We start from the raw sequence: 60,948 nt of genomic DNA, 5'->3' as shown, positions 1-60,948 counted from the left end.
CGCGAGCCGGCGCGGCAACACCTGTTCGCGGCAGCCAGGGCGGCACGCGAGCTCCCGGTCGCGGCTCCGCTCGCTCGCCGCTCGCCACCCGTTCTAAGCCAATGGACATCTGCCGAGCCTCTGGAGAATTCTGGATACTAGCTTTGGACGCCTAAAGTTTTTTTCTGCTTTTTGTTTTTTTAAATAACAATAATTTTTTTTTTTTTTTTTAGAGGGGGGACCGGGAGGGGAGATTTTGTCGCCGCCGCCAACGTGAGATTTTTTTTTTTTTTCCCCTTGAAGGATTCATGCTGATGTCTGCAGAGTCGGTTAGAGTAAAAACAGCGCATGCCTTCCTGGAGTCGGGATCCGTAAATTCTGACGTAGCCCGTGCATCTTAAAAATCCTTATAATAACGCCTAGGCATTTAAGTTGCTATGGTCATTCCGATCTCAAACCAAATGGAGAAACTACGGATTTTTTTTCCTTATTACGGTCGGATGGGATGAAGACCTTCCTGCCTGCTAAGAGCTGGGGATCTATCCATAGAGATACATAGATATGTTTATCAATATGTCAGTGTGTGAGTATAAAGTGGTGGTTTCTTAGACTATCAGTGGTTTGACCTTGAACCTGTGCCAGTGAAACAGCAGATTACTTTTATTTATGCATTTAATGGATTGAAGAAAAGAACCTTTTTTTTTTTTTTTCTCTCTCCGCAACTGCAGTAAGGGAGGGGAGTTGGATATACCTCGCCTAATATCTTCTGGGTTCATACCGTCATTATTGTTTATTGCTGTGCTCCAAAAGCCGAGTCCTCTGATGGCTCCCTTAGGTGAAGTTGGGAACTATTTCGGTGTGCAGGATGCGGTACCATTTGGGAATGTGCCCGTGTTGCCGGTGGACAGTCCGGTTTTGTTAAGTGACCACCTGGGTCAGTCCGAAGCAGGGGGGCTTCCCAGGGGACCCGCGGTCACGGACCTGGATCATTTAAAGGGGATTCTCAGGCGGAGGCAGCTATACTGCAGGACTGGATTTCACTTAGAAATCTTCCCCAATGGTACTATCCAGGGAACCAGGAAAGACCACAGCCGATTTGGTAGGTATACCATTAACCCTTTAATGTCCGCGCGATGCCATGTTCGGGTTATAACTACCAAGAAGGTGGTGGCCGGGCGGGGGTATGCAGGAAGGGGGTCTCTCCCTCTGCTTCTGTTTCTGTCTTGCCAGCTTAAAAAAAAAAAAGAAAGAAAAGAAAAGAAAAGAAAAAAGAGAAAGAAAGAAAGAAAGAAAAGAAAAAAAAAAAGCCTCCGGAATTGCAGATCCGCTGCTGGCACTGATGCAACTCTACATTGAAAGGCCCCCCCACTTTTTTTTTTTGAAAGGAGGGCATGATTTATAAATATAACACAAGTCTCTAGTTCTTTTGCATCAGATACACGGGAAGATCGGGTTTAGGAAGTTTCTTTTGAATGGACTGATTCCGCGAGTTTAAAGCTTTAATCATTAACTACTGAGAACTTGAAAATGCATTTTGCCGAAGGCAGTGGTTATTATCTTGTGCCCCAATGAAGTTTTTGCTCCCCCTCTTTTTCTTCTAATAAGTACACTGCTTGAATTGTAAATTAAGCGTATTGTTTATTCCCACCGCGAGGGTCTGAAAACCCCGTAGGCGAAGGTTGCTGACTGATTGTTCTGCTGGGAGGACTAAAGTCATATTTTAGACTCCGAGAGCAGCAGAGGCAGAGCGCTGGGGGAAAATGACTCGGGAAGGGGTCGAACGCTCACCGGGGGCGTTTGTCTTTACAGCTATCAAGTTATTACCTATGCTCTGTATTTGTACAGTGTGCAGCCCTGTGTGGCTTTCCTGGGTGGTTCCCTGGTGTGTGTGTGTGTGTGTGTGTGTGCGCGCGCGCGCGCGCGCGTGTGCAAAAGCTGCGAGCTAATTTTAAAGGACATTCCGAGGATTTCATTTCCCAAGGAGGGTACTTGTGACTCAGCACTGAGGGCTGCAGACCCGGGTGCTGGTGACTCTGCTCCCTTTAATGCCTGCACGCACGTGCCTGCGGGGCCACCCTGAGCCCAGCCGCACAGTGTCAGCGAGCACAATACCGATGGGGAGACTCTCGGGTGTTTTCCTTACTCACTAAAAAGCAAGCAAGCTCCAGTTGGGCAACCAGACTGTTGGAAGGAGTTAACTTCTCAGTGAACCCACCTGACAACACTTAAACTAGGTCGTAAAAAACAAAGTCCTGTGGTGATTTTTCTTTCTCATGCTTTAATGCCAGATGTTGAACGCAGCCTAAACTATCTGTTTAGATTCGTGGGGCTGTAGAGGATGCCAGAAGGTGAGGACGACTCAGCCCTGGGATGGGGATGGTCCCAGATCCACGAGGCCCAGGATTTTCTCCTTTTGCTCACCGCCAAGCCTAAGCCCCAAGCTGAACCTACTAGTGTAAATATTTCTGGCAGTCTTCCCTCTCTGCTTAAAAAAAGGAAAGGAAAAGGCAAAGCTGTAGGTCTTTGCTTTGCAATTTATTCAGTTGAAATGTAACTGCCCCTCCCCCCCCCCCCCCCGCCCCCCGAAGTGAACGCAGCCCTGGTTGTTGCAAAGCGTGGACTAAACTTTATTAAAAGTGCTGTTCTGTCTGGCCACTTTAAGGGCTGCTACCGTGCCTAGCGCTCGGTACCCGAACAACAGGCCACGGTGGGCGACCGTGGGTGGGGGAGCGAATGTGCGCCCGGCCGCAGCGGCCCCCCGCTGGACGTCTGCACCGCGCCGGGGGTTGGCCGGCGGCGTGGGCGGGCGGCCTAGGTGCGCCGGGCGGCTGGAGCCCCGGTCCTCCCGCGCTCCCGGCCGGCAGGTGCCGAGTCGGCAGCCCGGGCCCCCCGGCGCTCTCGGCGGCCGCCCGGCCAGCTCCGCGCGGTCCTAAACACGCTCCGTTTCCGTCCCCCTTTCTACCGGGCTGGAGTGCGCCCTTCGGTGCTGCAGGGACTCCTTGCGTCCGGGGGCGACGGGCAGGGGCCGACACGCTTCTGGTAGTGTTTAGGGAATGAGATTTTTTTTGTCCCAAGTTTAGTGCCTTCGCTTTCTCTTTGTGTGTGAGTGTGGGTCCAGCGAGGCTGACAGCCGCCGCCCCGGGCAGCGCGGGTGTTCGCGGTGTGGGAACCGCCGGAGGCGCGCACCGCGGCGGGAGAGCTGGTGGCGGGGACTGAGATCAGGCTGGAGGTCGTACCCCTGGCCTCCCCCGTGCCGTCTCGGACCCATCTCCCTCATCTGAAGCACGCAGCCGGGTCTCGGAGAATCGATGGCTCAGCGGTGCCTGGGAGGTGGGTCGAGGACCCCGGCCCTGCCGGCCGGAGCCGCAGGGGAAGGGGTGGGGGGGGGGGGGGACAAAGGGCCGCGGAGGCGGGTGGAGGGGGCGGTGAGCTATTGTTAACGGCGTTCCGGGAGCGGAGCTCGCGGCCCGCGGGCCTGCGTCTCGGCGCCCCGGCTTGGGCCCTGGCCTCCGGGCCCGGGGGAGCGCGGCGGGGCACCAATGCGGAGCGAGGGTAGCTTCATTGTGTGAATTAGCCGAGTCCTGCCTTGGCGAGAGCGCCTTGGAACCCCGGCGCAGCCCGACTGGGCCCCGGCGTGGACAGATTATGGGCTGTTCCATTTGGGGTTCCTCCACGTCCCACCCACCCCAGCCTTTTTATTTTATTTTATTTTTTTATTATTATTATTTTTTTTAATGCAGTCACCTTTAGGGTAGGACGTTTGCTAAACGCAGTCGAGTGAGTCATTAGAAATCTAGTAACTGCCACCGGGGAGAGTGAGGATGCAAGGGTTGAATCGTGGGGACCGCGGGGGTGGAGAGAACCCCAAAAGCGAGTTCTGGGGTCATCGGACGAGGACCGCTGCTACAGCAGCTGAATAGAGACCATAGAACAAAAAATAAGTGGAAGTCGTCACCCCCCACCCCCACCCCCACCCCACCCCCCAATCCTGGAGGTTGGAGAAAGGTGTCGCCAAGGAAGTGACATCTCTACTCCTTAGACTCGCTTGGCACTGTTGGCCGGGTTGGTAGGGGCAGTGCGGGGAGGAGGAGAGGAGGGGAGGTCAGCCCCGGCCCGCGTTGGGGGGCGGGGGGAGAAGGGGCTCGGATCTGCGAGCTCGAGGGTCGGCCGGGAGCCGGCCGCGGGGGGAAGGGCGCGCCCGGCGCTCCGCTGTGCCACTCACCCCCGTTTGGATGGAGCCGAGTGGGTGGCTGTGCGCAGTGGGGGTGGGGAAGGAGGGTGAGGCAGGAGGGTTATTTAAGTCTTTCATCCGCTTGCCGGGAGAAGCGGCCCCCGGGGTGACAGCAGTGCCGCGGTCTCCCGCCGCTACCGCTGCGGCAGGTCCCAATATTAGCAACCTCTGCAGCGCCGAGCCAGTGCCGGGAGCCTCCTACCCTTGCCTTCCCAGCCCCGCCCGGAAGCAGGGCCGGGCTCCGCGGCGCTAGGACCCTGCGGGCAGGGCGGGGGAGCGCGCGGCCCGGGGAGGGGGCGGAGGGGCTGCAGCGGCCCGCCACACCTGGCGCTCCCGCTCGCTCCCCGCCGCAGCCGCCCTGGCCGGCCTCCTCCCTTCCCGGTCCGCTGCCTCCCTCTCCTCGCCCCAGCTCCCTGCAGGGGACTCAGTCCTCAAGACCCTCGGTTTCTGTCCCGATTCTTTAGAAAGGAGTAGCTGTAGGTAGGGGGTGGGGGTGGTTTACACTTCCAGGAAAAATATAAGGTGCATTTCTGCGTGCAATGAGCTGGCGGCAGGAGACGTGCCGGAGGAATGATTTTTGCCACCCCCCATGCAGCCGCAGGTGACTGCAGCTGCTGGCAGGCTTCGTGGTGACACAGCAGCAGTGCAGGGGACGTGGGGGCGGGGGCATCTTACCGTCGTCCCAGCGGGAGCTGCGGCAGTGACAACTTAGGTGGGACCTTGAGAAAGCCCTTTGTGTTTTCCTCGGGGGGGGGGGGGGGGAGGTGGTGGTGGTATGCAGATAAGGCTGAGCCAGGAGAACTGGCACAAGGTATTGCATCTCTCTGGGTAATAGGCTCCGGGGGGCGGGGGGGCGGGATGTTTCACTTCATGCATAGTTTTTGTCTTTAAAGCACTTGCTAGACGGGGAAAAAAAGTGAGCAGAAAATCGATTGAGGAAAAGGTAATGCAGAATAATAAAAAAGTGAGCGCTGGTCCTTTTCCGCTATTTGATTTGGCACAAGGAAGCCTGAGTGGACCGACCCCCTGACTTCGTGGAAAGATGGCGTGCTTCTCTGCTGCTGTGCCCTTTGGGCTGGAGTGTTGGCTCGAAAAAGCCAGACTTCATCAGCCCTCCAGATGAGCATCCGACCTGGGGCTGCTCTAAGAAAGACTGCCTGTTTAAGGTGTTATTTTCCGGATTGGTTCAGATTCTTGAAAAACTGGGAGTTGTAACTCCCACTTCGTCATTTCCTAAGGAAACTCTGAGATCTGCTCAGATTGCTACAGACTCAGCTTTACTCCGTCCCAGGCTTGGAGATGATTGATTTGGCAGCCCGGGTGTGGGATTCTCTGGGTGAGGAGGGAGCTCCGTAGGGAGGGGTGCTAATCTATTTTCGAAAGCCTCCTGTCTTGCCTCTCTCCACAGTCCACATACATTCTTGTCCTCTAAAGAATGCAGCTCTGTTAAGTGTTGGGGGCTTTTAGCCCAGAGGGTTGTTTAACACGGGCCACAGTGGAACATGTGCCCGCCCTTCCACTTGCCATGGCTGGCCTTATTATGGCCTTGGACACGAGGCCCGATACAGACGGGCTTTTGGGAGCCGGGCCAGCTTTGGGTTCGTGGCCCATTTGAACAGAGCTCTGGGCTGACCACTAATATCTAGTAAGTCTGGAGCAAAGGTCTGGTGTGGCCATTTTCCTAAAGTGGTCTCGGGAGCTGTCCCAGCCTCCTGTGGACCAGAGATTACCTCAGAGCCCATGAGACCCCCTTGGGCCCAGTGAGCACATCCTCAAAGGAACTGTTGGCTGCTGTGAAGGAGAATAACGGTCAGATGCTACCAGCCACTGACCCTGTGCTTCCCGTGTCACTCCACCGCCGCCCATTACTGGGGCCCTTCTGAGTTGAGGATGCCTTGGTTGTGCCTGCCTAAGAGAAGGGACAGCCCCCTGCGGCCCACGTGTGAGGGCGTACATTTAGGTGTTCGGCAACAATCCCACCGTTCCCTCCCCCTCTCTCGCTTCCTGTTTTCTTTCTCCTCTTCCTGGCTTTTCCCTTCTTGCCCTCCCTCTCCTTTTGCTCATTAAACGTTTAAGGGTTTCTACACGGAAGCCTTCTCCTGGGTCGTATTGATCCAGCACCCCTCTATGCCGGACGCTCATGCGAAAACAGGGGTGGGGGCCGCCCTCAAGTGAGAATGGTTGGAAGCCCTGGCTTGGCTCAGGCCCAGAGAGACATTAGTTGACTCGGTGGAGGTTATGGAGTTCACTGTGGACAAGATGGTTCCAGGAATGATAAGGATTCCAATGTGGGTGGAGGGGATCTTGTTGCCCCGTTGCCAGGTCTTTCTGACCTTATGCTATTGGTGCTCTTGGTGGGGGGGGAGGGGGATGCTGTGACTCAGGCATTCAGGTGTTCTGCTCTTCTGCTTGCCCTTGGATCATTGAGATGACCTCATAAAAAGCCGTGCCTTTCTTTTGAGGTGTCTATTTTTCAAGGATGGTGGTTTGAGATGATCAAATCCTTTCCACCTGGGGTAACTACATAGGTAGTTTCTTCTCACCTCGAGAGCCGCCTCGGAAACTTGTCTCAGGAATCATTTCTTTCTGGAGGCCCTCTCTGACTTCCCTTCCCAAACCTGAGTGAGCTACTCTTCGTTGGACACCGACCACACCCTAAACGTCTTCTTCTCACTGCCTTTCCCACATTGTTGTATTTATCTACTCATTTGTCTCTCCTTCCACTAGATGGTAAGCTCTTTGAGGATATAGGCCTAGCCATGGCTTATTTATCTTTATATATTCAATACACGGCACAGTTCTTGGCTTACGATAGTCACTCAATAATAGTTGGTTGATTGGATAAGTCAGTATAAATGAATTACAGCTATCTTGTTGATGCCAGAAAAAGAAACAAGGTAGATATCTCAATACTTTCATTTCCAGAATATATAATAATTTCAGTCCGTAAGGCCTCTAACAGACTTGAACTTTGCGCACGTGAACACTTTGGGTAAATAGTCTACATACATAGGAGATGCCCACTGTGGTGGAGTCTCATCTAGGTAACGACTTCTAGTCACCGGTAAGGGAATGACTCTATCAATATGGTACAGAAATCACGGATACATGAAAAAAAAAAAAAAAAGGTAAAAACAGTGGTAAGATGTGCATAACCAACAAGCATATGGGCTTCGGTGTCCGATGGCGCGGGGGCAAATTATTTAACATCCTAACGCCTCCGTGTCCCCATTTGTGAGCTGAAGATTAAAACGTTGTAATGCCTTGGGTTGTTGTGAGCACTGAGTGGAAGGCACCGCTGGCACTGACTAAATGCTCCAGTATCCAAGCTATCTTGATTGTCGTCGTTTTCGGTATCGAGAGTGTTCTCGATGTTCTGCAGGCAAGCTAGTGGAACGGTTTTGTAAGATCACACCCACCCACCCTGTTGCTTTTGGGCCTGACGGGCAACGATGATGAATATTCATGACTCGTTCCCAGAGCTGCCTCATGTTTAGGGAAAACACAGAGATCCTCACATACCCTGTGAGAAGATGCGAGTGTCTTTTAGTCTTGGGATTAAAGCCTTCCCCATTGATAGGGCGTAGTAAATTGATCAGACCCCAACGGGGGCAAAATGCTTCCTGTCTTTCGTTTTATGATTAAAATTGGACACTGGCAAATTCCTTATACTCATTTCGGGATCACTGTGACCTATATTGTGGTTGTTTTCAGGTAGCTAAGAAGAGGTTATGCACGTGACTCCCAATAGTAGTAAAATGCCATAGCTGAGATGAGTTTTTAATCATAAGAATTGGAAATAGTACAATGAAAGGAAAGAATTGCGTCAATCAGGGAGTGCATCTCGTGCGAAGGGAATCTCCTGGAAGTATTTCCTTACTGACCTTTCCGTTTGCTCTGTGAGGTGGGGAAGGCTCGTCGTACACTAGCTTCTTTGGACGCACCTTCCGACGTAGAGTCTGAGATGATCAGATCCGAAGTGTAATTTGTAATTTCTCTTTATATCTTTTTCCATGCACTGCTTCACATTTTATGAAAATAAATAGTTTTGCATCTTCAGATAGATATTCTATAAAATGCAGACACACGATATTGGTTACATTTTGTGCTTATAAAAGAATTAAGACTCCCCCTTTATAAGAAATCTCCCTTCTTTGTTGTATCACCTTGGAACCCTTTGCTTTATGAGATTTATGTAGCACACGTCTTCTTTGGATTTTGCAGCACGGTCTATTTTGTGAGAGTTGCAGAATTAATTGTTTCAAAATCCACATAAGTGCTTTTTTATTAGTCACAGGAGACTGACTATAGCACACTGTTATCCTTAGTGTTTTGCTAAACTCTCAACTGTAAGTGAATTTTTCAATATTTGAAGATATTTTTAAAACAAGAATTCAATATTTGGTACGTGTTAACTCAAGGTCTACACAGAGGATATCCTTTTATAACAAAATTGAGTGAATGGCTAAGCACAAGAAATACTAGCATTGTGCCAGATATACAGTTGGGTAATCATCTTAAAACAACAATATAGTTAGAGAAATTAAAGTTGCTGTTGTATGGCCATAAAATTCTGGATGGATGCCCAGCTTAGGTGTTGTTATTCTTAGTGAGGTAAGCACGGGGAAAGATGGGGGGAAAAAGATCATGATGTTGGTTTGATTTGGGGATATAGTCCTTCATACCCATTTTCATTCAAGAGCATTTTTGATGTTAGCATTTTCCCCTCAGAATATTATGTTATCTTAATTGTTTAACTAGTTCTTTGAGGCTTGAATAAGTACAGCAAAAATCAGTACTTCGTTTAAGCAGAAATATTTGTATATGTGCTGCCGAAGCGAGCACTAAGCAGAAATATTTGGGATGTATGTAGGCTATTTTAATTTTCCAGGTGGAGCTCAATAAAGTTATACAATAAAAAGGTGAATAATATTCTATATAAACCAATCAGGTCTTTGGTTAGCACCTCATACTCTTATTTTAAGGGACATAAGATCAGTCTCTGAATAGAATATTTTCCAATACCTGCCCATACACAAATACTTAATTTCGTATTTATGAAGTAGAAGTAAGTTGTTTTTCTCTTAAAGTAGACTCTTCTAAGGTTAATTTGAAGATGTATTTTGATTTATCTGTCATATCACTTCTTAGGGTATCTGTAAACACTAGCTTTAAAAAGATTTTTTGTTGTTATGTGTCATGTTAGTGAGTACTTGTATATCATTTTTGTAAGATGGAATTTAGTTGAAAAATCAGTTTTCTTAGGCAGTGGTTTTAAGAGAAGACACTTAAATTTTTTTTTTTAAATGTTTATTTTGAGAGAGAGAGAGAGAGAAATTACAAGCGGGGGAGGGACAGAGAGAGAGAGGGAGACACAGAATCCGAAGCAGACTCCAGGCTCTGAGCCATCAGCACAGAGCCCGACGCAGGGCTCGAACCCACTAACCGCGAGATCATGACCTGAGCTGAAGTCGGACGCCTAACTGACCGAGCCACCCAGGAGCCCCAAGAGAAGACACTTCTTCAATAAGTGTGAGATTATCCAAGTTGGGAGTTGGGCTCAGTGTCCTCTCAAAAAGTCTTAGGGATGCTGAGACTAAGGAATTGCTCTGTGCTCTGACCTGTCTTCTGCCTTCTGCCATTTGTCTCTTAGGCATTCTGGAATTTATCAGTATAGCAGTGGGCCTGGTCAGCATTCGAGGCGTGGACAGTGGACTCTACCTCGGGATGAACGAGAAGGGGGAGCTGTATGGATCAGTAAGTACTGGGAGAGACTTTGGCGATCTTCATGCTTTATTTGATTGGAACTGCATTTTCTGTAGATGATACATATCTAGAAATGAGGCTGAGTCTCTTTGGAAGGAGAGCGTAAGTTCTTGCTTTTTGAGAAAAACCATTCTGTTTGTATTTATAGATATCAGCCCTGGACCTTCACCAGACCCAAGTTTCTAAGAAAATGCTTTATTTATATGCCAAACCATTTTCATTGTCAAGTAAATAAAAAATTCACAAGTGTGAAAAATCCCATCTTCTTGTATTGAATGGGAGTTATTTTTGAAATGAATTGAAATTATCTTCTCCTAAGCTTTGCAAAGCGGTGTCATTAAAACTAGAAACAGACAGCCATGCAGTGAGTATAAACCCTTTCTCTGAGCTCCATAAGACTCTCATTATGTAGAGGGAAGAGAGGGATGGAAATTATTGCCAGATATTCTTGTACGTGAATAAGAATATAAAAATATTATAATTATTTGCAAGTATCATAAGTTTCTTTCTTTTTTTTTTTTCTGGTCTCACTTCCCATCTCACTTCCCATCGGGTTGTAAGCTCCCGGAAGGAGGCACTGAAGAAGTATTTATTGTATCCTAGCAGGTGCCAGGTGGTATTCTAGGCACTCTGGGATGGCAGTGACTGAGACAAAGTCCTTGCTTCTGCTTTGAGCGAAGGGGACTGACTTTACATCTTTGTTATCTCTTTACTTGCACTAGCAGTTTCTAAAACACAGTGCATGCTTTACAGTAGGAACTTAATGCATCTTTTTTTTTTGCTAAATGTATGAGTATGAATAATAGATTATTCGTTACTACACACCAACTTGAATTTTCGACAAAAAAACGCTTGTAGTGAAACCAGCCTTTAGTTTTTCCTTGCCATTATCGGTGGCCAAATGAGAATTTAATCCACGTTATCGGCAATAGGAGAAGTTCGATTAGATCCACAAAAAGTTGAAAATTAAACTGAGAATGGGAGGCAGAAATGAAGGGCATTTTTATACATAATGGAGAGAAACCTTGTCTAGATATACCCCTTTCTTGTCCACATATTAGAAAATATATGTGTGTACTCACACATACACATGCAGGGGTTGGAATGCTTTCAGACGCAAAATCCCCAGATGACAATAAGTGTCCTGCGTCATTTGAATACAGCACACACCATTTTCAATGATGTGACATTGGTTTTTCTGCCTTGGTGAAATTTGAATCTAGATCGGTTGATTTTGCTAGATGTTTAAGTCTTTTAAAAAGAAGTGTGTCCTTGAGAAAATAGATGATTTTAAAGTCTCTTTTTAAGCATAGGATTGGGTTGAGCTTTTGAAACACCGTTCGTGTTTTAGATCAAGTTATTTACTGCCTAAGTTATCTTTGCCAGCACTTTTAAGTGCAAAGATACAAGGTATAAGGAAGCTTTTAAACTTTTAAAACATAAAATGATGTTCTCCTTTGTCACCCCCTCAATTTTTTTTTTTTTTTTCCACTTTTAGGTATATCGTGTGGATTTAATTAGGTCGGTCACAGTTGAACTCAATAAAACGCTTCTTGTGTGGAGGGCACAGTCTGACATCTAGTGGGTGGAGGGACTGTGGTTTATCACCATGGTCTCTAGGCATTTTTGATCACATATCACCACCCAAACAATTTTTTTCGAGTCTGGGTCTCAACAGTGTATGTTAAATTATTTAAGGACTCTCTATATAAAATATAGTTCATATAGATTGCTATATTTTACAAAACCCGTATTAAGGTAAACATTTGTAAAGGTTGTGACAAATGACTAAACTCAAATAGAGGCCACGTTTGTTCCCCTCTCCATGGACCACCGTGCACGCCCCTGCAGTTTCGTGGTTGACAAGGAGAGCAGTGGAACTTTGTGTCCAGCACAGTGGCCTCTGTGTGTGTGGACCAGCCGAGCCTCATCTCCCCGTCTGGATTCTTTCGGTGGCTTCTTGCTTGTCTCTCCCCTCCTCCAGCTGCCTGCCTCTGTAGGCCCCGTCAGCAGCACAGGCTGCGGACAGAATGCGGGCTCTAGAATGTACCCCGAAGGTAGGCCCGGTCATTATCGGTGACAGGACTCTCCGAAACGGTGGCCAGGCGGCAGAAAGTTGGAGAACCCCCTCTTGGCATGTTTTCTGGGAAGCCCACCGAGTGTGTGGCTGGGAGTAGACGTCCCACCTCCGCTGCCATGTGGCCACAAAGCCACACAGCTGGCCGACAACCCCGGTCGTGGAACCCCAGCTAGAAGGGGAGGGTCCGAGAAAAGGCCTCCTCTCCCCCCACCGCCCCGTGCTTGGGGAATGCCCAGTTTCTCGTGTACGGAGTGCCTGCAGGCTTGGGAACTGCTCAGGGGAAAGTATGGAAGGGAACGCTTTTGCATACTGTGGTTTCCCTTCTGGAGAGCGGTCTCCAGAGGCTTCTGCACACCAAGCTTCTCCCCTCTCCAATCCATTCTCCACACTCCTGGGAGCATTGCCCTTCGGAACTCGCAAATGAATGTCAGCTGTCCACGTAGATCAGATGCTTACCTTTGAAGGTGAATGCCTGCGTTCTTTGGCACAGCATTCAGGGTTCCACTTGGCCTGCGCCTGCACGCGGTAGGAAGGTGCTCGACAAACACTTGTTGGGCTGAAAAGAACGAAGTGTTGTGATTTATTTTGCTGCTTCGTTAAACAGAGGGGTGTGGCCCTCGCTGTGCCTCTGCCCCCGTGGTCAGGTGTACTTAGGACTCTGCTGGAAGGGAGACCCCCATCTTCCCATTCCCACACTAAGTTGGACTGTGATATGTCGTCCCTGGCGGGTCCCGCCCAAGGCGGATATGGCTGAGGCTGGGAAAAGACAGTATGGTGGTAAGAGCGGGGCAGTCGGAGTCAGAAGACTTGGGCTTTCATTCTGTCCCTGCCACTTGCAGGGGCCCTTGTTCTCCTCACCTATGAAGCGAACAGCTTGGCTTGGCTATCTGGAGTGTCTTTTCCTACTCTGGATCTCAAGAATGTGTGGTTTGGATTTGTTGGGATTCACTCTTGGGTCTTATCTGCCTAACGCGTGATGTTCTCTGCATACACAAAGTGTGTGTGCCGCGAGGTCTTTTTGTCTCTAGAGCTGGGAAGAAAGCTTTCTGGGAAGCCAGATGGTTTTCCCTTTGGTCGGTACCTGAGGCAGGAGAGGGGAATGGAAATTAGATCAGGGCTCCTCCGTGGCCGGGAATTACGTTTTCCATCGGGGTTGTGGTTACCATATCTGGTGTGGCAGTGGAAACCGGGAGTGACCAAAACATCACATTTCACTGTGATGAGACTGGGAGAAGGAAAGAAGGGAAACTGGCAATGATTCTGTTATTAAATACAGTTGACCCTTGAACAACACATGTCTGAACTGTGCGGGTCCTCTGATAGGCAGGTTTTATTTGTTTAATTACTTATTTATTTGTTTAATAAATACAATAGAGTACTGTAAATGTATTTTCTCCTCCTTACCATTTTCTTCGCATTGTCTTTTCACTAGCTGACTTTATTGTAAGGATCTAGTATCCAAAATGTGTGTTAATTGCTTATGTTGCAGGTAAGGCTTCTAGTCAACAGTTGGCGATCAGTAGTGCAGTTGCACGCAGATTTTCCACCGGGCCGGGGGGCGGTTGATGGGGTCAAGGGTACAGTACAAATTGTAGTTTAAAGACTTTTTGCCTGAATGAGGTTGTATGTTACTATGAAAGAAGGCTAAGAGGAGATGTGGGGAGATAGCAGACTTCCCCTCACGAAAAGTACATGAATGTGTAGATGCAGCAAAAATTAATTTAAAATGTGTTTTCGGGTAACTTGTCTCTTTTCATCTATGTAATTCTTTTGTTTTCAAGTTTATGTTGGGAATGTATCTCAAAGGCCAGAGGTGAACCGAGTCATAGTTCTTTAGAAAAATGCATAGGATTCTGCTATCCTCGTAGAACGTGGCAGTAGGAGAAAGGATATTGGTAGTGTGCATCACGATATGATTTAAGGACAACCTGACCTGAATAATTCCGACTCTGGGTTGGGGTCTGACTCTGGCATTCATGGGTTAATTCACCCATGTGTCAATCCTTTGTTTGCTCATTCATTTACAAACACTTTTATGCGCAGTACAGCTAATTCTATGCTAAATGCATAACAGCGCAGCAAAGAGCTCAGACTCTGGTAGGAGAAAGGTACTTATAATCATTCAGTGCTGTGTGAAATGTACCATATTAGAAAAACACACAAATATCTTGCGGGGGGGGGGGGGGGGTCCGAAAGAGTGCATAATAACTGCTCAGGGAAATTGGGTGATAACATTGAAACTGGATCTTGAGGCATGAATAGGAGTCTCAGAAAAGGAAGAGCAGACAAGTTAAGGCACATGAGCTTTCAAATGTAAAGATTAAGGTATCTGCCTGAGTCATAGAGAAGGTGTCGGATCGCACACACACACACACACACACGCACACATGCACACACGTGCACGCATACTTGCTTGGCCAGAGGATTATGGTATTAGAGTATTACATTTGTCACTTTTGTTCTTATCAAAGAGACTAGAAGTAAGGCTCAGATAGTTACTTTTAGAGTCTTAATCTAACTTATCTGAGTATTATCAAGATTCTTTAATCATTAAGAAAAATTGACTATAATAAATATCTCTTTAAAAAAGAATGCCATGGAAAAAATTAATCTCTTTCAAGAAGTTTGCATTTAGGGGTGCCTGGCTGGCTCAGTCAGAGGAGCATGTGAAGACTCTTGATCTTGGGGTTGTGAGTTTGAGCCCCATGTTGGGTGCAGTTACTTAAAAATAAAAATCTTAAAAAAAAAAAAAAAAAAGCTTGCATTTAATGAAAGATACTTTACCATTTCATTAAAAAAGGTAGCACGATAGAGATGCCCGGGTGGCTCAGTCAGTTAAGCGTCTGACTTTGGCTCAGGTCATAATCTCACAGTTTGTGGGTTCAAGCCCCGCATCGGGCTCTGTGTTGACACCTCGGAGCCTGGAGCCTGTTTTGGATTCTGTGTCTTTCCCCGCCCCCTCTCTTTCTCTCCCCTGCTTATGCTCTGTCTCTCTCTCTCTCTCAAAAATAAATATTAAAAAAAAAAGGTAGCACAGTCACTAAAATCGCAATGATAGAGGAAAGTAGCGCATAGAATCTGTGAAAGTGATACAGAAGGATGATGTGCAGATTTCAGGTTTGTATCCCTTCTGTAACACTTACTTTATTCCGTCCAGAACTTTAATTCCTGTTGGTCTTTTCCACTAGATTCAGTTCCTAGGAGTCAGATTCTCTTTCTCATCTTTCTGTTTCTTGAGGGCCCAGCAGTACATGTTATGTGCAGTTGGCATATGGTCAGTGTTTGTCGATTCAATCAACTACTCAGCCTGTCACGACCTGCACACGTGCAGAGCCTTGCTGTACTTGAGCACTGTGTGTCGATGGCATTACCTTGTGTGTAGTTGCCTACAGAGAGAACCTACAGAGCTCTGTGTTTCCTTATTGAGAGACCCAGGCCTTGTAGATGGCAGAGGGACTCTTGCAGCCTTCAGACCCGTGCGTTGGAACCCGACCATCATCTTGATGGAGATGCTTATGAAACATGTGTTTCCCAGAAGATTTGGTTGTTAGGTTTCCGGAGACAACGTTGGGACCTGGTTTATATGAATCCACGTAGTAAGAAGGTGTGATGGATTTTTGACTATGTTTCCTACGCACATAAACTTAAGAAAAAAACACATTAGTCGAAGCAGTTGTCTCTACTGGCCAGAGGTACGTGAGTCAAAAATTGTCCCTTGCCAGGTGTTTCCATGGTGTGGGGTGGAGGAGGAGAGACCCCATAGATCCACCTGTCCCCAAAGGAAGGAATATATCAGCTTCTTTAAGAGGAAAAAAATAAAGTATCTCAGATCCTTAGAACCCCGTACTGATTTCAATTACTGTTACTATGTCATTTGAATACATACCACCGTGAACTTCTTATACTTCTCTGGCAGTTCCAATTCAAAGCATATTAATGTGAAAGTTCACACGAAACTCTAAGACCGGTAAAATCCATGTGGGCACAGTTGCGTTGATGTGATGGAAGATGTCACCTGCCGTAGGCTAAGAGGTGCTTCACTGTCAGTGTGGCCCTAGTGCTCTTTGGAGCTCTGCACACCTTGGAGCACCTTGGGAAGACGGCCGCCCCCCGCCACCCCCCGAGTCTTCCTGTTCCAATTACTGGGACGCCACATGATGTCATCTGGTCTTTGCTGATGTGCCCAGTCTGTCCTTTCTTTTCCTGTTGGCCCCCATGGTGGGGGTAGCACTCGGTAGTGCTGTTTAGCACAGATACGTCCTTGGGTGGCAGTGTGTGCTTACAGGTGGTCCTCCGGAGGGTCTCGAATAGCCTCCCCACGATCCCTTTGCTTCGTCACGACACGAAAAGACAAAGTGAAGACGTCCTGGCAGAAAACTCACAGTCCCGCAGATGAGGCCCTCGTGCTCCAGGGGTCTGCACACGCCAGCTTTGAAAACATCACAGGAGGTGTGAGGTCCTACAAGGAGGGTCGGCGGCAGGCCCGAGAGGCGACTTCATGGAGGCCTTCTTGTCTCCAGTAGGCATTCCGCATTGGCACTTGTGAGCAACTTGTGAACAGGCCGAATACACTCGGGTGCGTATGGAACGGGAAACCATACCAAACGGCAAGGCCCCACTAGGCTTCGCGATTTGTCCCTGTGGTTTGTCAGTTCTGCTTACTTTGATGGCAGATGTTCAGGCATGTCCTGTAGAAGGTCTCCAAGGAATGTAGTTCACATAAAGGAAATGAAAAGGGTCATTTGTTTCATAATCTCCCTGATAGCAGGTATGCTCTGGAAGTAGGTGGTTTTAAACAGATGTTTTGGGTAATAGAGCCTTGCCTTCACTGTGGGTGCACACTGCCAGTTTTCAAAGGAGCAAGGAGTAATTCTCTGAGGATAAAGAGGGCGGCTCCTCAGAAGAGCACCGTATCCTGCATTATTCGATTTAGTTCATACACTGTCCTTGTATTAGGGATGGAGAGAGTGAGAGTTTAGTGGCTTAGTGGTTTACTCAAGGTCACATGGAGAGTGACAGACAATTATGATTGGAACGTAGGTGAATTAATAAACTTTGTTCGATACCTATGCATAAGAGCAGCCATCCATTTTTGTGAATAAAAAATAATTTTACCAGAATTAACCATGTATTAAGAGAAGGATTTTAGTATTTCCTTTGCAGATATGATTTGGGAACAATTATGTTTTCTCTCTAGCAGCCTAGTTTTTATTTTGTGGTTGGTTTGTTTCTTTAGCATCTATACTGATGGCCAGTAGTTAGTGGAAGATCATTTTAAAAATGTGTCTCTATTTATTTAATTTTACTTCAGCGTTTGTTGTTCAGTGGAGTAGCTGTGCTGATTTGCTGATCTACTGAGACATGTTTAAAACATCCCATGTCAGTAATGACCAAAGTCACAGAGCATAGGTCTGGAGATGTTGCAGGTTTTGGAAAGGATTTGGTTTTAGTCATTAATAGCTCAGTAGATTAAAAAAATTTTTATAATGTTCATTTATTTTTTGAGAGAGAGAGAGAGAGAGAGAGAGAGAGAGAGAGTACAAGCAGGGGAGGGGCAGAGAGAGAAGCAGACACAGAATCTGAAGCAGGTTCTGGGCTCTGAGCTGTCAGCACAGAGCCCGACGCGGGGCTTGAACTCACGAACCACGAGATCATGGCCCAAGCCAAAGTCAACTGAGCAACCCAGGTGTCCCAATAGCTTAGTAGATTGCTCTCATCTTCTCTGGAGGAGGATGGCTCTGGGTACCAGGCAACACGTTCAGGAACGGTCTTTGTTCAGGCTCAGGAGTCTCACAGTAGAATCCTCCTCATGACAGGTGCAGACTTCACATAAGGTCCCCTCTGTGTTCCTGCCCTTGGTTTTACTGCTCTATACTGCTTGTCCCTGCTCTATACTGCTCCCTTTTCTGAAGCCCCACTGCCTAGTGCCTGCCAGCAAAGTCTGATGAGGAAAGCTTGAGAGAGTGAGTGGCTGTTTCTTGGGGTAGAGCCCCCACTGGCTCCTCGTCCTTCGAAGTCCTTTCATAAAGGGTGAGGCAGGGACTTGGTTACTTTCGTTTCCCATGGAACTGCCAGTACTTAAAACTGTCTTGCTTGTGGGTTGACACTTAATACACGTTGAAAGTATGACTGTGTTGTCAGTGGGATCCCAAATCACCCCTTCCTTTTTCTTTCTTTCTTTCTTTCTTTCTTTCTTTCTTTCTTTCTTTCTTTCTTTCTTTCTTTCTTTCTTTCTTTCTTTCTTTCTTCTTCTTTCTTTCTTTCTTTCTTTCTTTCTTTCTTTCTTTCTCTTTCTTTCTTTCTTCCTTCCTTCCTTCCTTCCTTCCTTCCTTCCTTCCTTCCTTCCTTCCTTCTTTCCTTCCTTCCTTCCTCCCTTCCTTCCTTCCTTTCTCTTCCTTCCTTCCTTCCTTCCTTCCTTCCTTCCTTCCTTCCTTCCTTCCTTTTTCTTTCTTTCTTTCTTTCTTTCTTTCTTTCTTTCTTTCTTTCTTTCTTTCTCTTTCTTTCTTTCTTTCTTTCTTTCTTCCTTCCTTCCTTCCTTCCTTCCTTCCTTCCTTCCTTCCTTCTTTCCTTCCTTCCTTCCTCCCTTCCTTCCTTCCTTTCTCTTCCTTCCTTCCTTCCTTCCTTCCTTCCTTCCTTCCTTTTTCTTTCTTTCTTTCTTTCTTTCTTTCTTTCTTTCTTTCTTTCTTTCTTTCTTTCTCTTCCTTCCTTTCTTTTTTTCTTTTTTCCTTCCTTCCTTCCTTCCTTCCTTCCTTCCTTTCTCTTTCTTTCCTTCTTCCTTCCTTCCTTCCTTCCTTCCTTCCTTCCTTCCTTCCTTCCTTCCTTTCTCTCTCTCTCTCTCCCTTTCTTTCTCTTTCTTTCTTTCTTTCTTTCTTTCTTTCTTCCTTCCTTCCTTCCTTCCTTCCTTCCTTCCTTCTTTCCTTCCTTCCTTCCTCCCTTCCTTCCTTCCTTTCTCTTCCTTCCTTCCTTCCTTCCTTCCTTCCTTCCTTCCTTCCTTTTTCTTTCTTTCTTTCTTTCTTTCTTTCTTTCTTTCTTTCTTTCTTTCTTTCTTTCTTTCTTTCTTTCTCTTCCTTCCTTTCTTTTTTCCTTCCTTCCTTCCTTCCTTCCTTCCTTCCTTCCTTCCTTCCTTTCTCTTTCTTTCCTTCTTCCTTCCTTCCTTCCTTCCTTCCTTCCTTCCTTCCTTCCTTTCTCTCTCTCTCTCTCCCTTTCTTTTTCTTTCTTTCTTTCTTTCTTTCTTTCTTTCTTTCTTTCTTTCTTTCTTTCTTTCTTTCTTTCTTTCTTTCTTTCTTTCTAAGACCCGTGGACCCAGGCTCCTAAGCATCCAAATTATAAAGAGGTATTTAAGATTAGAAGGACTGATATACAGATCAGAGTGGCTCCTGACCATCTTGTGTAGAAGGCTCCCATTTGGATAAAAAGTGTTAGGGAGCCCCACAGGATAGGAATTGTACTGGTATCTTTGGATTGAAAAAATACATTATGACAAAAACCTCTGCGAATTCCTGAACAGTTTAAAATGAATTTGTTACAGAGCAGTTCATATATTCGTTGGAAAAGAGCAGCATATCTGTGCAATGGATGTTTCGCTCACCTATTTTGCGCACTGACAATGCTGACCTCTGGTTTTGAGGTCCTGAGCCTCCCTGTGCCTGGGAAATCTGGTTAATTTGTAAACTGGGGAGTGTGGGGACCACCAAGAGAAAGCAACACCGGGGACAGCAAAGGTACCAACTGACTGCCTCCGACACACCCGCCCGCTGCTGCTTCTGCTCCTAACCTGCCTGGAACTCTCCCTCACCCTGTGCTCTGTGTCACCCCTCCACCATCAGCTCTCCGTTCAGAATAGACTGTTGGCCACAGAGAACCTGAACTGCTCCTGCCTGGAGCCTGTGTCGTGGACAGGATCTGAATTGCACAGCCCCCTGCTTCTCTTTAGAGTGCATCAGTCTTGGGGCACCTGGGTGGCTCAGTCGGTTAAGCATCCGACTTCGGCTCAGGTCATGATGCACAGTCTGTGAGTTTGAGCCCTGCGTCGGGCTCTGTGCTGACAGCTCAGAGCCTGGAGCCTGTTCAGATTCTATGTCTCTCTTTCTCTCTCTGCCCTTCCCCCACTGGTGCTCTGTCTCTGTCTCTCAAAAATAAACGTTAAAAATAAATAAATAAATAAATAAATAAATAAATAAATAAATAAGTAAGTAAGTAAATAAGTAAGTAAATAAGTAAGTAAATAAATTAGTAAGTAAGTAAGTAAAGTGCATCAGTCTCCCCCAGTTCCTTGAATTAGTGATGCTGGACAAGCTGATCAGAGTTAGGAAGGGCTATTGGGTCAGTCCTGCTCATTCCTGCTTCCACTCCCTCGTTCGCTCACTCACTCACACCCTCGCCTGCTCACACCTTCACCGGCTCACACCCTCAGTCTTTCCCGCTTGCTTTCACAAAGCCAACAACGTCACTGACACCACCTCCCACTGACACCTGCTGGGAACACGGTTGATCCTCATGACCTGCAGACTGTATATTTGCCGCTTTGTCTACTTCCTGCATTTGCTTGGAACCCTAACATCATTCCCGCTGGCTCTTCCGTGGTCATTTGCACACATTCACGGAGAAGCGAAAGGGAGTTGCCCAATGGGCACGTTTCCAGCTGGGGCCCACCAGGTGATGCTCTGCCTTCTTGTGTCAGCTCATCCTGAAAACAGGTGTCCTTTTGGGCATCTGTTTAGCACCATGTTTTTCCTTTGTGTGTTTTTGTTGGTGATTTTACGGGTTAAAATGCCCCCCAAGCTAGTGCTGAAATGCTGTGTGGTATTTCTAGTATTTAAAATGTTTTAACGTTTATTTTTGAGAGAGAGAGAGAGAGAGACAGAGCATGAGCGGGGAGGGGCAGAGAGAGAGACAGAGAACGTGAAGCAGCCTCCAGGCTCCGAGCCGTCAGCACAGAGCCTTCATGTGGGGCTTGAACCCACGGACCGTGAGATCATGACCTGAGCCGAAGTCGGACGCTGAACCGACTGAGCCACCCAGGCGACCCCATCTGGTATTTCTAAATGTGAGACGGCTGACACGTGTTAGGGAGCAAGCCACATAAGTTGGATAGTTTTGTTCGGGCATGAACTCTCGTGCTGTGAGTTTATCGTTAACGAATCTACAACATTAACTTAAACAGAAACCCACAAAAAACCAAGATCACATGTTGATACTTATGACCAGGGGCTTACAGGAACCTGACCCTGTATTTCTCTTGGGAGCAGTGCTTCAGTATTCGCCCTTTCAGCGTCCACGGTGGCTTTAGAGAACAGCGCTGCCACGAATGATGAGAGCCAACTGTACGTACAAATGCAAATGGTACTTTCTCTTGTGGGTGAACTTGGACCTGGCTCGAGAACTTGCAGCTTCGTGGCGGGGGGGGTGGGGGCAGATACACCAACCAAGAATTATAATTTGGTCTGATACACATTATCACAGAATTACGTGCAAAAAGGGCTCGGAGAGCTTAGAGGAGAGAGCTCAGTTCTAGGGTAGGAGAGGAGGTCAGGATTATTCACGGAGGACAGAGGACAATAGGCAGGTGTCGTGAGGGGAGGGAGGCTTGTGCGAAGGCAGCTTTGCTGCAGGGTTTGGAAACGTGGTGGCTGGTGGATGTGTGCTAATTCTGTTATCTTTGCGCCTGACCTCCCCCCCCCCCCCCCATGGTGTGGTCCGGTCCATTTCTGCCGTTTCTCCCAGCTGCTGCCAATGCTATACTGCTGGCTTTGGAAGGTCTTCCCCTGTCATCATCATCAGCCATGGCCTGGCAGGTGCCCCGTGGCCTCACAAAGAAAGCTGGCCACCCTGGAGCCAAGTGGCAGCCGCTGGCCCGCCAGCAGGTCCAGCAGGGGCCCGGCCACCTCGTCCCTCCTGCCTCCCTCATGCCCGGGACTGCCTTGTCCTTGTGCACAGACATCACTTCTCAGTCTGTTGACCTGGTGCACCCCAGCAGCCTCCCAACAGGCGGCCGAGAAAAATGTCTGCATTCCTGACACCCCTAAGGGGAGCAGAGGGCTCCCCTAAGGATTGACAGGTTATGGCGTTAAGTGGGAGAGACCTACACAGAGCTGTGTTTCCACATCCTCTGTATAAATGCTTAAAATCCTGACCTAAGTTGATCTCCTCTTTCCCTATTCTTGTGTGTGTGTGTGTGTGTGTGTGTGTGTGTGTGTGTGTGTTATAATTCATTGAAATCTCCATCGTTTGCTTTTGCTTTGTAATGAAATGCTCAAAGCTCAATGCAGTATTCTAAGAACAGACTTGCCAAGGTCATGCCAAAGACATCCCTCTCCCCGTGGTGCACAGTGTGATCGCTTTGCTCTAGCATGGCGTGATCTTTGCCCATTTCGCGGCCACGATGCACTCTGTGTCCTCACATAAATGCTGTCCACTCTCAGCTCTAGGTCTCATCCCTCCCTCCTTCTTGCATACGAATTGCTGTGTTCCGGGTAGTTTTCTCTTGGCTGTGTTCACTTGGCTTGCGTTCCTTTTCTTTCTGCATCTTTCAAGTTGGTCTTCAGTTTGCGATGTTTTGATGGAATAGTTAAGCCTGTACTTGCATTTGGAACAGTTCGAACTTGGAGGTAAGACAGAGAGTAGTGGAAACACGAGGCTTCGCATCCCAGCTCTGTGGCTCCCCGGCTGTGTGACCTCGGGCAGTCTACTCAAACTTGCTGAGCTGTAACTGTGAAACAGGGCTAATGACAGCCACATCACAGCATTGCTGTGAGGATTAGAGGAGATGAAGCCTATGAAACAGCCCGCACACTGCTTGGCTCGCTGTGGCTCGTTAGCACAGGCTTGCTCCCTTAGCATTCTTCACGGATGACTGTGGCAGTGCTTCTGGAAGGCCGCCTTGGTGCAGCCTCTCATATTCCTTCCGGGGTGGGAGATGCACAGAAAGTGTGTTTCTTGCACGTCTGGATTCTGGAATGACGATTTATGACATAATCTATGAAAATACAGATTTCCTCCACATCAAAATGTGGCATCCCTTGAATTATACTTGAAAGTGTTATCCATGCTCAGGGAGCCTGGGTGGCTCAGTTGGTTGAGCATCGGACTTTGGCTCAGGTCATGATCTCCGTTCGTGAGTTCGAGCCCCACATCAGGCTCTGTGCAGACAGCTCAGAGCCTGGAGCCTGTTTCAGATTCTGTGTCTCCCTCTCTGCCCCTCCCCTGCTCGTGCTCTGTCTCTTTCTCTGTCTCTCTCTCAATAATAAATAAACATTAAAAAAATTTTAATAAAGTGTTAACCGTGTTTATCAAGATTAATTTTAGATACTTTATTTTCATATGTAGCTCGTAATCGTTTTATCCACGTCGTTGAAGAAATTTCTTTCTTTGGGGTTTCATTTACTTTGTATTATTCTTATTCTTTTTTCTAATGTTCACATAGTAGCAAATGCACCAGGCTGTCACAGCCCCAAAATGTCTACCATCAGAATCGTGTTTTCAGGATTCAAGCACTGTTTAAAAAAACATCCGTGTCAGCATATGTATGGGATGGAATTACTAGTTGATGGTATTAGGCCTGATTAGTATGGAAGTGGGTTGTTACAGTCTGGCAGAGAGAGCGGGCCCTGAGAGAGTTAGACACAGTCATCTGTGTGTTACAGAGAGGAAGGGACAGCAACACTGGTCACTTTCTAAGAGAGCAGGGCCATTTATGTATTGGGTGGAAAAGCTTGGTTCCAGACAAATCTGGGCTGGCAGGACTGCAGTTGGAGTTGGAAGCTGGAGACCCAAGAAGTAGGGGGGTTGCTACAGAAAAACTTGATCTACTTTGCGATTTTGCACAGTGTTCCTCTGTGGGCGTTGGGTGGGGTGGGGGTGTAGGGGCACACGAGCATTGCCTGGGGGCGTGTGTGAGAAATTCAAGAGTTCCGGTATCATTTCTCTTCAGCGTTGCGTGTTGTCTGCCTTAGGCGCGCGTCCGGCTTTCCCGTCGGGTGTGAGTGCTCTATGACATTGCTGACTTTTTGTTTTCTTGCAAGACTTGGTTTTTCTCCCAAGTGAGTTCTCCTAGGGAGAGCTTACGATGTAGGGTTTGCTGGTCAGGCAGACATTCGTTGATGAGCCATGTCTATTGCGGCCAACGCGGGGGAGAGGCCAGCGGCGGGCCCCACAATGCCAGGCAGTGGTAGGCAAGACACCTTCCAGGACGGGACTACCCGAAGATCTCCCGGGGAGAGGAAAGCAGGGGCCCCTGGTGCCGAAGTGAGGTCTTCCGCCATGCCGCGTCTCTTCCTTGAAATAGCAGCCTCATTCCCTTGGCTGCTTCTGGAAGCATTAATTCAGTCTGCGTTTCTGATCCGCTGCCCCCACCTTCTCTGCAGTGGGCGACTGATGCAGCACATTTTATTTGGTTTCTTTCCCTGTTTTCCTCCACTGCAGCTTCTTTTTCCATTTCCTGTTCAGCGTGTCCTTCCAGAGCTCTTGTGGATACCTCTGCTTCTGCATTTCCATGTTCCGAGACTGAATCACCAGAATCTCAGACCCAAAGAGACCTCAGGAATATCTTAGTCCGGTTCCCTCGTTTTACAGATAAAGGAAACGAGGCCCAGGATTATTAATCAACCCGCCCACTGCTCCCAGATTGTGTGCGTGTGTTTGCGGAAGTCTGGCATTCCTTTATGTAAGGAAATTCCGTGAATCTTTCAGTTCTTCCAAAATAGTCTTTGGGCTTATACTGTCATTCTATTGGTTCACCTTTCAGTTTCTCTAATTTTATTCCCACAAGCCAAGTTCTTAATGTAACCCATTTTTGTCTAGCGTAAAAAACCTGAGGCCCATTTTTCCTTTCCGATTCCACTCCCTACAGTATATCAGATGGTTATCATGGAAACACAGCAGTCGGATTCAGTTGTCTTTGTCTTTTAGGATCCCTTATTTCCTTCATTTCCCTTCCCAGCTCTTCAGCTGGACGTGTTTCTGCCGTTGTCTGTCAGTCTGACTCTTCAAGGGCATCCTACCCTTGGCTCTTGCCTCGAGTGCTACCTCGTGCGAGGTTTCTTCAGCTTTTGCAGGTTTTTGTGTCTTTTCAGTGGTCACTGGAGGACATACTCCTCTTACCAGATAATTATCTATGGTAAGAAATGTTACCTGTGATTTCTTTTTCCTCTGGTGTTCCAAGATCCTAAAACAAGTTTCATGAATTTTTCCTGTAAGGTTCTTTGTGGAAGCATTAAATGTGCATCGTCTCTTCGGGGATACAGGCAATAACATTTCTTTTTTTTAAAATTTTTTTAAATGTTTATTTGTTTTTGTTTTTTTTTCAACTTTTTAAATTTATTTTTGGGACAGAGAGAGACAGAGCATGAATGGGGGAGGGGCAGAGAGAGAGGGAGACACAGAATCGGAAACAGGCTCCAGGCTCCGAGCCATCGGCCCAGAGCCTGACGCGGGGCTCGAACTCACGGACCGCGAGATCGTGACCTGGCTGAAGTCGGACGCTTAACCGACTGCGCCACCCAGGCGCCCCAATGTTTATTTGTTTTTGAGAGAGACAGAATATGAGCGAGGTAGAGGCAGAGAGAGAGAAAGAGACACAGAATGTGAAGCAGGCTCCAGGCTCCGAGCTGTCAGCACAGAGCCCGATGCGGGGCTCGAACTCACAAACCGCGAGATCATGACCTGAGCCCAAGTGGGACGCTTAGCCGACTGAGCCACCCAGGCGCTCAAGCAATAACATTTCTTAGAGTGAATATTGGACTTCTCAAATTTGAATCCTTGAGCAAGGTCTTCTTTCCCCTTAGGATTACATCTCTGGAAATGTATTACAAGTTTACAAGCTGATATGATTTGCTAAACAAATGTCTGTGTCTCTAGGCAGCTTCTAAGGAAGGCCCCTAAATTGTCTAGCCTGTCCATGGCAGGTTCTGTCCTTGCTGGCAGGCATCGTTGGTGCCAGAAGGCTGGTGAGGGCACAGCATAGAAGGTGTCTGTGTGCCCCTAGATTCAGACTGGGACCCGACTTTTGAATCCCCAAATACCCAAGTAGCAGCTTCTGGAGAGAAGGTCACTTGTGTTTGTTTTGTGTGGTTTAGTCTCTGGTGGGGAAGGAGAGGAGAGAATGTAGGAATTCTTAATTTTCTATATGTTTTGATGAGACAGAATGAAAAGTTGCCCGCCTACTTGCTTCATTTTGTTTACATTGACCAGATACAGCTATTTCTGTTGTTCCCACAATTCCAATCATGGGTACGAAAGCAGGCCCACCTGGAATAGTAGGGATTTTAAAGAGGTTTTGGGAGATAGGGCTTAAGGTGAGCCATATCGAGGGCACAAGGGGATATGGCTCTGAATTGGAGCTTGTAATAAAATAAGGAATAGTGCCCTCATGCCTGTTTTCCTCTGTGTTTGCTGCTTTCTGTCTATTTGGGGACTTCTCCCAGGAGAGAAGAGTTAAAAGACGTGGCTTCTTATTAATGGTCCTTTAGTCATCGTATTTAATCACCCCGATCCTTGCAACAACTCCCATTAAGACTTTACTGCTAGATTATTAATGAGGAAGAGTACATCTGTGCGAGTAATTGTGGTCGAGGGAGGTTTAAATGCCATGACTGTAATAAACGGGAGATATAAGAATGAGCGATTACATGAAATCATTAACTTGTAAGATGTTTGGGAACTCTACAATCAGGTTAGTTCCTGTATAGTCACTGACCTTGGATTAACGTGCCGGGCTAGTTTACACAACCGGTTTAAGTGACCCATTGAGTTGAATACACGCGACCATTTGGATAGGGGAGTAAAACTACACCATACATATTTACGTATATATAAAAATATGGATGGCTGGAATGGCAGCACGAAGCCTATTTGTTTCCCATGAGAAGAGCTGAGCCGCAAATTTTGAAAAATTCTGATTTCAGTTTTTAAATGGGTATAGATACGAATTGGGCATAATCATAGCCATGTGGATGACACATTTTCCAATTGTCTAATATTTTAAAGTGGTGTCTCTATGAGTTTATGTCTTATGGCGTTCCTGAACATTCTCCAGGGTGTGCTGTAATTTTCACATTATTATCTCATTCTTCGGTTTTAATAGGATTCGTAAAAGTTTCGAAGTTTTAATTTCAGTTTTTCCCACTGCTTAGAATTTGATGATGTAAAATGAAAAGAGGTTTCCATAGTTGCTAACATTCACCAGATTTTGTTCCAAAGCATGGGCTTCAGTAGACTTTTGAATTAAATCCGCATTCTCCACCCAAGCCTAGTGATATAATCCAACAGTTCAAAGATAGGTATGCCATAAACAGCTATCGTTAAATAATCTAAAAAAAAAAAAATTAAAACATGGAAATACAATAAAACAAGAATTGATCACTTTATAGTGGAATACTCTATAAACTGTCTGCATTGGAAACATGTGGTGAGTTTTAAAACATCTGACTTCTATAATTCTAAAGTGTACGGTTGAATTTTTTTTCTCCTTTGCACATATAGGAGAATACAGGTTAATATATTTGTGCTGTCCCAATTTGCACTCGTTTGCTTATTTTCAATTTAGAAAAATCACCGTGGAGTACAAATACATAGGAATAGTCATCTCACTAAATATTTTGTCACCGAGTTCTAAAGTCTGAGCATAAAGAGAGCAACTCTGTAAAGTTTGCTATTTTATCTGTCCAAAACAGAAGTCACATGTTAACGTGATCCCAAATAAGAGGAAGAAATTTAAAAGCACATACGTGGTATAAAAAAGTAACGAGGCCTTTAATTCTTCAAGATCATTTTAATTTTTAAGGTATGTCAGTTTATCTGAGCGGCATTATACTAAGTGTGTAACAATTGTGGGAGCTGAAAGGTACCAGCGGTTTGCAATGTCATGTCGGCACAGTCTCATTTAACTTGTTAACTGAAGTCATGCAGCCCTTCCGTATAGGGGGCAATTGAACTCTTAACCATCACAAAAAATGCTGGCTATAGATGATACTGTTTTAACTGGAATAATTTACTTTATTTTCTGGGTTGCCTAGAAAATTATGTGTATATAAACAATGCTGTAATAGCCTGCTGGGGGAAATAGAGCAGTGTTTTCTGAGTACTGAAAAGGCTAGTTCAGTTTCTTAGCTTATTGTTTTTTAAACGTTTTTATCAGGGGTGGCTGGGTGGCTCAGTCGGTTAAGCGTCCAACTTCAGCTCAGGTCATGATCTCACGGCTCGTGAGTTGGAGCCCCGCGTCGGGCTCCGTGCTGACAGCTCAGAGCCTGGAGCCTGCTTCGGATCCTGTGTCTCCCTCTCTCTCTCTGCCCTCCCCCCCCCCCCCTCATGCTCTGACTCTCTCTCTCTCAAAAATAAATAAACATTAAAAAAAATTTTTTTTGTTTTTTTCATGTTACAAAACCCTCTTGAAACATGTAGAACAAGAACCTTTTCATAAATACTGACAACAAACATGTCCCGTTGCTAGATTGTGATGTCCCGGTCACTGTAGAATTTTGTTCCTAATCTCGGTTTTCTTTCCATCTCCATGCATTCCTCTTGCAAAGCCAATTGTGTTTTCTAAAAGTTATATTTTCGTTGAGGTAAAGAAGAAAGGACGCTCAGGAAGCCTCTACGAGTCTTAGACTAACGTTGCCGCACGGAATGTCTGAGCCTCGTCTGTGGGCTCGGGCCTTTCCCCTGCGTGGCCTGCCCTGAGGCCTGGCCCTTTGGAAACAGCATCAGAAGCCTCCCTGCGGGAGGGGGTCTGGAGGAATCACAGATTCCTTAGTGAAATTGCTTAGTGAACTGCTTAGTGAAAAGCAAAACACATGGAAGGGACCGGGCTCCAGAGTGGGGCACCTCCAGCAGGGCTCCTGGAAGCTTCTTGCTGCGGTGGCTGCATTACCACAAGGAGATCCCGTGGCCTAGACCCCGGGGCGAGTCATTTCACATCTGGGCCTCCCTGTCCCACATATTTAATGGGAGAAGTTGTGTTCGCCGTTTCCTAGACTGCGTCCCAGGAGTGAGAGGTGATGATGTGGACTTTATGTCAGCAACCCCCATGGTTCCTGGAGCACCTCCTCTGTGCCAGGTGTGTTCTGGGGCTGGATTTGTGATAGCCCTGCCTCCAGATGCTGTTTACCAACCTGCCTTACAGATGAAGTTACGAGACTTGGAGAGGTTAAGTGAGGAGTTGTAAGTGTCCCGCAGATAGTGAAGGACGAAGCTGGGATCTGCGTGGGCCTTTGATTCCACAGCTGGGCTGTTCTGTTCACCACCGTGCAAGCTCCCTATACTCTGCTGAGGTGATGTGTATGTGTTCCTTTTAAAAAAAAAAATTTTTTTTTTAATATTTATTATTTTTGAGAGAGAGAGACAGAGCGTGAGCAGGGGACGGGGAGAGAGAGAGGAGACACAATGCGAAGCAGGCTCCAGGCTCTGAGCTGTCAGCACAGAGCCCAACGTGGGGCTCGAGCCCACGAACCATGAAATCATGACCTGAGCCAAAGTCGGATGCTCAACCGACTAAGCCACCCAGCGCCCCTGTGTGTGTTCCTAATCCAACAAAAGCCATCGTATTATAGGTTCGATAGGTCTGTAAAGCAGGCACAGAGTAGTTGCATAAGTCATGTTTCCAAAAGGAGAAAGAAGTGTTTTAGTTTGTGAATAAAATGTCTGTCAGGTGATAGGATTTCCTGAGGAAAAGAAAGCTTAATTTGAATTCATTTTTCACTGAGGGTGGAGGGGGGGTGGGGGAGAGGGGAAAGTGGGTGATGGGCTTTGAGGAGGGCACCTGGGAGGAGCACTGGACCAATTTGACGATAAATTATAGTAAAAAAAAATAAATTAAAAAAATGAATTCGGTTTTCATGGTTTCTTTCTCTCTCTCTCTCTTTTTTTTTTTTTTTTTTTTTTTTTTTTTTTTAGAGTTGGAAGTTCAGTATGCAGGTTTTGTACTCTGGTCCATTTTATTAAGTAAAAGAAAAAATCCAAAAAAAAAAAACTCACCATAATTTGTTTAGAAAATTTACTTAATCACAGCAAACCCAAACCAGACATTTTTAGCCAGTAGTAATCTTGTCTGTGTGGAGAATATTTATCATACGGATGGAAGTAAAGCCTAAAATAGCTGGTAATGTCTTTAACACACTCTTTTTATTTCGTCAGTCTTAACAGAGATGAAAGAAATCACACGCGGCCTTGTCCCCCAGTGCAGAAGCACAGAGAGGGTAGGGGTTGCTGGGGTTTTCTCAGAAGAATGTGCCTCTGGTTTCCGTGTGGACTGAAGCGAAGGGCTGCCTGTGGGCAGGGAGCCTCTCCTGGCGCCCCGGTGGGGTAACCCAGCCAGGGGGGAGCCACAGAGTACTTCCCACTCCCCACAGTTCACTTTGTCCCTGTAAACACGGCGTCAGCCTTCCCAAGTTTCCCCATCGCTCCCCACGTTGACAGAGGCGTCGTTTTTTTCTTTTGGCTTTTCCCCGTCGGATTTCGCCAAAAACATGTCCAATGAGGTGACGCTGTGTCACAGACCCTTCTGGTGCCCGGAAGAGCGCCTGTCTGGAGTGCAGGCCCCGTGTGGTTTCCCGTGGGTTCTAAGCCTTCGGTGCGTTCAAAAGTGGGGAAGCCGGCCTTCCACTGGCCGCTTCACCTTGTCACATTCTCTCCGTCTGTCCCTTCCTTTGCTCTCCTGACTTCCTCCACAGAGAGGAGCCCAGGGCTGCTGCCCGTGAGCTCAGGGCACCAAGTGGCGTCCCAGGTGTGGCATGCAGAAAGGGACATCTGTACTTTGGTTGTGCCTGGTTCGCTGTCCTCTGGGTCCGAATGCGAATGTCAGAAATGGAAGGACGTCGGACGCCTTCCTGGGTTGTGCTGCGTTAAGCCTGTGCACGGACACGGGTTGGTCGGGTTGTTTTCTTATTCATGTGAGGTGCCGGGGGGGGGGGGGGTGGCAAGAGCAAGGGGGACAGTTTGCAAGATCGCTCTGTGTTTGTTCTGTAAAAGTACCGTCTAGGAAGGTATTGGTTTGAAAAACTTGAGTCCAGTGGTGACAAGGGCAGAGAGGCTCTCGGATCCTGTCGCCTTGTTTCTCCAGGGGACAGCTTGTATGCCTGGGGTGTGCTCACGGTTTGGGGGAGTGACGCGTCCCTTGTTTCGGGTCACGGCTGCTGCCCACGAGACACGTGGAGGACCCTGCAGGAGCCCCGGGTTGTGGGGTTAAACAGGGCCTAGAGTCTCCTAAATCTCAGGTCAAGGGAGGGGTACAGCACATTTGTGAAAATGAGGAAGCTTTCGGCTTCGGGAACGTAGGAGTGTCAGCTCTTCTCTTGGTAGCCGTGTGCCCGAGAATGTGGCTTTTTAAGCTGGGTGTGTGCGGGGAGGGTTCTTCTGAGTTCCAGGAGGTGGGAGGGCTTCAACATTTGTTTCCACTTCTTTGTATTCAGGAAGCCTCAAGTCACACAGAAAGCCTTCTGTCTTAAAAGGCGGACTGGGAATTAACTGCATCAGAACTGCCCCGAGGGCCTGTTAAAAATGCCTATTTCCAGACTTTCTGGATCCGAATTTTAAAGGATTGGGGATTGGAAATTTGCATTTTAAAGAAGCATCCCAGGTGATTCCTCTGTAAGCCTGAAGTTTGAGAGGCACTCTTACAGAGTAATAAATGAGCACCGCTGCCAATGTTGAGAAGGTTGGTCTACACGGCGAGTACTTCATGAAGGTGGAGCAGTTATGTGAACTTTTGGCTTCAGCTGAGGCTCTCCCCGCCTTGACGGTCCGCATCCTACTTGCTGTGATAAAAATGGGAACAACTCACAGCCTAGGTCGTCCTTTGTCTGTTAGACTCATTGAAATCATTTGGCATATGAAAAAATCTGAAAACATTTGCGATCTTTCACACTTTGGTCACCATGAGAAGCAATTAGAAGGTAGTTAGACTTGTACTCTAACTACCTGTGTCCCGATGGTCAAAATGGGCTAAAATCCGTATTTTCTCTTCAGAGTTATATCGTGTAGCAGTTGAACATTGCTTCAAATACAGAAAGTAGCTATTTTGCAAAAAATACTCATTTGTTGTTTGTGTGTTTGTTTGAACAGGAAAAACTAACCCAAGAGTGTGTATTCAGAGAACAGTTTGAAGAAAACTGGTATAACACCTACTCTTCGAATCTCTATAAACACGTGGACACTGGAAGGCGATACTACGTTGCATTAAACAAAGACGGGACCCCCAGAGAAGGAACCAGGACTAAACGGCACCAGAAATTCACACATTTTTTACCTAGACCAGTGGACCCCGACAAAGTACCCGAACTATATAAGGATATTCTAAGCCAAAGTTGACAAAGACAATTTCTTCACTTGAGCCCTTAAAAAAAGTAACCACTATAAAGGTTTCACGCGGTGGGTTCTTCTCGATTAGCTGGGGGGTCACCCCAGCTCCACTGTTGCCAAACTTTGCCGCATGCATGATGTCCGATGGAGGCTTGGACGGGAACATGCCGATTCTGTTCTGCACTTACAGGCTGGTCCTTCCGGAGGCCGGCCGCTGCCCACTTGCTCGATTTCTTGTGCAAGGAGGAGAGGGAGACTGAGCGGGGGTGCGAGTGTGTGCGTGGATGAGTAGCAGGGGGAACTGAAGAGAGAGGCAGAGAGGACAACGGCCTGATGCATGCTGGGATTTAGACGCGCTTTTGCATTTTTGATCAGTTGTACTTCATCCTGTATCCGCACAGCCATACTTCGACTCATCAGGATCGGGGCTGGTGGCCTTCGCAAGGGCACGCTGCGTTTTCAGAGGTGTGGAGGGTGCAGTCTTACTTCAGAGACTTTTTCAGTTCACGCTCGCTGGTGCCATCCCAGTGAATTGAAAGCAAAGACCTCTTAGGCAAAAAACAAAAAAACGAAAAAACAAATACAAAACAAAACAAAACAAAAGTTAAATTTATTTATAGAAATTCCAAAGGCAACATTTTATTTATTTTATATATTTATTTATTATATAGAGTTTATTTTTAATGAAATATGTACAGGCCAGATAGGCATTTTGGAAGCTTTAGGCTCTGTAAGCATTAAATGGCAAAGTCCGCTACGAACCTGTGGTAAATTCATGCAAGTAAATAACGGTGCATGGATGTGAGAAATTCTAATGACCCTAATGTACTAAAGGCGACAATCTCTTTTGTGCCCGTATTATTGTAAACTTATGCACATCATTCATGACACTGAGTATTCACTCTTCAGACTGCTTGTTTCATAGCTTATCCCAGAGGATTAAAGAAAAACTGGGTCTCAAACTTTTATTCTGTGTCTGTAATATTTCCTCTCTCATTAAGTGACTTATTCCATCATTGTAACTTCACGGTTGGAAGATATAAGGGTTGGTATATATCCTACGTGTTTAAATCTATTGCAGAATATACCAAAGCTAAACAATAACTCTGCTTTTGTTTTAGTTGATCTCCAGGACAACAGGTCTAACATCAAACATTGTACTGATTTAGATGCTCAAAAACGGGGGGGGGGGGGGGGGGGGCAAAAGAAAGCCTACACAGAACAGATTTTTTTTTTTTTTTTTTAAAGGGACAAGAGTCAGATTAAACAAGGATAATTCTTGGAGAATTTTATTCGTGCACGTGGCTGTCAAACATGAAATGAGACAAGTACCAGGGGGGTCACTGTAAGATCTTTTATAGAAAATTGCTTTCGGTGAGAACCGTCCTAATACATGGTAATAGAATCCTTCAAGTAAAACTTGCAAAACGAAACTAATAAATCTTCATCCATAATGACAATGAGGGGGAAAATATTTTACTTGTTGACTGTGTTTTGTTTTTAAAATGGTCTTCACAAGCGTTCAATTTTTTTAGAGGGGAGGTTACTATATAGAATATCTTTTACGAGGCTTTTATAACATTTTATGCTGAAAAGCGTACGAATACATATTTCTTTAGTAGCAATAATTTTGGAACTTGCCCTTGGGCAAGGAAGACTATTTCTTACTATATCCTAAGGAGAAAAGAGCCAAATTCTTAAAGCAATATTTAAGAAAAAGGAATTTATAACAAATTCTCATACCACATATAACACTTTGTAGCGTTATGTTGGGACATGGAAAGTGACAGTTAAAAAATGTGTTGGGATTTATGTGACTAATTTTAAAATTGAGTATTCCAACTTTGTTTTGCTCTGATGCACATTCTTTATGAAAAATAAAAGTATGTCCCTGTGGAGTGAAAGCTGTTTTCCAGTAGGAGTGCATGACGTATTGCCACGAGCACACGTGGCCCTTCTGTGGTCCAGGTTTGAGCGTGTAGCAAAACCCTCCTGCTGATGTGCATTAAGGAAAAACCAAGTCTAACATTTGGAATGAACAAATATTTGGGGGGGGGGGAGGGGACAGAAGTAAAATAGTTGATTTATGATAAACTCAGAATGTCCTCTTCATGTCTTATTTTGCTTTTCTCTCTAAACAGAATTACTCAACCCGTGGCTGCTGCTGAAATGTGCACATATTCAGGCTTTAGTTTTCCCAAAAGGCATTTAATATTTTTGGCTGAAAACATTAAACATCTGACCACAGGGAAGAAGCAAGTTTGTAGGATGTCACAGGTACAATACTTAGCACTGAAGAGATTGATTTTAGGAGGTAGCCAAAAGTGGTCTTAAAGTAGCCTGAGATGCTAGGTATTTGGCCTCAAAGAAAGCAACCAATTTGTGGAAAAAGACTAAACTCTCCATGCATTCCTACAAAATGCTACTTTAACGTCCACTTTTGGAGTCACTTTGTTTTGGTAGCTTTTTCTTTCTTTTTTTTTTTTTTTAAGAAAAACAAAATGTTACGTGCTTTTGGCAATGGATACAATAAACTGTAATGGTCTGTAAATAAATAAATATTGGCTTATGCAATTTATGTAAATAAGTGTTCTGGGAGAGTAGATGGCTCAGGGTTTGGGCGTGGGCATCGTCCTGCGGGGCTTCAGAGCAAGTGGGTTTGCATCCGGGTCTTGTCGTAAGAGACCCAAAGCCCATCGGACGGCTGCTCCGAGCCAGTGTGGAGTGGGTGGTTCCAGTTTTCGGAAACAGATGCTCAGATGGCCAAACCACGACCTTACTGGTGGCAACACTTGCACCTTGGTCAGAGACTTAACGGGCACGGGCTGAACCACCCTCCCATCTGTCATGTGAATGTCCCCAGGCAGTGTGAAGGGCATGCCAGGTCAGTGTTGGGGAACCTGTCCCTGCCAGGTCCTGTTTTGTAGAGAAACGAATGGCTTTAGTTTACGGTGTTTTCCTTCTATTTCATCTCATTAACACTACAACATTGTGTCATTCACTTGATCATCTGTAATTGTATGTAAATACATACAGGACTATGTAATTTGTGTAAATACATAATTACAGACTTTTGAAAACTGGTATTTTTTACTCGATGTCCATTTTGGAGCTGCTTCAGATTATGTGCCTACATGAACCGATGGAATTTTAAAAACATGCTCTCCTTGTTCTTCCAGCTGTTGCGTGTGTATTGAGGGGATGGGGGGGTGGGGGGTGGAGGGGGAGGAACAAACACATCCAGATGTCTTTTCTTTTCTGTAGGCTGAGATGAAGAGGCGAGTGATCTGGGAGAAAGATTTATGAACTTGCAGCGGGCGAACCGCAGCGCGTGCACACATTTTCGTGGATGGCTGAACGGACAAAGGCATATTGTTCGAGGTCAAATTCTGTTTGCTGCATCATTTGACCTTGAAACGTGCTGAATTTAGATCCACCGTTTGTGGTCACTCGCACGAAAGGGCGGTGAAATCGCGGGGGTGGGAGAACGCGCCAGATGGATTGCAAAGACGTGTTAACCACCGAGCCCCTCTCGGGTGTGTGCGCGCGTGTGTTACGTACTCCACGTGACGCCCCGTGTGTCCACAGACGTGTCCCATTTGAAAACTGCTATTACACTGTTAAAAGTGGAACGGGGAGGGATGGTGGGAATCAACCGCGCCTACCTCCTTCGGTGTGTAGCCCCGAATTCCGGGATTCAGGTTCGCGGCATGGCCCCGGCCACGGCAGGTGTGGTTACCAAGGCGTGAACGGTGGCCGAGGGTGTGAGTTCTACCTTTTCCTTGCAGGGTGCTTTGGTGGCTGCTTTCTCTTAGGTCTTTAGGAGAATCCCCCCCGCCCCGCTCCAGTTTCATTAAGATGAAATGGATACGCATCCCTGTAGACGTATGAGGGGTCCAGCGTGGTGGGTTTTTGTTTCCACATCTATCGTGAAATGATCACCACCATCGGGGTTCATTGCCATCCATCCTCTAGAAGACTTTCCAGTGTAACATTGTCTTCACCGGAGAGGAACGTGTGGACGTGAGAAGTAGCCTCTTGTATCATTATCTTTGGAAAGGAAGCGCAAGCGAGTATTCTCAATGTGTGTTCTCCCTCTTGCTTCCAGCCAGCATAGGCATCCGGTGGGGAGACAGTTGGCTGTCGGGTCGGATGATTGTCGTGACGGCCACCAGGGATGCACGTGAAACACCAAAGGGAGGTCTCTGCTGGTCTGGTTAATGGTAAAAGAAAATTCTTAGAGTTGCCACGATTCACCAGTTACATTCCATCTTATTGCTTAGAAAACATTTTTAAAACAATGTATTCAAACTGTTTAACATTTATTCATTTTCTGAGAGACAGAGAGAGACATAGTGTGAGCAGGGGAGGGGCAGAGAGAGAGAGGGAGACAGAGAATCCGAAGCGGGCTCCAGGCTCTGAGCTGTCAGCGCAGAGCCCGACGCGGGGCTCGAACCCACGAACCGTGAGATCATGACCCGAGCCGAAGTCGGACGCTTCACCGACTGAGCCACCCAGGCGCCCCAAAACTTAACTTTAATTAAAAGAAAATCGTAGGCGTACCAAATATCTCAATAGCCCTGGGCAAGTTGTGCCTGTAACTGGCTGCTTTTTTGGTTTTTGGTTTTTGGTTTTTTTCCTGTTTCCTTCTGAAGATCTCCTACTGACAGATGTGGTTTGGGTTATGATCCCCACTGCCGTTAGTATACCTAGGAACATTCGATACTGGGAAATAAAGAGTTAAAAGCAAAAGTGTACTCAGGACGTTCAGACTTGAACAACTGGTCCTGCTCTCCTCGAACAAACGTTGTACATGGCCCTTGGAGAAACTTAACTTTTAAAAGCAGTCGTGCAGGCTGTTTCCCAGCCGTTTTGTGGGATGTCGCATGACATCGTGTGAGCTCCTCCCGGCTGTTGCCTCTGGCCTCCTAGCGTCTGTGTGATACAGGGTGCGTGACAGCTCTGGGAGATTTCTGCTTCCGACTGATGGAAAGAGGGCTTTTCCTAGTGTGCTGGGATCAGGATTGGAAGCGCTCTTGCAGAAGGAAGAGCTGCTCTGAACATCTCCTGACGGTCGACCAGAGTCTGTTTTTCGTTCCGTCCCTCCCCCTCCCTCCTTCGTTTCGGTGGGTGCAGCTGGCCTCGCGACACATGGACGCGGCTCGTGATGGCACACACACAGTTGAAACGAACAGGCATGCTGCGTATTGGAGGAGCACGTGGTGGGGAGGGGCCCGGGGCTGCGGGACAGAGCATGCCCAGTGTGGACTTAGGAGGGCCCCGGCTTATGAGGCCTGAGGTGACATGCCAGAGACGAGAGGAAGTAGAGAAAAGAGAGCTGTAGTTGTTGGCGTTCTAAATGTGTCGAGAAAGGGCCTTGTGCTCGGAGCATCTGGGGTCGTCGTGTCTTTTGCTCATGGTTCCTGGACGCCTGTGACTGAGCCTGAGGGTGAAAGAAGTCCTGGCCGACGGGCCAGCCTTGGTCGTGGACGCATCATGGGTTCATGGAGATGACCACAGTCAGGTTTTGAGTTGGGGCCTGTTGGCCTTTGCTTACCCAGGCCACGCTCAGAATGCCCTTTTGCCGCTGACTCTTGGTTTCTATCCAGAGGAAGGCGACTCTGTGCAGTTTTGTTAACATCAGTCGCTTCAGTGACTAATGGTTTCCCCACCTCACATTTGCCTCCCGTCTGGGGCAAAATCCGCAACGTGAACGTCATTAAAATATAGGATAATAAAAGAGGTAAAAACATAACGCAATTTTTAAAATATGCACTTCATTCTTTCAATAAATACGTATTGGGCAACTGCTCTATTGCATGGAACAGTGTTGAGGATATAATACAGAAAATACCAGACAACATTCAGATCTTAACTGCCAGGCTAGGCTCCACAGCACTGATTATACAGACATGCAATACTTGCTTAAAACACTGTAGGACTGGGATGTCCACATTTTAAGGCAATTAGGCCAACACTGGCAATTTTCCATGAACTTCATTTTCTTCAACTGGATAGTCAATTTATACTACTAAGAACCCAGAGGCAGCCTCATTCAAATCCCTATTGTTTCAAGGAGGATAGCCTTAAAAATTTTTTTTTTCAACGTTTTTTATTTATTTTCGGGACAGAGAGAGACAGAGCATGAACGGGGGAGGGTCAGAGAGAGAGGGAGACACAGAATCGGAAACAGGCTCCAGGCTCCGAGCCGTCAGCCCGGAGCCTGACGCAGGGCTCGAACTCACGGACCGCGAGATCGTGACCTGGCTGAAGTCGGACGCTTAACCGACTGCGCCACCCAGGCGCCCCAAGGAGGATAGCCTTTTAAAAGAGTGTCCTCAGGTTTGATGATACAGATTCTTTCAATAGATGACTCCTTCTTGACAGTAAATGGATTTCTTTTGAAGAAAAAAACAACAACAGAACCGGTGTTGTTTCATTTCTCCCCCTTCAGGAAAATCCAAAGGAAAAGGCAATGGAATTGTAACAGTTTATCAATTGTAGATTTGTGATGTCTTTTAAGGGCACCAGAACTCCATGACACTAAAAGGACTAAGGAAGCTTTGGAAAAATACCTTATTTCCCATAGAATTCACCTCGCTGAAATGTCAACGGGCCGATGACCACAGCTTTAATACCGGAGAGATGATATTATGCATCGTGGCTAGAGGGATACAACTTTCGTTGTTTGTCTTCAACGGAATTACGAATCTGTGGCCAATCAACTTCTGGTTTCCTTGTGGCTTGTTTTGATTTCCTCTTCTGTTCTAGGGATGCCTGGACTTCCCACTGTCTTGGGTCTCCTTGTCCCTATTCCACATTGAAAGAGGACACCTGTTTAGGTGCATGCTACAGAACAAGTAGGACAGACAGAATGTGATGGACGGTCTCTGGAATTTTTGCAGAAGAGGTTTATGATCTTAAATTTGGCTGAGGAAATGAGGGCTGACTGGATTAGAGCAGTACTCAAAGCAAGCCGTATTGGCAAGGAAAGAGAGCCTCCACCCTTCGGGAGATGCATCGTGACTGTCTCTGGTTGGATAAGACCCCAGGGCAGGCTGTTTCCACGATGCTGCCGTTCGCCCCATGTCTAAAGTGAGATAGATTCAGGTTATAAGTGACTCTTTGGTAAGTGGGTGAAAAATTAGAAATAGGACTGTTTCTTTTGATGATCTGCTTCAGAGGAGCAAGTTTAAATTTTGTGGTGACTCTCATATACCTATATATATGCTTCCTGTTTTTTCCTGCTGGTGTATTTCCACGCAAGAAGATTGAGTGCTACTATGGTCATCTCAGCACTTTCATTTGGTTCTAGATGCAAAATTCTTATTCCTTTCAATATATAGATATTATGTGGAAGAGTTGTATTATTTTAACAGTGCTTCCCGTTGAAGCAGGGGAATTAACCTGCCTGAAAATACAGCTTAGTCACATTGAGCTCAGATCCACGAGCCATGGCCCTATTCTGTGTTCTGGGGGGTCCTAAATATGTTCTCAAATGCATCAGTACCTTGAAATGGCTGAACTGCATCTCAGATTAGTTGCTCTGTGTTCTCATTAGCTGGTTACTATAGACACTTGGGTCCTATGTTTTTCTCAAGTAGCAGAGGCTCAGATTATAAGAATACTAAAAATAAAATAGAAATAATAAAATTATTACCATAGTTTGGATAAATACAACTTACTGTTTTCGTAGTCATGGGTCACATTTGGTGCTTTTATTTTTTAGCAAACTTTTAAAAAATTGCTCAACTATTGAGTTTTATCCTTAGATAAACCCCCGATTTTTCAGTATGTCCATATAATACCCAACGGATGATTTTAGAACCTGACCAAAATTTAAGCAAAGGGAACTTTTCATTGAAACTCATCAATTTATTCAGCAAGCAATTATTGATATATATTGTATTCCAGGAATTATGAAAATATAAACAGAATTGTTAAAATTTGTTTTCACCTGCAATGTGACTATATATTGACTCACTTGGCTTATACCTACCCCTTGTGAAAGTGTGATAAACCAATTGTCCTAAGTTTTCCTTCTTATACAAACCATGACTTCTTCTTGGAGAAGTGGTTTGAAGTATAGTACCATCTTTAAATAATGGACTCAGGCCATTTGGAGATATTCTTTTGGTTTTCATTCAACGGGGTGCTTAAAATTGTTCCCAAAGGAATTCATTCTTGGTTTGACTTTGAATTAGAAAATGCCTCTGAAAAATAAAACCTGCGTAAAGTCAATACGATGTAATTTAGCATACCTTTTTGGCATGCTTTATAATGATTAGTCTATATTTTTAATTTAGAACAGCAGTTAAGTTTCAAAATTCCTGGGTGACTGTTTTTATCTCAGAAACATGTGATGGCTTGTCATGAGGCTATCTTATTTGGGAACCACACCCAGTGGTTCTGAGCACACTCAAGGAACTATATTAAGGAGCATGTGACAGATGTATGACCGATTTATAAATACATTTGATTAGTTACTGCCCTCTAGAAAGGAGCTGATTAGTACACGAATATATGGAAATAACCCGAGAATAGAGAAAGACCGGTTTAAAGGATGCAAGGTAACAGTACTTGGAGCTTACCAGGAACAGTGCGTCTTCTTACCAACCAGACTAGAAAACCTCAAGATTCAGAGAGCGTTGGGCAGAGCACACAGAAGGGTCTTGCCTCAGTTGTGAAGAATAATTATCCTCAGACTAAATACTATTTCAGTTCCACTTAATGTATTTTGCAAGAAACACCAAAAAGGATCAAGCTATTTTAAGCCAACTTCATCCCAGAACAAGGCTCAATCAAATTTATGGGAATAAAAGGTATCTGGCACCCAGCAAGATAAAATACATCATGTTTGTCATCCAATTAAAATCACCAGACCTGAAAAAGAAGCAGGAAAATGCAGCCCTTAATGAGAAGGAAAAAAAAAAAAAAAAAGCATTCAATTCAACCTGATGTAGAACTGATAAATATTTTAGAGTGAATGGAAAAATAAATTGAAATAGTTATTATAACTATGTTCTTTATTAAGAAACTTTGAGACAAGGAAGGTGCAAGAAAAGATTAAAACTCGACTTCTCGAGAAAAAAAGTACATGTGTGAGATGAAAAATACATTGGATGGGATTAATGGCAGATTAGACATTGCAAAACAGAGGATGTGTGCCCTCAAAACTACAGCAACAGAAACTATCTAAAATGGAAGACAGAGAAAAAAGACATTAAAAAACTTGAATAGAGCATCAACTAGCTATGGGACAACTTTAAGCAGCTTAATATACAAATAATTGGAGTCCTTAAAAGAGAGGAGGGAGAGGAGGAAACAAAAAATATTTGAATAAATTATGGCCAGAAGGTTTCTAAATTTGATAAAAACTATAAACACAAGGATCCAAGATGCTTGGTGAATCTGAAGCATAAGAAATGTGAAAACAAACAAACAAAAAAACAGTGTACCAAAGGCACGCAACAACCAAACTGCTAACGACTAGTGTTAAGAGAAAATCTTAAAAGCAACCAGTTAAGAAAACCACGCATCACATACAGAGGAACAAAGTTAAAGATGACCGCAGATGTCTTTTCAGAAACAATGTAAGCAGTAGGACAGTGGGGTAACATCTTTAAAGTACTGAAAGAACAAATTTGTCAAACTCAAATTATATACCCAGCAACAGTATGGTTCAAAAACAAAGGTGAAGTGAAGACTTTTTCCGTCATACAGAAGCTAAAAGAAGTTAGCATCAGCTGACCCATATGATAGGAACCCTTAAATTGTAAATATTAATTGTTAATGTTAAAATCCTTCAGGCGGAAGGAAAAAGATACCACATGGCAATATGGATCTATATAAAGGAATGAAGAGTGCCAGAAATAATAACTACATGGGCAAATATATATATATATTTTTTTCTTATTTAAATCTCTTTAAAGGATAGTTGACTGTTTAAACAGAAATAATAACAATGTACTGTGGGGTTTATCACATATGGAAAAGTAAAATGAGTGACAGCATATAGCACAGACCGGGAAGGGGAGAGATTGAAGTATATTATTGTAAGGTTCTTTGGATGTTTGTTTGTTTATTTTTGAGAGAGAGAGCAAGCGTGTGTGCATGCGTGTGCAAGCAAGCAGGGGAGGGTCAGAGAGAGAGAGAGAACCCTAAGCAGGCTCTGCACTGTCAGCGCAGAGCCGGATGTGGGGCTTGAACCCACGAACCACAAGATCATGACCTGAGCTGAAATCAAGAGTCGGCTGCTTAACTGACTGAGCTACCCAGGTGCCCCTGTAAAGTTCTTGTACTATATATACATGGAATGGTATATAATATCACAATAAGTTAAAGAGGTGTGGCATAAAACTCTAAATTAATTCCTAAAATAATAAAAAAGAAGAGCTATAACAAGATGATAAGTTTAAACCTATCCACTCTAATAATCACATTAAAAGCAAATGGTGGAAACATCTGCAAACAGAGATATACTGGATTTTAAAAAGTGAGGTTCAGCTACACACTGCCTATAAGAAACACACTTCAAAGGCACAGATGGATTAAAAGTAAAAGGATAGAAAAATATATACCATGCTAATAGTCTACAAAAGAGAGCAGGAGGGGCTCTGTTCACATCAAACAAGCTTGATTTCACAGCAAAGAATGATATTAAGGATAAAAAAGGTCATCTTACATTAATAAAGGAATCAGTTCACCAAGAGAACATAAAAATCCGAAATGTTTGTGTACCTAATAAACAAAACTTCAACACACATGAAATGAAATGTGAAAGACGGCAAGGAGAAATGGCCACATTCGCAATTATAATTTGAGATTTCAATAACCTTCTTCAATGACTGATAGAACAAGTAGACAGAAAATCATTAAGACTATAGAATATTTTGACAATGCTAACAGCCAGTTTGACCTAATTGACATTTATAGAACAATCTCCCCATCCCCCACAACAGAGTATATATTCTGTTTAAGTGCACAAGGAATATTTATGAAACTAATCTCACTAAAGGGGCGCCTGGGTGGCTCAATTGGCTGAGCGTCTGACTTCCAGCTCAGGTCATGATCTCCCGGTTTGTGGGTTTGAGCCCCAGGTCGGGCTCTGTGCCGACAGCTCAGAGCCTGGAGCCTGCTTTGGATTCTGTGTCTCCCTCTCTCTCTGCCCCCCTCCTGCTTGCACTCTCACCCTGTCTCTCTCAAAAATAACAATAAACATTAAAAAAATGAAAAAAAAAACCTAATCTCACTAAATTTAAAAGGATTTAAGTCATACAAATGTTCTTTGATCATAATAGAACTCAACTAGCTGAAAGGTCTCTGGATGATCCCCAAATACGGAAAACTAAATAACACACTTTTAAATAATCCCGTTTTGAAGAAGAAATTAGAACTGAAATTATGAAGTGATTTAAAGTGAATACAAATGAAAATACAACGTATCAAAAACTGGAACATTGCTAAGTTAATACTTAGGGGGAAATTCATAGTGCCACCTTCCTACGGTAGAAAAGAAGAAAGTTCTTAAATCAATGATCTCAACCTCCATCTTAAGAAACTAGAAAAATAAGAGTCAATAAACCTAACGTAAGCAGTAGAAAGGAAAAATAGAGATTGGGGCAGAAATTGATGAAATAGAAAACATGAAAACAGTAGAAAAAATCCATGAAATCCATGGCTGCTTTTTTTTTTGACAAGATTATTAAAATCAAATTTTTAGCCAAAGTGATCAGGAAAAGAAGACACAAATTTATAAATATCAAAAGGGTGAGGTGACATTGCCACAGATTCTACAGATGTTAAAACAAAATAAGAGAATATTAGGAACAATTGATAGTAATGTTTGATGTTGAGTAAATTAAACAAGTTAGATTAAATGGCCATATTTCTGGAAGAATGTAAACTACCAAATAACAAAGCTGACTCAAGAAGCAATAGATAACATGAGTGGCCCTAATTTTATATTGATAATAGCCCTAATAATTAATATTAGCCCTACTAATAATTTAATATTAATATTATACAAATATAGCATATATATTAATATTAATTATTAAATTCATAATTAATTTTGTAGTTAAAAACCTTCCCACAAACAAAACTCTGGGTTTAGAGGCATCACTGGTAAATTCTACCAAACACTTAAGGAAAAAGAAATACAATTTTAAGGTAAACTCAGAAAATTAAAGTAAAGGAATTATTTTAAAATTTATTTTATGAATTGGGGCGCCTGGGCGTCTCAGTCAGTTGAGCGTCCAACTTCGGCTCAGGTCATGACCTTGTACTTCGTGAGTTCGAGCCCCGCGTCGGGCTCTGTGCTGACAGTTCAGGGCCTGGAGCCTGCTTTGAATTCTGTGTCTCCCTCTCTCTCTGCCCCTCCCCGACTCATGCTCTCTCTCTCTCTCTCTCTGTCGAAATAAATAAACATTAAAAAAATTATTTTATGAATTAATCCACAGGAAGACATTACAAGAGGAGAAAACGAAAGACCATATCCCTCATCTTTTTAGACCTCAATTTCAGCAAATTGAATCCAACAATATATAAAAAGGATCATATATCGTGTCCAAGTGGATTTATCCCAAGAATGCAAGGTTGATTTACCAATAAAAAAATCAATCAATTTTGAGTATCTGGGTGGGTCAGCCCTTAAGCTTCTGACTTTGGCTCAGGTCATGATCTTATGGCTCGTGAATTTGAGTCCCATATTGGGTGAGCTTGAGCCCTGGTTGGGGTGAGCACGAGCCCTGCTTTGGGTAAAACACAAGACTGTTTCAGATGAGCCCCGCTTCTCTGTCTCCCTCTCTCTCTCTCTCTGCCCCTCCTAGGATTCTCTCTCTCTGCCCTTTGCTCACTTGTGCCTTCTCTTTCTCTCTCTCTCTCTCAAAAAGAAAAAAAATCAATGTAATTCATCTTCTTACCAGGCTAAAAAAGAAAACATTATCATCTTGATAAAACCCAGAAAAAGCATTTGACAAAATTAAAATAATTCCTGATAAAATCCTCAGCAAATTAGGAATAGAAAGAAACTTCCTCAATCTGATAAAAGGTCTACAGAGAAACCACTTGAACATCATACTTATGAAAGACTGAGTGCTTTACTTCAAAATTCAGGAAAAAGAAGGATTTCCAGTCTTACCACTTCTATCCAACATTGTGCTAGAGACTCTAGCCAGAGCAATAAGGCAAGAGAAAGAAATAAAAGTATCCAGATTGGAAAGTAAGAAGAAAAATTATCTTTGTTTGGCACATGACGTGATCATCTATGTAGAAAATTTGATGATACCCACAAAAAGCTACTGGACTTAAAACATTAGTTGAGCAAGGCTGTAGGATGAAATATCAATATACAAAAAATCAATTGTATTTCTACAAATCCTTAATGAATAATCAGATATTAAAATGGAAACAACATTTAACAGGATAAAAATACTTAAGGGTAAATATGACAAAAGATATTCAATATCAATTCACTGCAAACTATAAACCAGGGCTGAGATAGATGAAAGGTCTACATACATGGAAAGATATACCATATTTATGTATTGTTAAGATGTAAATTTTTTGGATATTGATACCTTTTTAAAAAAATTTTTTTTTACATGTTATTTATTTTTGAGAGACAGAGCACAAGTTGGGGAGGGGCAGAGAGAGAAGGAGACACAGAATCTGAACCAGGCTCCAGGCTCTGAGCTGACAGCACAGAGCCCAATGCGGGGCTCGAACTCACAAACCGTGAGATCATGACCTGAACTAAAGTCGAGCGCTCAACCGACCGAGCCACTCAGGTGCCCCTGGATATTGACATCTTGATTTAAGTCCATCCCAATCAAAATCTCTCTCTTTTTTAATTTAGAAATTAAGAAATTGATTCTAAAATTCATATATACCTCTGGTCTGCACATATGCATAACCTTCCCCATTACCAGCACCCCTCATGAGAGTTGTACGTTTGTTACAGTTGATGAACCTACACTGATACTTCATAATCAAAGTCCATAATTTACGTTACAGTTCACTCTTAGTGTTGTGCATTTAATGGGTTTGGACAAATGTATAAGGACACGTATTTATTGTCATGGTACCATATGGAGTATTTTCACTACCCCCTAAACTGTTTGCACTTTATTTATATTTCCACCCCTCAAGCCCCTGGAAACCATTGATCTTTTTAGTGTCTCCATGGCTTTGCTTTTCCTGAATGTCATACAGCTGGAATCATACAGCATGTGGTGCTTTCAGATTGGCTGCTTTCACTTAATACTAGGCACTGAGGTTCCCTCCATGTCTTTCCATGGATTGATGGCTCATTTCTTTTTAGCACCGAATAATATTTCCTGGCCTGAATGTACCACAGTTTATCCCTTCACCTACAGCAGGACATCTTGGTGGCTTCCAAGTGTTGACAATTATGAACAAAACTGCTATAAACAGCTGGGTGCAGGTTTTTGTGTAGTCATGGTTTCAACTCCTTTGGGAAAATACCAAGGTTCTCAATTGCTGGATCATATGGTAAGAGTATGTTTAATTTTGTAAGAAATATCAAACTGTCTTCCAAAGGGCATACTATTTTGCATTCCCCCCAGCAATGAGTTCTGAGAGTCCCTGTTGCCTTTGTCAGCATGGACAGCTAAGTTTTGACAAAGATGCAAAGGGAATTCAGTGGAGAAAGACAGCTTTCGACAAATGGTGTGGGACAATTGGCTATCCATATTCAAAACATTTAATTCACATCTTGTACATAGAGGTTAACTCAAAATGGATCACAGACCTAAAACATCAAACAAAAAACTATAAAACTTCTATAATTAAACAAGGAACTGTATATTTGTGATATTAGGTAAAGATTCTTCAGATACAACACAGAAAGACACAATTTCTTTCAAAGATAGCATTAAGAGGATGGAAAGAAAAGTCATAATCTAGTAGAACATATTTGTAAATTATGACTGGACTTATATGTCCAGGGACTTATATCCAGAATGTAGCTATCAAAACTCAAGAAAATAGGCAAAATATTTGAATAGACATAATTTGAATAAACAAATTGAAAAAATTTATGAATGACAAATCAGTACATGAAAAGAGATTCCACATCATTGCTCATTAGGGAAATGCAAAATAAAACCAGAATGTGATAGATACCATTGCACACCTATTAGAACGGCTAAAATGAAAAAAAAAAAAAAAAAAAAAAAGACCATTCTAAGTGTCGGTGTGGATTTGGAGGAACTGGAACTCTCACACACAGCTGGTAGAAACATAAAATTTTACAACTTCTTTGGAAAACATTTTGTTACTTTCTTAAAGAGTTAAATGTATGCTTACTATGTGATCCAGATATCCCACTCCTATGTATGTACTCAACAGAAATAGAAGCATATGTTCATAAAAAGACAACCCAGATTTTAAAATAATAGCCAAAACACCTGGAACATACCCAAATGTACCCTGCAGCTGGATGAATGAACTATGGAACATCGATACATTGGGATACTGCCCAACAATAAAAACACATGAGTTACTGAAATATGCTGCAGCACTGAGGAATCTCAAAATAGTTGTGCTGAATGGAAGAAGCTAGACAAAAAGAAGTAGATACAGGATGATTTCACTTAGGTAAAATTCTAGAAAGTTCAATCTCACGTAGAGTTATAGAGAGATTAGTGGTTGCCTGGAGATGAGTAGGACAGACAGGGGTGGGAGGAAGAACTACAAAGGGACATGGGGAGACTTTTGGAATGATGGCTATGCTAGTGATCTTGATTTACTGGGTGTATAAATATGTCAAACTTATCAAGTTATATACTTTGGTACAGTTTATTGTATGCCAGCTATAGATCTATAAAAATACAAACAATATGAAATGATTACAAACAATATCAACCTTCCAGAGCTGTTACACAGATATAAGGAGATAATGGAAGCTGGTGTGATCCTGGCACATCGAGGAATCCAAATATAAGTCAGCTCCCTTTACTTACAATATAGCCTGATGTTTTCCCATCAAGGAAGAGCTCCTAAAATTTGCCAAATAGCAGGCAAATGGGGAATCAGAAGAAGGGAAAGAGTTTTACGATATCTGTCCCTATGACCGTTTTGGACTGGAGTGAAGGGTCAGAGAGGGGCAGATGATTCCGGGGATGAGCATTTCCTGATGCATGATGGCTGAAAGCATCCCCCGCCCCGATCCTAAATGAAACCTTCATGGGGGGACAGCACACTGTTATCAGGAGAGAGTGACTCTATTTACAAGTACAACAAAGGAGATGCGGAAGCAAACGAAACAAACAAAAAAACCCAACAAGAAAATCAAAACATATACATAATATCATATAGAGTAGCCTTTTGGGTATGCTTTGTAATGATTAATTCTATATTTTTAGTTCAGAACAGGAGTTAAGTTTCAAAATTCCTGTTTAGCTGTTTTTATCTCCGAAACACGTGACAGCTTGTCACGAGGCTAAATTGGGAACCACACCCAATTGTTCTGAGCACACTCAAGGGACTATATTAAGGGCTACGTGACAAATGTATGAACAAATTATAAACCCATTCGATTAGCTACTGCTGTCTAGAAAGGGCTGAGGATTTGAGGCAAATGCCAGAATTTAGACTATGCTGTGAAGTTTGTGAGAGATTAAAGAATTGATACAATGTGTAATGCAGTGACTGAATTATCCTCTCCACTTCTACTTAAGATATACTATTTTATATTTAACGGATGACATGAAGGCCAGGACCTTTGGGTTATGGATTAATGGTTTGAAAACAAGCCATGTATCAGGGCGAGGAGATCCACTCAGAGCCTCATTTTTGTTTTCTATAACTAGAATGAGAACTTTTCACTTGGTGGGCAGTAGACAGATCAGCTATGGTTTGTCTCAATAGAAACTGGGCCAGTTTGTGCCTTGCAGTATAGAGTGTAGTGTCTACACTAAATGGGAATCTACTGGACTTAAACTTTACACGTTCCAACTGTGCTGCTTAATTAATTATTTGAAAAGGAGATTGAACCCAGTCCAATATTAATCATATTGGTGTCGATTCACATCTGGGTATTACTAGTTTGTAAAGAATATTTATTTGCGTTTTCTCAGGGGATGGGAGACCGACGAGACTGACGGATACTTTAAGAATCATGAAAGTTGCCTTTGGTGTCATTGTCCACATTTATTAAACACCTATTCTCCACCAAGCCAGTTAGCCTGGTGCTTAAAAGCACCGACTTTGTAATCAGGTGGCCCAGATCTGAATCCCATCTCCACCATTTCTTCCAACTTCGTGGCCTGGGACAAAACTGCATTCCTCTTTCTGCCTTAGTTTGTTTGGCCCTCTATCCCTACCTGTGTAGGGGTTCTCGTCAGGATCAAAGACTTGAGGATTTGTAAAGTATTTTCAGTAGTGCCTGGCACACAGTAAGCACCCATTAGATCTTGGCTACCCTTACATACCTTACATTTGAATCCTTATAATAACATGAAAGGAACTTATTTTCCCTGTTTTATAGGTAGTAAACTAGCTAGTTCATGCCATATCTGTGCTTGTACCTAGGCTTTCTGACTTTGGTCCAAGCTTTTCTCCTTTATATTGTATTACAACGTGAGAGGGGTGCTGTTCACTAAGGTTTCCATTTTTTGGAAACTCCCACCTAGCATTTTTCTGAAATCACAGTGGATTTCCGTGTGTTCTTCCTGACTCTGCTTTGGCAGTCCAAGCTTGGAGTCTGTACTGTTCTTTGCACAAGCTGCAGTGCCTCTTAGAATGCAAAGCAGGGGGAAGGCACAACCTCATTTACCTTCACCGCATTCTAGAGAGTTGAAGCGATGGCCCAGCATTAGCTCCTTCTTCCCCTTCTTCCCCTCTTTCTCCTCCTTTTAATCCTTCTCCTCCTCCTCCTCCTCCTTCTTCTTTAAATTTGAAACAAATGTAAGCTTAAAAGACAATGATCTAATTTTCACTTTATGCATCCCAATCACATGTCCGTTCATTTCTGTTAAGTCTTCTAAATGTGTTTACTTCATCTCCATGCAGAGATCTGACCTATGGGTAGTTCAGGAATCCTGAGATAGTACCTGACTGGGCTAACCTTATCCCTGGGCTCGATGCGGGGTGGGGGGCGAGGGGGGGGCACAGATAGGTGGGGACCACCGTAGATTCTGGTTCATTCTTCCCTTCTCCCAACGAGTGGCTAGCTGAGTTCATCACTACCCAGCCAGAGACTCAATTTCCCAGTCTCCTTTGCAGCTAGGTTTGACCACCTGATCAATTTCTAGCCATGGATGTAGGCAGAAGGGACTTATGGCAATGATAGACTTGGGCCTCAAGTATCACACGTTCACCCTCCCATCTTTCTCCTTCCCATGAGTTGAGATGTATATGACCTTGAGACTCAACTTTGACCATGGCAGACAAGCTCAATATCCCAGGGTGAAGATTGACCAGGGAAGACACCTTAGTTCCTCAAATGCTCTTATGGAGTCGAACATCCAGCCCCCCTACTCGGGCTGTTAAAAGAGAAATAAAGAAAGATAGCGATACTGTATTGTTAAATGTCTTTTTTTCATCTTTGCCTTTTTTCTTATCTAAGACTTGGTTCTTAGGTTCTTTGTCTCTAGCAGCTTTATGCTGGGTCTTTCGAAACACGGTTTTGTCCATTGGAAAGAAGCAATGAATCCCAATGGCAAAAACAGAAAATGGCTATGCTACCCTCTACATTAATTGAATGGGAAGAATTTGTTTCACGGAAAATGACTTTGCAATCCTTGGCAGTTCCATCGTTTATTTTCTGTTCCAGAACTGCACTTTGGAATTCAGCCCCTTGTTGGTGACTGTTTGCTGGGTACACTGTTACGCATTCTCTCTGCTGTGGAATTCAGTAGTTTATTACTAGGGGACGCATCTGTGTCTTACAAATGACTTTGGAAACTATTTCCGAGATTATCTGGAGAAGACTAGAAATGTGTATGTAAGGAATCTAGCGCTAGGAAAAGTGTGGTGGTGGAAGGATACATGATTGTTGTATTGCTATGTCTACCTCTACGTAATGAAAAGTCAGCTCAGGAAATTCTCTATTTGTTGCGCCAATTTCAGAAGATGGGCAAACCCACATTCTTCCACCTCTGTAACAACAGAAGAGAAAGCCCACGATGTGTTTCTATTTTCGCGCCATATAACGGTGTATGAGTTGCTACCGTGTTGTTCAGCTGAGAACCTGTCTCTGGAATTAACAAAACAGTACATGGATAGTGACCGCCATTGGAGAGTAGGAGAGGCTCTATCAAGAAAGGTGTTTTGGTGCTAACGGGGCCAATGGGAGCAAGCAGCTTTGTAGGTGACCAAGCCAGCACAAGAAAGGCAGGGGGAACAGACAATTAGGGCAACCTGAGAGCCTTTTCTCTGCTCTCCTGCACCTGCCTCCACTGTATATAACAGACCTTCTTTAGGGAGTTTTTGGAGAGCCTGGCCAGATGCTCTCGGCCTTTCTCTGCTTGTCACGCAGAAATTACCTCAGAAAGGTCTCTGCTTGGGATCACTCTGTCAAATTTTATTTTATTTTATTTTATTTTATTTTATTTTATTTTATTTTATTTATTTACTTATTTAGTTTTTGAGGGAGAGAAAGCACGCGTGTGTGTGTGTGTTTGTGTGTGAGCAGGGGAGGGGCAGAGGGAGAGGGACAGAGAGGATCCCAAGCAGGCCCCATGCTCAGCACAGAGTTGACTCGAGCCTAGATTCCATGACCATGAGATCATGACTTGAGCCAAAATCGAGAGTTGGACGCTTAACCGACTGAGCCACCCAGGTGCCCCTCACTCTATCAGATGTTGACCTATCAGATGCGTTGCCAAACGGCTCCCCTGAGCTTCTACGTACATGCCCAGCTCCCTGGACAGCTCCAGCTGGATGCCTCGTTGTACTTCAAACTGCTACGCTCAAGTGTAACCTTATTGTGCGACTTCGTAATCCTGCCCTGCTGCCTGTGAACGCCGTCTCTAAGGCGACACCACCACCCACACGCGCACCCAGCAAGAGACTCGGCGTCCTTGTCCCCACCCCAGCCCCGTCCTATTTCTCACAGTCACCAAATTCTGCTGATTTCCCTCCGAGTCGTTTTTCAGAATCATTTCTTTTCCTCCATCCTTCCTCCACAGTTCCGCCCCCCCTCCCCAGCCCCATCGCTTGAACATACCCCCATAGCTCATCTGGACTCCCCACCTCAAATCACGGCCCCTCCCCTCCATCCTTCACGGGGCTGCCGAATGGTAGGGGCCTGCCTGGGGCCGGCTGGCTTTTGGAATGCTGTAGATTTTAGAAAGGCCATACACGATACATGCCATATGCTAGTTAACACCCCCAGCAGGACCCGAGGTAGCAGCTCCACTTCCAAAGCACGAATGTTTCTGCTCAGAATCAGGTATCACATTCAGCGGATAAAGCGTACACATAGCTTCAGACTAGTGCAGGTCAGGTTTTGCGGCCTCGAGCTCAGATCAGATTCGACTTTGTCACCTAAAGTGTCAAACCTTAGAGCTGTGTTCTGAACTTTCTGGGTTCCGCGGTGGGCACACCCAGGGACCTTTCACCGCACTGTTCTCTTCACTTTCCGAACATCTGTGGTCCCCTTGGCCTATTGGACAGATCCTATTACAACTTCCCAACTTCCCCTCACCTGGGCTCCCTGCACTTCCTCAGGGGCGACATTTGCTTTTCCGTTCCCCTCTGCCCCAGAGCCCCTGACATGGTGCCCCAAGTGCGCTGTGCTCTTTCTTGATTCCGCGTCTTTGTTCCACGATCCCCCGCTGGGCACACTCTTAGACTCACTGCAGGCGTCCCTTCTCTTAGGGTTTTTGCCCACAAGACAGCACCTTGTCCTCCACTGGCCACACAGCATACTGTGTTGACATGGTTTGTTTTCGTATCCTGGGCTGGCAGGGCAGGCCTGGGTCTTGTTTGCCTCTATATACCCACTACCTACAAAATGCCCGGGGACTGGGGAGCATTTAGCAAGCTTACTGAGTCACGTGAAAAGCACAGCTCCCTCTTCTCACCTTCTCCCTGGAAGGTATTTATCCTGTTTTATTGTAGGTGTTACCGGGGGGATTGGGATTCCGTAGATGGCACTTTAGGTTTTGAAGTTGACGTTTTCAGATAGCCATTTACGCATCAAGAGCTGTCTGGACTTGGCCTCTGAAGTTCATAACTTCAATTCAGGAGTGTTGGTTCAACTGACAAAGAAAACCCCGCGTTCCCTGCAAACCTTCACCAACTGGTACTCGGTAGTTTTACTCGGTGAGCTGCTGCGGAGAAATTTGAAGTGTGGGGAGGGGTCCCCGGGAGGCCGTAGAGGAGCAGGCGGACAGTGGGGTCTGCAGGTGGCCCTTGTGGCCGCAGTCTGAGCTCCGTTGCTCGATCGACTTAGTGACTTAACTTCTTCAAGACTCTGTTTCCTCCTTTCTGAAGACCATAGCAGACTAAGAATGGAGGCTGATAAGCTTGGTAAATCTACGGTGGAACCATTCCTATGGTTTGGGCTGTGCCATGAACTGGGTCACCCGGGGCAAAGACACTCCAGCTAAGCTGCAAATACGGTGGTGAGCTGGGACAGCAGGCTGGTCTGTGATATGTCAACACACAAACAAGGTGTGAGTAGTGGAACGCGTAACCTTGCCATTCAACATTCAGAAACTCAGAAAATGTTCTCACGCACCCGGGACGGGGCAGACTTACGTCACAGCTGCCCACACGGAGGCTGAAGTCCTCTAGGGGAGGTGGGCCGCGAGGAAGTACCCCCAAGGGTAATTAGGGAAGCGTTGCTAACAAACAGTCCACCAAGTATTTACTTTTTTGTTTTTGTTTTTATTTTTTTAATTTTATGATGTTTTATTTATTTTTGAGAGGGAGAGAAAGAGAGAGAGACATAGTGCAAGCTAGGGAGGGGTACAGAGAGAGGGAGACACAGAATTCGAAGCAGGCTCCGGGCTCCGAGCCGTCAGCACAGGGCCCGTCGTGGGGCTCGAACTGACGAACCGTGAGATCATGACCTGAGCTGAAGTCAGACGATCAACGGACTGAGCCACCCGGGCGCCCCACTTTTTTGTTTTTAATGGACTAGAGTGGCTTCAAGGTTATCCCTGTGATAATGTCACTCTCAATGAGTTGCATTCTGATAAGCATTTTTTACAGTGGAAGGAAAGGGGTGGAAACATATTAGTGGGCTGGACGTGGTGCATAAAATTCTAGGTGCAAATAAAAAAATAGCAAATGAACGTATATATTAAAAAAGCCCGAAGTGCACACATGAACTGGCTTGGGAAAAAAAGTTGAGAATCAGTGAAATATGAGACTTTTAATAGAAAGGTTCTTCTAATGCTAAAATTCTGTGTCTTACAATCAATAACAATGACCCCTCTAGATCTTTGGCGCCATGACTACATTACTACATATCATTTTTGGTAATAAATGCTTTCTTTTATTCTGTTTCTTTGCAGTCTGCTCATTCACTCAGCCTTGCATCCGGCCAATATTCATGGGACAGTGACCGTAAGGCAGGCACTGCATCCAGGGCTGGGAAGTCACCAGTGAGCAAAACTGATTTCCACTCTCACTGAGCTTCCAGGCTACAGGAAGGGAGGACAATGATCCGTGTTGTTTCCATCAGAGTAGTACGTGCCCAGGGTAGACTGGAAGCCAAAGTATGGAGAAAAATGGCGGGGGTGCCTGGGGGGCTCAGTCGGCATCGGACTCTTGATGTTGGCTCGGGTCATGATCTCAAGGTTGGTGGGATTGAGCCCTGCATCGGGCTCTGTGCTGAGAGTGGAAGCTGCTTGCGATTCTCTCTCTCTCTCTGCCCCTCTCCTGCTTGCACACTCCCTCTCTCTCTCTCTCCCTCTCTCACCCTCAAAAGAAAAAAAAAGGGATTTCCTCTTGCTGAATTGGAACATTACTTCTTGGTATCTTTAATTTCTCTCTCCCTCCTCTCTCTCTGTCTTTCGAAAACCCAACACAACTTTTCCAGCATTCTTCATAAATTGTCCTTTTCTTCATCTTCCCCTCATTACTTAGGGATTGCGCCTCCTTGTACCATGCGAAATAACTTCCCGCGGGTGTTTACATGTTTCCATTATTTATAGGCTGCTATGTTTTCTCCTTTGCTCCTCACCAGTCACCACCCAGACGTGCTGTACATAGTTATTTTAATCTTTCCCAGTAAATCAATTCTCCCAACCTCCCCATCATTTTTATTACTCTTTTCTGAACTCCCCTCAGCTTTTCTACGTCTTTATGGTATTGAAGTGCCTGGAATTTAATGTAATTTTCCAGGTGGGGTTTGAGAAAGGCTATTAGAGAGGGACTCTCACCTCAGTTCTCTGCTGATGAAACCATTGGGAACAAAGCCCAAAACTACATTAGCCTTTTTGCTGCTGTATCAGCGTTACTAACTCATATCTAATTTTCTTTTTCACTGTCTCCTGCCAGCAATTTCTCACAGCCTTAGTGGTTGCTCAGGGGAGAGAATGGGCTTTGGTTTTTACGGCGGTTTTGCTGGTTTGTAGCTTTCAGTCAGGAGTCCGCACCGAGAATCAGAGGGAGAAAAATCACGAAGCAAATCACACACTCACTGTGTGTGAGTGTGGGGCTGTGCTCTGCGAGACTTACTTGTATAGTCTATTCAGGACTCGAATCATCTGTAAATAGACTGAGGAGACTAAGGCTCAGAGACATTAGGTAAGTGTCAGGAAGTCACCTGGCTAGAGCGGGCACCGCTGGATTTGAATTGGAGTCAGCCCGAGCCAGCTTGACCACAGAGCCTTATGCTTCTGGGAATCAGCGCCTCTTGCGGGGGGGTGGGGGGGGGGGAGAGACAGAGGGAGTAACAGGGCTGCAAGGAGCATCCGAGGCATGTGACAGAGAGTGCCGGAAGGGAACACAGCTTCAGCGTTTACTCACCGAGGAATCACAGCAGGCACTGTCTGGGCCTCGTGTCCTCGTCCTGGTGAAACGTGGCTCAGCAGAGGGCCACCGAGAACTTCACATAAGTGAGTGACGGTGAAGTCCCCGGACGCAGTAGACACTTCCTACATGTTAGCACTTGCCTCCTTCCTAACTCCACTGGCCAGAAGGTAGCTTCGGGAGTTGCCAGAACCGGAACTCCACTGGCCGGTTTTGGGAGTTACCAGAACCGGAATCACACGCAAAGCTCGGGAAGACAGACCCTGACAGAGCAGACCTTTCAAAATTTCCATTCTGGAATGGAATCGGCTAACATCTGAGGACATTTCTAGAAAGATCTGCACTTGAAATACATCCTAATGGTCTCTTGCCCTCTCTCAGCAACAGCACCACTTCTTGGCACCCCACTTTTGTGTCTCCTCCTTTTCAGATCAAAGTTGGGATCGAGTAATTTAACTTTATTTCTCCAAATGCTTGTGCAAACCTTGATCAGATATATATGGAGAACGGAGCCTGATGGGGGATATTGGGGTGCAAATTGTATGTGTGGTGTGCGTAAGTATGGCCTTTTTTGAGAAAACATGAAATCTGTATTTTGGAACCATTACTGCATTGGGAGATATTGCTGGGATTCCCTTTTTCTGTTAATTCCCAAAGGCTTATTTTGTGCAGTACACGGTGTAGCGGAAAAGGCACGGTTCTGGACTTACCTAGATCTTGAGCCAAGCAGCGTCACACGTAGTTTTGTAAAATTGGGCAAGTGATTAAATCCATTTCATCCTAAGTTTTCTCCTCTTTAAGTTAGAATTCCTGCCCGTGAGTGGCTGTGAGGTATAAAGGAGATAACATACGCTTCACGATCTAAGCAAGTGCCTTGATATCTAAGCAAGTGCTTCACAAATGTTGTTTTTCACTTCTGCTTATCTCTGGCTCATATTCTCCTTTATAATTCATGTGCTATATGCTTTGCCAGATGACCCACATATTAGTCAACACTCCCAAATCATCTACCGTATGTTCAGAACTGTATGATGTGTATTGTCCACCACCATCACCACGACCGTCACCACCATCACCACCAACATCACCACCAACATCACCACCATCACTGCCACCACCACCGCCACCACCATCACCACCACCGCCACCACCACCACCATCACCGCCACCACCACCATCACCACCACCAACATCACCAACATCACCACCACCATCACTGCCACCACCACCATCACCATCACCACCACCACCATCACCACCACCGCCACCATCACCACCACCGCCACCATCACCACCACCGCCACCATCACCGACACCACCACCATCACCAACACCACCACCATCACCACCATCACCACCGCCATCACCGCCAGCACCACCATCACCACCACCACCACCACCATCACCACCACCATCACCGCCACCACCACCATCACCACCACCATCACCACCACCATCACCGCCACCACCACCATCACCACCACCACCACCACCATCACCACCACCACCACCGCCACCACCACCATCACCACCACCATCACCGCCACCACCACCATCACCACCACCACCACCACCATCACCACCACCACCACCACCACCATCACCGCCACCATCACCATCACTGCCACCATCACCATCACCACCATCACCGCCACCATCACCACCAACATCACCACCACCATCACCACCAACATCACCACCACCACCATCACTGCCACCACCACCATCACCATCACCACCACCACCATCACCACCACCGCCACCATCACCACCACCGCCACCATCACCACCACCGCCACCATCACCGACACCACCACCACCACCAACACCACCACCATCACCACCATCACCACCGCCATCACCGCCAGCACCACCATCACCACCGCCACCACCACCATCACCACCACCATCACCGCCACCACCACCATCACCACCACCATCACCACCACCATCACCGCCACCACCACCATCACCACCACCACCACCACCATCACCACCACCACCACCGCCACCACCACCATCACCACCACCATCACCGCCACCACCACCATCACCACCACCACCACCACCATCACCACCACCACCACCACCACCATCACCGCCACCATCACCATCACTGCCACCATCACCATCACCACCATCACCGCCACCATCACCACCAACATCACCACCACCATCACCACCAACATCACCACCACCACCATCACCACCATCACCGCCACCATCACCACCAACATCACCACCACCGCCACCACCACCACCATCACCACCACCGCCACCACCACCACCATCACCGCCACCACCACCACCACCACCACCATCACCGCCACCATCACCATCACCACCATCACTGCCACCATCACCGCCACCACCATCACCGCCACCACCAACATCACCACCACCATCACCGCCACCATCACCATCACCACCACCATCACCACCACCACCACCATCACCGCCACCACCACCATCACCACCACCGCCACCACCACCACCATCACCGCCACCACCACCATCACCACCATCACCACCACCATCACCACCACCACCATCACCGCCACCACCACCAACATCACCACCACCACCACCATCACCACCATCACCGCCACCATCACCGCCACCGCCACCACCACCATCACCTCCACCATCACCATCACCATCAACATCACCATGACCACCACCACCACCATCACTGTCACTACTACCACTGCCACCACCACCACCACCACCACCACCACCATCACCACCACCGCCACCAGCACCACCAACATCACCATCACCATCACCATCAACATCACCACCATCACCACCACCACCACCATCACCACCACCACCACCATCACCGCCACCATCACCGCCACCGCCACCACCACCATCACCTCCACCATCACCATCAACATCACCATCACCATCACCACCACCACCACCACCACCACCATCACCACCACCACCACCACCAACATCACCACCAACATCACCACCAACATCACCACCACCACCACCATCACCACCACCACCACCATCACCACCACTGCCACCACCAACATCACCACGAACATCACTACCATCACCACCATCAACATCACCACCAACATCACCACCAACATCACCATCAACATCACCACCACCACCAATACCACCACCACCAACATCACCACCATCACCACCATCACCACCATCAACATCACCACCAACATCACCACCAACATCACCACCAACATCACCACCAACATCACCACCACCACCACCATCACCACCACCACCACCATCACCACCACTGCCACCACCAACATCACCACGAACATCACCACCAACATCACCACCAACATCACCACCAACATCACCACCACCACCACCATCACCACCACCACCACCATCACCACCACTGCCACCACCAACATCACCACGAACATCACTACCATCACCACCATCAACATCACCACCAACATCACCACCAACATCACCATCAACATCACCACCACCACCAATACCACCACCACCAACATCACCACCATCACCACCATCACCACCATCAACATCACCACCACCACCACCACCACCATCACCAACACCACCACCACCACCACCACCACCATGACCACCACCACCACCACCAACATCACCACCAACATCACCATCAACATCACCACCACCACCACCACCATCACCACCACCACCACCACCAACATCACCACCAACATCACCACCAACATCACCATCAACATCACCACCACCACCACCACCACCACCATCACCACCACCACCACCACCAACATCACCACCAACATCACCACCAACATCACCACCAACATCACCACCAACATCACCATCACCATCACCACCACCACCACCACCATCACCAACACCACCACAACCAACATCACCATCAACATCACCACCACCACCACCATCAACATCACCATCAACATCACCACCATCACCACCACCACCACCATGACCACCACCACCACCACCAACATCACCACCAACATCACCATCAACATCACCACCACCACCACCACCATCACCACCACCACCACCACCACCACCATCACCACCATCAACATCACCACCAACATCACCACCAACATCACCATCACCATCACCATCAACATCACCACCACCACCACCACCATCCCTCCACCATCACCATCACCATCAACATCACCACCAACATCACCACCAACATCACCATCACCAACATCACCACCACCACCACCACCACCACCATCACCTCCACCATCACCATCAACATCAACATCACCATCACCACCATCACTGTCACTACTACCACTACCACCATCTATGACTACTCTCATGACCTCGCGCAACCACCACCATCCCATCACCGGTACTGCTACCACCGTCACTGTCACCATCAGCACCACCAGCATCACTGTCACTACTACCACTGCCACCACCACCATCACCACCGCTACGACTACCACCAATACCACTATCCGACCGTCACCAGCATTACACCCCCACTGCCATCACTTCCTCCAGCAGCACTTGACAGACACTCAGTGTGTGCCAGGCACTGTGCCAAACACTTTATAGACATGCTTCCATTGATTCTTCACAATTAACCTTGAAAGTAGGTACCACTGTCATCTGAGAATACTGATTCTTGGGGAGATTAAATTAC

At 45.7% G+C, this 60,948-nt stretch overlaps 2 protein-coding genes and 2 long non-coding RNA genes across 4 annotated transcripts in view; 2 read left to right on the top strand and 2 right to left on the bottom strand.

The window, feature by feature from the left end:
* Positions 1 to 269: 269 nt before the first annotated feature.
* On the top strand, positions 270 to 33,532 carry FGF9 (fibroblast growth factor 9). Its single transcript, XM_058722093.1, has 3 exons — positions 270 to 1,078; positions 9,864 to 9,967; positions 32,109 to 33,532. The coding sequence occupies exons 1-3, from the start codon at positions 802 to 804 to the stop codon at positions 32,352 to 32,354; spliced, it is 627 nt and encodes a 208-aa protein (XP_058578076.1). The 5' UTR covers positions 270 to 801; the 3' UTR covers positions 32,355 to 33,532.
* A 613-nt stretch (positions 33,533 to 34,145) lies between these two features.
* LOC131507689 (uncharacterized) lies at positions 34,146 to 41,411 on the bottom strand. The gene is made up of 3 exons (XR_009259636.1): positions 40,937 to 41,411; positions 36,217 to 36,558; positions 34,146 to 34,340 (listed from the first exon to the last, which is right to left on the bottom strand). It is a non-coding gene; the product is annotated as an uncharacterized LOC131507689 (long non-coding RNA).
* Positions 41,412 to 56,881: 15,470 nt separating this feature from the next.
* LOC131506964 (basic proline-rich protein-like) lies at positions 56,882 to 59,475 on the top strand (the record flags this gene model as incomplete). Its single annotated transcript, XM_058721158.1, is given in 1 exon segment — positions 56,882 to 59,475. A coding segment is annotated over 1 exon segment (2,223 nt), but the record flags the coding sequence as incomplete, so codon positions are not given.
* A 1,103-nt stretch (positions 59,476 to 60,578) lies between these two features.
* LOC131507659 (uncharacterized) overlaps positions 60,579 to 60,948 on the bottom strand; it is a 13,083-nt gene continuing 12,713 nt past the window's right edge. Inside the window, exon 3 of the long non-coding RNA XR_009259623.1 lies at positions 60,579 to 60,948. This exon is cut by the window's right edge and continues 1,555 nt beyond it. This is a non-coding gene — a long non-coding RNA (uncharacterized LOC131507659).

This window comes from Neofelis nebulosa, chromosome 1 (assembly GCF_028018385.1).
Source record: "Neofelis nebulosa isolate mNeoNeb1 chromosome 1, mNeoNeb1.pri, whole genome shotgun sequence".
Taxonomy (NCBI): domain Eukaryota; kingdom Metazoa; phylum Chordata; class Mammalia; order Carnivora; family Felidae; genus Neofelis; species Neofelis nebulosa.
Note: the sequence above shows the minus strand (reverse complement) of the source record. Positions and strands in the feature narration are given on the sequence as shown.

Bases quoted from the DNA above. Each gene is read 5' to 3' on its own strand.
- FGF9 (XM_058722093.1), top strand. From the start codon at position 802: ATGGCTCCCTTAGGTGAAGTTGGGAACTATTTCGGTGTGCAGGATGCG. The intron at 1,079-9,863 runs GTAGGTATACCA...TTTGTCTCTTAG, and splicing joins GAAAGACCACAGCCGATTTG to GCATTCTGGAATTTATCAGT. The intron at 9,968-32,108 runs GTAAGTACTGGG...TTGTTTGAACAG, and splicing joins AGGGGGAGCTGTATGGATCA to GAAAAACTAACCCAAGAGTG.